Genomic DNA, 69220 nt, shown 5'->3' with positions numbered 1-69220 from the left:
ACCCCGAGGCCGCTCGCGTCATCCGGGCCGAGTTGAATGAAGCCTCCTCCTCCAAGCAGGTCATGATAGTCGGACCCGAACCGAAGCGCCCCAGAACCGATGACGGCTCCAAATGGACGATAACGTTTACCAAGAAGGATCTCGACCGTGTCCAGCTTCCCCACAACGACGCCCTCATGGTCACGCTACGCATCGGAAATTTCAACGTCCGTCGCGTCCTCGTAGACCAGGGTAGCTCGGTCGAAGTCATGTACTACTCTCTTTTCAAGGACCTGAAGATTCCCGAGACCGACCTCCGTCCCTCCGAAGTTCCCCTTATCGGCTTTAACGAAGCTCCTGTCTGGCCCATCGGTATGATCACTCTTCCTGTTCGTGCCGGCTCGGTAATGCTTGAAATAGACTTTGTGGTGGTCGACGTCCCTGGCCCTTACAACGCCATTGTCGGTCGAACCTGGCTGCATAGGTTTAAAGCGATTGCCTCCACTTATCACCAAGTGGTACGTTTCATTGGCACTAACGGGCACCAGGAAGACTTGTACGGAGACCAGACCGCTGCCAAGCAATGCTACGTCAACGCCGTCCGAAGCACCAAACAGACCTCCCGGGTGAATCTCATTGAAGCCCCCGAAGCCCCTATTTTGGAGGACGTTGGTAGATCCCCCGACGAAAAAACCGTTAAAGACGTGGTCACCATCCTAATCACGAAGGACGGCTCCCGCTTCTTCCTTGTCAGTTCCACACTTAGTGATACTGATCGGAATGAGACGGTAGCTTTTCTCAACCGAAACATTGAAGTGTTTGCCTGGACCCCCTATGAAATGCCGGGGCTCGACCCCTCTTTCATCTACCACGAGCTCAACATCGACAAAGCCAAGCGACCGGTCGTACAGAAGGCACGACGGTCCTCTCCTATTCACTCCGAGGCCGTCATTGAAGAAGTCAACCGACTCCTAAACGCTGGGGCAATCAGAGAGGTCCAGTACCCCAAGTGGTTGGCTAACACCGTTGTAGTCAAGAAGAAGAATGGCAAATGGCGTGTCTGCGTCGACTACTCCAACCTCAACGACGCTTGCCCGAAGGACTTCTTTCCTCTTCCCCGTATCGACCAGCTCGTCGACGCCACCTCCGGACACGAGCGACTCAGCTTTTTGGATGCATACCGGGGCTACCACCAGATTGCCATGAGCGAAGGCGATATCGAGAACACCGCCTTCATTACCCCCCGCGGGATCTTCGGTTACCTTGTCATGCCCTTTGGTTTAAAAAATGCCGGAGCAACTTTCCAGCGAATGATAACCAAGATGTTCGAGCGATTACTTGGCGACACTATGCTGGCGTACATTGACGACATGGTGGTTAAAAGTCTTCGCGCCGGTGATCATCTAACTCACCTCGCCGAAGTCTTTGAGATTCTCAAGAACCATAAACTCCGCCTCAATGCCGAGAAATGCGTCTTCGGCGTCCGCTCCGGCAAATTTCTTGGCCACCTCGTTTCTCGACGCGGTATTGAAGCCGATCCTTCCCAGATTCGCGCTATCGATCAACTCTCGGCTCCCCACAACAAGCGCGATGTTCAGCGTCTAACCGGTATGGCTGCTGCTCTGAATCGGTTTATAAGTCGCTCCTCGGACAAATGTCAGCCATTTTTCGCACTACTAAAGGGCAGCCGACGAAGCTTCAACTGGACAGAAGACTGTGACCGAGCCCTCCAGCGATTGAAGGAGTACCTTTCCACGACTCCACTCCTCATAACCAAGAGGACCTGTTCCTCTACCTAGCTGTCTCTCCGCACGCTGTGAGCTCGGTGCTCGTCCGACAGGAGGAACGAGAGCACCAGCCAATCTATTATTCCAGCAAAACCATGACTCCTGCCGAGACGCGATACCTCCCCCTGGAGAAGCTCGTGCTCGCCCTCATCTCAGCCTCCCGAAAGCTTGCCCCATATTTCCAGTCGCATCGCGTCATCGTCCTGACCGAGTTCCCCCTCAAATCTCTTTTCCGAAAGGCCGATCTCTCCAACCGAATCTCACAATGGGCCGTTGAGCTTGCCAATTTTGAAATCCACTTTCAGCCTCGAACAGCAATAAAGGCTCAGGTGCTAGCCGACTTCAGCGCCGAGCTTACACCGCCCAACGTATCCGCTTCGGCATCAACCCCGAGCACCGAGGCAGTACTCCAGGCCAGCCCTAGTACAGCATGGCAGCTTTTTCACGGAGATATTTGGAAAATGTATGTCGATGGTGCCTCCAACAGCCGAGGCGCAGGCGCAGGCGTCGTTCTTCTCTCACCCTCCGGTGTCTTGCACGAAAGCTCATTCTCCATCAACTTCCCAGCCTCTAACAACGAGGCCGAATATGAAGCACTTATCTCGGGACTTAAGACTGCCGAAGCCATTGGCATCGAAGAGCTCGTCGTTTACAGCGACTCCCAATTGGTGGTTAACCAACTCTCTGAAGAATATGAAGCTCGGGATGATCGCATGCGTACCTACCTCAGCGCCGCAGTCCAGCTCATTCAACGTTTTAAAGCAATCAGAGTCGAGCATATTTCAAGGGAACAGAACGCCCATGCCGACGCCCTCGCAGGGCTCGCTTCGGCATTCTCATGTACCGGACACCGCTCCATTTCCTTCAATTCAATTGACAAGCCTAGTTTTGAGCTCGAAGACCTACAAAAGGAAGTACTCAACATAGAGCTCGGCCCGAGCTGGATGGATGAAATCGTCCTTTACCTGAGGGAGGACTCCCTGCCCACTGACAAAAAGGATGCTCACCGACTCCGAAACAAAGCTGCTCTCTTCTGGCTCAATCCCAACGGCAAGCTTTACCGAAGATCATTTACCGGGCCGTACTTATTGGTTGCGCACCCACATCAAGTTCCGGGCATCATCGAAGAGCTTCATGCCGGTGACAGCGGTTGTCACTCCGGTGGACGATCGCTCGCCCACCGAGCCCTCACTCAGGGGTATTGGTGGCCGACAATGAAGAAGGACTCTGAAGAGTTCGTCAAGCGTTGCAAGAAGTGTCAGATGTTCGCTCCCATTATCCATCAGCCGGCCCGGGACCTTAGCCCTCTTACCAGCCCCTGGCCCTTCTCCCAATGGGGCATGGATATCGTTGGAAAGCTCCCTGTCGCTCCGGGTGGATTCAAGTTCCTCTTAACCGCAACCGATTATTTCTCAAAATGGGTCGAGGCCGAGCCCCTGGTCACCATTGAAGAAACATACGTCATCCGCTTCGTATGGCGAAACTTAATCTCTCGTTTCGGTGTGCCGTTTGCCATAATTACAGACAATGGAAGGCAGTTTACAGGGCAGAAGTACCGGGCCCTGCTTGACGAATACGGTATCAAATGGGACACGTCCACTCCGGCCTACCCCCAGGGCAACGGACAGGCCGAGGCGGCAAACAAAGCAATATCATCCGGACTCAAGCGACGACTCGAGTCACGGCGAGGAAAGTGGGCCGAAGAGCTACCCAGGGTACTCTGGGGCTACCGTACGACGCCTCGGCGATCCACCGATCGCACTCTTTTCTCCTTGGCATTCGGAATGGAGGCGGTCATCCCACTCCAAGTCGGACTCTCAACAATGAGAACAGAAAATTTTGATGAGTCGGTCAACAATAACACCATTGCTTCGGACCTCGATTTAGCTGAAGAAGAACGGGACAACGCAAGGATCAAGCTCGCTTCATACCAACATGAGGTTGCAAAGGGTTACAACCGAAGCGTGCGCCTTAGGTCGTTCAAGCCTGACGATCTCGTCTGGAAAAAAGTGGTGGAGAAGTCCAAAAAGCGAAAGCTAATGCCCAATTGGGAGGCCCCTACCGAGTTCTCAAGCACCTCGGATCGGGTAATTACAAATTGGAAAAGCTGGATGGTTCCCCCATTGCTAAGTCGTGGAATGCAAACAACTTGAAGAAGTTCTACGGATAATGCTCGGTTACCGAAGCCCGTTTGGTCTTTATTTTGTTGCACTTTCTTTTCAAAAATTTTGAAGGCAATCTGCTTATGTTTTGACAATACTCCACCGAGTTTTAATGAGAATTATCTCTTCGGCACTATTCGTACACTGATTGTTTAAATTACTTATACTTGGTCCGTTCTTGCCCGGACCATTTTATACCGACTTCAGGGATATTGCTCTCCCATAGGTGATACCCTCGGACAAAATTCCCACCAAGTCGCCCAGGCCTCTTCGGTCGTCTTGATTTCTGGTCACTCGTTCTAAGGATACTCGGCCTCTCTCTCCGAGCCCCTTATACCGACCTACCAGAAATTTCCACTGTTCGGACTCGCTGCGTCACGAACCTATGGCAGAAGCCATACCTCTTCGTGACCCCGGCCTACGTTCCTAGCAGTAATACCATCCCGCCTCTGCTCGATAAGTTCATTTCTATTAATACGCAGGGGGCGCGCAAAATCAAAAAATTCATTAAACATATGGTTCTGATTCGGTCAATACCGGCCCTCCTACTAGCTGGGGCTTCGGAACGAGTCACTTTTTCTTGATTAAACATCTTGTTTATGCTTGGCAAAACGATTCGGTTAACGCTTCAGTTAAACTTGTTTCTACAAACTTTTCAAGTCCCACCGGAGCAGGGGCATCATAACCTAAGGAGCAAACCAATCAAACAAGCATTTCAAAGATAAAAACATTCAAGAAAAGAAGAGCATTCATTCACGAACAATAAACAAAAAGGGTACTGCTTCAGTATCAAACGATTACAATCCCTGGAACGGCAAGCTCCAAATGTCCGGAGCCGTCCAGTAAACCGACCATTCAAGCAAAAAATTAAAGTACTTTTTAGAGCTGCGAAGTATAAAGTTCCTATGCTTCATCAAGAAACAGGGGCGCTAAGGTCAGCTTGCTCCTCGGTCGCTTGGGGCTCTTGGTTCGGCACCTGCTCGCTTTCCTCCTCTGGTAGCACGAGCTCTTCAGGAGGGGCCTCAGGCACGGTTCGAAGCTCCGAACCCTCTAGCAGAGTAAGCTTGCTTATCAAGGCCTCGTGCCCGTACCGAAGTCCGTCCAAGAACCGATCTCTGAAGAGCTCGGCTTCTATCTCCCGGACCTGCTTCTTATATTCTACTCCGGCAGCATCCCAGCCTTCATCGTAGCCTTTGTTCCTTGCAAACTCGACCTCCCGGGCTCCAGCAACCCTCAAGGTGTCAGCGTCCTCCTCAGCTTTTGTGGCCCTCCCTTCAGCAATTACCCGCTCCCGGTCGCACCTCTGAAAGTCGGCCAGGTAGAGGTCACAAGTCTCCCTCGCCACTTTCAGGTCGTCCTCTCTCTGAGCAAGGGTTTTCCTCAGCAGCTCCATCTCCTGCTCTCGCGCCTTGCATTGTTCATTCACCGCGAGCACTGGCCTACCAACACAATTAAAATTGATCAAAATTCCAACAATCGATCAAGGGGGTAAGAAAAGAAACTTTCAGAAGTAACTTACTTTCAGAAGTGCCTGCGCTATCTCTCCTGTCAGATCTACGGTGCACCCTTCAACAGCTCGGGCGTCCTTCGGAAGAATACACGACCGAAGCAGCCCAAACGCCGTCCCAATGTTAGAAGACGCACTATCGGCGTGATGAATTAGGCGCCCCAAGTAGTGACGAACCTCGGGGGCCCAGGGGACCTCCCTCGCCGGAACACGAGTCCCCGTTTCGGTTCCCCCCCGGCTCTCCACATCTCCCTCGTCTCCTCTGGTTCCTATCTCTTCTATCAAGATCGGCTCCCCGCTCCTTCCTTGTCCGAAGCCTTTTTCCTCGGTCCGAGCCCTCTTCTCTGGAGGCTCCCGAGGAGAAATAGGGATCACCCTCGAGGTTCCGGCCCCTGGTGAGCCAATCCTGACGCCAGCACCCCGTCCTCGTGGCCTCTGGCGCCGAAGGTTGAGCACTTCTCTTCCGCGACCGCTCATCTCGCCACTAAGTCCCGTCCTTTCTGGGGTCTCCCGGTCGATTTCTTCTCGGATCACGCCTCGGGGACTAGAATCACCAACTTCGTCTTCTGTCGCCCCAGCTCCTCCTCTCCTACCTTCTCCTCTTCCTTGGCTTCTCCCTCGACCACGTCCTCGTCCCGCTCGAGAAACACCTTGCTGCCTCGGCTTCTTTTTCAAATAGCCGGTATAGGTCGGTTTGTATCCGAGCAGATCAGGTGCATACCGACTCGTAATAGGAATGGCGTAAGCAGCTGTTATTTGCGCTCGGTTAGCCCTTCCCCGAAGCTCTGCAACGATGCCCTCGGCTGAAAGATAGGCAATGGAAGAATCAGTATACAATGAGAAAAGAAAAATGTGCAAACATAATAAAGCTAAAAAGATACTTCTACCGACCAGGAGCCCCGGCTTCGAACTGAACTGTGGTGGCTGTGTCCGCGCTTTCCCCGGGCCCAAACATAAAATTCCCGGTGACCGATACATAAATACTCGCCCACTCTTCCGAGTCGAGAAGATGGTCGATAAGGAATGTGTCGTATCCCGTCCTACAGGAGAGGTAGTGACGGTCGCTCTCCCGGTTAACACACCGAAGAGCTCCTCGAGTCCGAACGTGAGGTTGTATTGCCTCCTCAGCTCTATAATGCTCGTGATGATCCGGTAGGAGTTCACCGTAAGCTGAGAAGACGTGAGGGAGAGGGCTCGGAGAACCCTTCGGATAAACTGATGAAGGGGGAATCTAACGCCCCCCTCTGTGATAGCCATCAAGGGGAAGATGAGAGCCCCATCCCGGTGAGGAAGGTCCTTGGGGTCGCTGTTCGGTAAAATCCGAACGTCAACGTCATAAGGAACGCTGTATACCCTCTTGAATTCAGCATAAGAAGCCGAGGAGCCGTCAAAATACTATTTCGGTATGGGCATGGCCTCATCGCCCTCCTGCGTCCCCGTACCTCCTCGGGGGCATCCGCGAATGGACCCGGACCTTGGTTCGAGGTACTTGGGGCTTCCATCTCTTGGGAGTCAAACGTCGTCACCTCACGAGGAGCTCTCGAGGGTTCAAATGGTTCAACGCAGTCGATTGGAGTCCGAAAGAATGCCCTCTCCCGAAGTGTCTGGTGAATGTCCTCTGGAATTTCGATAGGAGAAGAGCCTGAACTACTGGAACTGTCCGAAGAGAGCTCGATGACTATTCGCTTCTGCCTAACCAAGGAAAGGAATAGAAAAAAAACCCGTTAGCTATATGCTCAGGGAAAAATCAAGGTCTAACGCTCGGTGCGGAATGGTCATCGCTCCTCGGAGTCCTCGGGCAATCGTTTCCTATGAAGGCGCTTCCCCCTTGGAAGAATTTCTAAAGATCAGAAGTCCATTCCCTTGGGATCAAGATGAATCTAGGTCTCGGGATGAGTTTTGGCCTCGGGATGAATCTAGGTCTCGGGATGAGTTTAGACCTCGGTAATAGCTTGAACAGCACTAGAGAAGCCCAGCGCCGCCTTGAACCAGACAGCGGCGAGCGGTTGCTCAGCTAGAACAAGCGCAAGAAAATGGCGAAAAACTCAAAAACAATGATCAAAACATGAAGAATAAAGCAAGGAGGTTGACATACCTCAAGTTCGTGCAAGATCTCCCAACCAAAACGATCGAAATCTCGATTGAAAGCGGGAAGTATACGGCGGCGGCGGTTCGACTTCAGAAGCGGAAGAAAAAATGACGATCTCACCTCTGTCTCTCCTATTTATAATGGTGGAGATGGAAAGCTGCGCGGGAAACGAAGCGTCGTGCATCGAGCCGTTAGATCATCGACACGTGTTATCATCGGACGACTAGTATCAAGGACTCTGCACCGAGGACAGGCGCCGGATATTCAGACCTTAGGCATGTTGACGCGTGTCACCAAAGCGACGTTTCGTACCAATCAACTGACATGGCACGTGCTGAGGCAGCCTTTTGATTCTGAGACCTCGGCAACAGCTGACACGTGGCTCTTCTCTGGCGCGGGTTGAACGGAATCTACCGAAGCAATTTCACTCTCCGGTTATTCTCTAAAAAAGATCAAGGCCTGATATCTCATACGATGGGATCAAGACCCTGAAGCAGAGGTGCAAAGCTCCAGAGACTTGAGGGGCTATTGTGGAGGCTTCGGTCATGGTCTCGGTAATCTAACCGGACCACCATTAACCGAGGCCTCATATTAACACGGGCCTGTGTACACCCTTCTCTTTACCCGGTTGATATCGAGTCTCCTGTTCACCCTTCGGATAAATACCGAAGTGTGCATTCCGTTAAAGCCTCTTGGAAGAATGTTGCATAGCAGGAGGGGACCAAGAGCGACGCGTGGCGGAAAGGATCAGAGGGGCCAAGTCTGGCCATGTGCTTCGTAACCGTCTTATCCGGTGCGTCATTTATGACGTCACCCGAGGCGGTTACCTAAGCGTGGCCTCCACGCACTAGCTTGAAGCCCAAGTTAACCTAGGTCTATAAATACAAAGGGATACTCATCTTTGAGAGGTATGCCATCTTACCCTAACCCTAGACCTGAAAGCATCTCTCCTTACATCTAACTTGATCGTCGGAGGGTCACTAGGCTATTCCAGCCTTAGTGACTTGTTGCAGGGTCAGCGGCGGAGGAACGGAGTAGCGGAAGTGAAGTATTAGTTCAGGTGAAGGTCCCTCCTCCTAAATCGAACCCCTACACGTTCTTTTGAATGAAACTTATTTCGGTATTTTTTACTTTTCATCACTTTTTATTTAGTTTTTCATCATAATTTATGAGATTAATCATTTGTTTCGACGAGACGAATCGAAAAAGTATAAGAATATGCTTGGATGTTGAAAAAATTCAAATAAGACGGCACGTCGAGACGGATGAATATTAATCCAAAAAATATCACACAAATCTAACAAAAATTCAAAAAAAATGAATAAAACACACAAAAGGAAGAAATAAGTTAAGTTAAAAAGAACGCAGCCTAGTCTGCATGCTTGATTGTATGTAAGTTTTATCTTGTCGTCGTTTATTTTCGTTCCCGAAAAGTATGAGACAAAAAATAAAGTAAAACATTTGCCCCCCACAAAAAGGTAAAACTGAATTTCAACATTTTAAGCCTAAAATGGCTTCAATACTTGTTTTTCGAAGACCTTGTGTGTCTAGTTTTCGAGGTCCGAGGTGATCGATAGATTTTGAGCGTAATTGAAGCTTGACGGGTCAAATAAAAAAATAATAAATTTGAGGCCAAGTTATATTTGAAAAAGAGGGGGAAAAAATGAAGGAAATAGGTTGGGTTGGGCATGATTTGACCCATATTCAACCCGATCCCTTCAAATCCGCATACTATTGACTCATATTCAACCAATGACTGATTTCAATCAGTTCAAATCCGCTTATTTGCCACATCTACTGTGTATAATGACCAAAAATTGCTTCTTGTATCTTGAGGTAAAATACCATGTCTATCCTATTCGTTCTCTTTCTATTTATAATTTCGATTGATGTGGGTGTCCGTGCAATACGACAGATTCATTGCAGAACATATCTTGTACGAGAGGGAAGAGAAAGAGAAGTGAATAGAAAATTGTTCTACAATGAATCCGCGTATTTGACGCGCATCCACATGACTCGGAGGTATAAACAAATAGAATTAAAAGAGAACGCTATAGGGAGGGAGAAGATCAATTTGAATCTAAGTGGGATCCTCTTGGGTTGATGGGGTGTCCATGTGGACATTAGAGATCTCTAAGATACTTGAAGCTTCCAACCGAGCATGATTGATTGCTTCCATAGTAGCTTGGGATCAATCTTAATTTTGCGAAACACAAAGTTGTTTCTCGTTTTCTAAATGTACCAGGCAATAAGAGCCACGAACCCCATAAACTCAGTAGCTTCAGAAGCTGTCATCTTGTCCACCATCTCTGTTACCCATTTTAGAACTGAGGTATTGCCCCCTAAATCACCACAGACCTTAATGCTGAAACCAAACCAAACAGCTTTTGCCCAATTACATTTGAAGAGCATATGTTCCACAGTTTCTATTTCTGATCCACAGATAGGGCAGGAGTTGGATTGAGCACATTTCCTTCTAAAAAGGTTCTCACAAGTAACAAGACTGTTCTTACATGCTATCCACCGGAAGCTCTTGAACTTTTTTCAGAATTTTCATTTTCCACAGCACTTTTCACACAATCTCCTTCGGTTTAAAGGAAGATTCAGGTTTCTCATTCCTTAGGCTAAGATTGTTCTACAGAGCCACCTGATAACCTGACTTAACCGAGTAAATTCCTTTTTGATTGAAGTGCCAAACCAGTTGGTCCTTTCTATCCACCAAAGGTAGGGGAATTTTTAGAATAGCCTCCATCACCTCAGGGGGTACCACTCTATCTAGCTTTTGACGATTTCAGGTACCACTCTCCTTTTCTATAACATCTGCCACCTGCATAATGTTACTCCCCAGAGGTTGTTGGATTGGAATTCTGAAATTTGGGAGTGTCGGAATCCATGGATCATTCCAAAAATCAGGATCTTCTCCATTGTGAATCTGCCATCTCAGCCCTTTCATTAGAAGATTTCTTCCATGAAGGAGACTAGACCAAGCCTAAGAAGCAGAAGCCTGAAGAAAAGTTGAATTAGGGAAATAGATGCCTTTCAAGAATTTTCCCCAATGGGAATGGGGATTCATCAAAAGTCTCCAACCTTGGCTTGCTAACATTGCTTCATAGACTCCCCTAAATTCTTTACACCGCTGGTGTAAAACATTTGTTTCCTCTAAATCAATTATATCACATCACGTTGTAAAATAGTGGTCCTAATCAATAGAATATGGCGACGTGGGCGCAATATAATTAATTTGTAGGAAACAAATGTTTACATTGGTAGTATAAAGAATTTATTCTCATTTCTTAATAACTAAAAAAAAAAGACTCCCCATTTCTTTGTCTTATTGGTGCAGGAACTGCGGGTATATGAAAGCCGTGAAAAATAAGACTCTAGTTGAGGAAGTGGGCTAGGCCCCCCCGTAAGGGCTTTCAAGGACTGGGCTCTTAGAGGCATCTCAGTTGGGAAGACGAAAACTTTGGTTTGCTTTCTATTTTGGTCATTCAAGAATCAAGCCCATGTGAATGTTACGTATTGGACATGATTGCAACTGTCTTCATAATGTAAGAATATAACAGCTAGGTTTAGAAGTTGTGGGGTTAAAAGTGAAAATACACCCAAAACAGGGAGGGAGCGCGAAAGAGAATCCCCTAACTCACCCCCATTTCCCGCCAAATCCTTCCCGCCCAAATACCAGTACAGATAGAGAGAGAGAGAGAGAAAGAGAGAGAGAGAGAGAAGGGAAAGATCAATTGCACTGTGTGATTCAGAGAGAGAGAGAGAGAGAGAGAGAGCGAGGATGTCAGGCTGGGACGAGGGCGCGATCTTCTACAGCGACCAGGCGCAGTTCCCCCGCGGCGGCAACGGCGGCGGCGGAGACTCCGAGCAGGGGGCGAGCCGCCACACCGTCCTCCGCAAGTTCAAGGAGTTCATCCGGAGCTATGCGCGCAAGGATCAGCCCAACGTCTTCCTATACAGAGAGAGCCTCGTCCAAAACCCTAAGTTCCTCCTCGTAGACCTCGCCGATCTCTGCAAGTACGACAACCTCGACGAACTGCTCCGCGCTTCCCCCACAGATTACCTTCCCCTGGTATCGCTCCTCTCGCTTTACATATACTTATTACATATAGTACAAATGGTGCCAGAGCCGTTAAAGCCGAAAAGGTGGCCGCTTTACGCCCTAGGGTCCCTCCTATTTTGGTACCGTTTATAATAGTTTAGCATAAAGGGCCTAATCTTTAATTTTCACATTAGGCCCTTGAAAATACAGAGCCAGCTGAAGTTCATGTCTATGTAGGCATAATTCTGTATGTTAGATATACCTACCTTTGTAAGGCTTTGCTAAATTGTTGAAATCTTGGACGCTGTTGTGGATTGGTACTAGTTCGAAACTGCGGCAGCTGAAGTTTTGGCCAGTTTGAGGTCGAGAGTTGCTGGAGAGACTGGAGAAATGGAGGAGCCCGAGACAGGGGAGGTGCAGATTTTGCTAACTTCTGATGAGGACCCGGCATCGATGCGATCTCTTGGGGTTAGTGGGTTTACATTCCTTTAGTTTGTTACAGAGGTGTGGGTTTTGGGGATTAAAATTTGTTTTTGTTTGGTCGGCGTTTAAGGCACCATATATATCAAAGCTGGTCAAGATATCTGGCATTACAATTGCTGCATCGAGGACGAAGGCCAAGGCAACTTATGTGACTTTGTTGTGTAAGAATTGTAAAAACGTGAAGACTGTTCCATGCCGTCCAGGGCTTGGTGGGGCAATTGTGCCACGTTCTTGTGATCATATCCCTCAGGTTGTTTTTCTATAGAGGAGTGTTTTCAATTCCTGAGCTTGAATTCATTATATGGATGCGTTACAATGATTGGTAATTTTGTAGCCTGGAGAAGACCCTTGCCCGCTTGATCCATGGATTGTGGTTCCTGATAGAAGCAAATATGTTGATCAACAAACTCTGAAATTGCAGGAAAATCCGGAGGTTAGAGTCTTGCTTCACTGCAAGCGAAGTTCGAAATTTTATTGTTCTGTTTGTTAGCTGGGGATTTCCTTATTTGCATTTATTTGCTCATAACGTCTTTGATTTGGCAAATGAAAGGACGTGCCTACCGGTGAGCTACCAAGGAACATTCTCCTTTCTGTCGATCGTCAGCTTGTGCAAACAATTGTACCTGGTACAAGATTGACCATAATGGGGATTTACAGCATCTTTCAAGCTTCAAATTCGTCCACATCGTAAGACTCTCTTTCATACTATGAAATGATTGATGACTTTCGTGCTTTACATCTTCATTGCTTTGATTACTGGGATTTTAGATTGTCACATTTTGATTCTTATGCAGCCACAAAGGAGCAGTTGCAATCAGGCAGCCTTATATAAGGGTTGTTGGGATAGAAGAAGCAAATGATGCTGATTCTCGGTGCCCTGCAAACTTCACAGCAGACGAGGTAATTGTTGGATTATCACATAATTGCATGTTAATATTGTGCAATACTATGTGGTTCCACTGGCAGTTGGCTTATGTTTTCCATACTAGTATCTATCTTAGAGATGAAAACATTTCGATCCTTGTGAGCAACATTTTGTGGCAATCATACCATATGGTGATAAATGTGCAACTTCTGGGTTGAAGAATGAAGTGGAACTAAATTTTCAGTCCGTTGTCTGCAAAAATGGAAAGTGAGGGATATAGTGTCATGAAAGCTCCTTTCATACCTAGTCAATAATTCTGTTAAAGTTCCAGTTTCTCAAATGTTCTAGCAATACCCAGCTCAGGCATATTTTCGACAATAGAGATCCCTCAACCCTTTGCAACTTGAACATAGGGCAGCAATGTAGAGAAAATGTGAAGTTTAAGAGTTATGTCCTCATAAGTTGTAATATTCTAGCTTACTCCTTTATAATATTCTTGTTTGCAGATAGAAGAATTCAAAAAATTTGCCTCAGATAGCAATGCGTATCAGAATATATGCTCCAAGATTGCTCCATCAATTTTTGGCCACGATGATGTGAAAAAGGCTGTGGCTTGTCTTTTGTTTGGAGGATCAAGAAAGGTATATCACGGACTTTAGCCTTCAAAATGACGCAGTATATCTAATAGCTCCATGAATTTTCCTGCCTGTACAGTTTTTGCCGGACGGCGTGAAGCTAAGAGGTGATATAAATGTTTTGCTTTTGGGAGATCCGTCAACTGCTAAATCACAGGTCTGATAAATATCTCTTAGGCTTCTTGTCTGTCAGGTCTTTTCTATCACTATTTTCATGTAAAGAATTGTTGTTTTGGTTGGAAGAACCATATTATTTGCTGTTTTTTTGTCTGGCACCATATTATTTCCTTTGTTGAAAGAAAAAACTAGTGTGCTCAACACGGTTCATGCTCTTGTTTTCAATCGAGCACAAATAAGTTAATAAGTTCTTGTCATTTTGCTGTGAAGTTCCTCAAGTTTGTTGAAAAGACAGCTCCAATAGCTGTATATACTTCAGGAAAAGGCTCATCAGCTGCTGGTCTTACTGCTTCTGTAATTCGAGACAACAGCTCTGTAAGTTCATGAACATTTTTGGTACTTAAGCAGATATTGTACTCATTATTGGTGACCTATAATGTGGAGATAGTTTGTTGTTTCGTTGGAAACATTTTCCGTTTCCTTAGATGCAAATAAATCTGACTTGCAAATGCATTTTCCTCTTACTCAGCGTGAATTTTACTTGGAAGGAGGAGCTATGGTTTTGGCTGATGGAGGTGTTGTCTGCATTGATGAATTCGACAAAATGAGACCAGAGGACCGGTAATGTAACTAATATTAGGTGTTAATGAGCAGCTTTTTTCGTCTCTTTATTTCTGAATTTTGATGGGTTTACGTGCGTGTGATCTAGAGTTGCTATTCATGAAGCCATGGAGCAGCAAACCATTTCCATTGCCAAAGCAGGAATAACAACTGTTCTAAATTCTAGAACCTCTGTGCTGGCAGCAGCTAATCCTCCATCTGGACGTTATGATGATCTCAAGGTCAGCAACGTTCTTCTTGTTTTTGTTTTTATTTCATCTTTACTTCACATTTTTTATACACTTAACTGAGCAACTAACGAGATGATTTACCTTCCAGACTGCTCAAGACAATATTGATTTGCAGACTACTATTCTTTCGAGATTTGATTTAATCTTCATTGTGAAAGATATCAGGCTGTATAGTCAAGACAAGGTACTGAAAAACTAGTTAACTGTGGACCTATGGTCAGATCTTGTTTGTCTCTAAACAAAAACAGAAGTGTTGGTTGTGTTTGTGGTCTTTACCCTGTATTAAGTAGTGTCTTCCGTTACTTAGTAAACAATTTCCGTTTTGTTACCTTTGGCCTAAGATAGAAGTCATGCTTTGGTTTGGAGTTTTGGTGAAAGAAAATTTTCTGCAAAAGCGGTAGTCAAAAGTCAAATCTTTTTCTTTTACTTATTTTTGAACAGATAGTCTTATGATATAGCTTTACAGAGAAAGCACATTTGAAATGCTATGCAAGGATACCTAATGTGTAGCAACTAATTGGAATGGTTTCCCTTTTACAGAGTATAGCTAGCCATATAATCAAAGTTCATGCCTCTGCTGGTGCAACCACGAGTGACACTAGAGTTTCTAAAGAAGATAACTGGCTGAAAAGGTATGAACCTCTTCCAAATGTGGCTCTGTCAATCTATGGTTTGAGCTATATCATTAACACTGCATGTTTGCAGGTACATACAATACTGTCGAACTGAATGCAAGCCCCGTCTCTCAGATTCTGCCGCCACAAAGTTGAAGTTGAGTTATGTTAAAATTAGACAGGTATCCCTTCGATTGGCTCACTCATAGTAACTCAGAAAATTCGACAGTCAAGAAGCTCCTAGGTTCAACCCCATGACACAGAGAACTTTTCAATTCTTCTGAAATAGTTTGACATGAAAAACGGGGAAATATGAAGGCTAGCAATAAATCGTCAAACCGCTGAACGGTCTCATATTTAGTCAGGTGCTTAGGTCCCGGTTAAAAAATTGGGGCTTCATGCACTAAAATGGTATCTCTCATTATGACTGTAGCAATGTTCTTAGCACAATAAACAATAAAAAATAGGACAAAAGAAAAGAGGAGGAACAAAGGATGGGATTTATTATCGTTAATGATTTTCTCCAACAATGCTCAGGATATGAGGCGTCAGGCAAATGAAACTGGGGAGGCAGCTGCAATACCAATAACAGTGAGGCAGCTGGAAGCTATAGTAAGGCTGAGTGAAGCACTTGCAAAGATAGAACTGTAAGTCAACAGAGGATATTACAAATAATTGTTTTCTTATTTATGTTTCATTTGCCATTGAATGCTACTTGGAACAGAACTTACAGTTATTAGTTATTACTACAATGGCCATTGGAACTCTAGTTGTATGGATTCTAGGTGGATAAAACTTGAAATTCTCCTAAAAAAGTACTTGTAAATGAGACAAATTGGATCCAACCTAATATTAGCTAGCTACAGCGGCTACTAGCATATTATTGAAACAATTTAGCTTACAATCCTTTTTTTTGTGTGTGGTTATTTCCTCTTGTTTATTAAAGGCAATTGATATTCGCGCTCCAAGATTTACTGCAGGCGCTCTACCTTTTTGTTTTTACACTGTGATGTTGCTAGCAACATCACAGTATAAAAACAAAAATGTGGAGCGCCTGCAGTAAATCTTGGCAACATCACAGTGTAAAAACAAAAAGGTAGAGCGCCTGCAGTAAATCTTGGAGCGCGAAAATCAGTTCCCTTATTAAAATCCAGCGAAATTTGGTACTTAATAATTTCTTTGGGCTCTATGACATAGGTGCCATGTTGCAAATGACAAACACGTCGATGAAGCTATCAGGCTTTTCAACAATGCCACAATGGATGCAGCAAGGTCAGGAATCAATCAGCATATAAATCTTACTCCTGAGATGGCAAAGGAGATAAAGGTTCGTGTTGAACAAGACTTGTCTTATGCATCCATCTTCAATGCTTTCTAGCTTGTAGTGGCTTTACAAAAACAAATTTTCACCTGCATAGTGGCTTAACAATTCGAACCTCCCTTTTCATGAACAGCAAGCAGAAACCCAAATAAAGAGAAGAATGGGCATTGGAAGCCATATATCAGAGAGACGGCTGATTGACGAGCTTGGCAGGATGGGAATGAATGAATCCATTGTATGGGTCAAATGCCTTATGAATGAATACATTCAAACAGTCAGTTTAAATCTTTTACAGAGAGACCCGAAAAGTTAAATGTGGACCAAATTTGAAAAAAGGCCCATTGAGGACAAATAAACCGAAATTACTAGCTTATTGAAGTCCTTGGTGGATTTCCTCCCAACTTTTGTCCATATTTTGAACTTACGGCCATGAAAGTAAAACCAATGACCAAAATGGGAACAAAATTGATGAGGAAAGATTCCGGAAAGTTGTCTTTCTCTGATTTTCTAAAGGAAATGCAAGTTCTTACCCGCTCCGAATAATTATTGCTGCTAGAGGAATATCACTAGGAAGACAATATCATACTTGAAGCTAATGCCCCTTAGCTTCCAAGAACATATTGGTGAACACAGTTTGTATTGACGTTGTTTTCACATTTGGCAGGTTAGAAGAGCTCTGATAATCATGCATCAGAGAGATGAAGTTGAATACAAGCGAGAAAGGCGTGTTGTTGTTCGTAAAGCTTAATCCCTAAAAATGATTATTTTGTTAGGATGTTTACATTGGGTAGGATCAAGCTGATCTTCATTTGTCATTCTGCGGAAGCCAATCAACGCCGTACAGGGGACAATTTCATAGCAATCCCTGTTGCAAGTTTCCAATTTATTGGGCACTGAAGGTGGTTTGATGGCTAGAGATTTCGAAAGTAAGAGTTTGTATAACTAGGAAATTTTTCCTGTGTACCTGTCAAGGAGCCAGACCCTGATTGATATTCTTATTGACTTAGTTCAAACTTCAAAGCCATAATTAGTGTTTGATTTGAATATTTAGCATAAGGGGTGTTTACCACTTTGATTATCAACCTAATATCATGTGTAGATGAGTGTATGCCGTTCTACTTTTTTGCCATGGGAGTGTGGAGCACGATGAACATAGCCGCAAGCTAGGCCTTCCTTTGAGAGACGCGATTCGATTAGGAAGCACGAACTGAAGCAAAAGAGTTTTAATCCCTGATTTTCAACGTGAAACTCACGCAGAAACGTTTGAAATGTCGTTATATGTAGTATAGACCTGGCATGGACTTGGTTGTTTTTTTCTGTTTCTCCTAACTGCCTTGAGCAGTACTCGTACGATGACTGTGTAGGGAAGCATTTCCCTCATACTCGCTTTAAGTTCTAATTTATGCAGCAACTCTTTAACCAAAAATGAAAAAAATGAAAAAAAAAGACCTGGCATGGACTCAAACTAAAGTTTTGCCTTACCCTAATTGTTTTTTTTTTTTCCCCTCCTGAATTTGGGGATTTTTGGGCTCAGTGTAAAAATGCACAAAAATTAAAATTTTCTACCAAATCAATGACCTTTGCCTGAGTCCCTAAAATTGAGTGATTATTCGGCACTCAACCTCGTTGTGCCAGATTGGTGGGATTGTATTCAAGATCGTATCAGTCAAAGTTAGTCATATGCCTCCTTTCTTGTTAGGTATGGCTCTTCTTTATTGTTGGTGGATTTGGCGAGCTAGAAATGATTTTATTTTTAATGGTAAATGTTGGGCTACGGAAGCAGTTAGCGGTAAAGTGCAAGGAGATTTCTTTGAGTTTCAGGATGCTAACTCTAAGGTTCCATCACCTATGTCGAGATCCACTCGTAATAGGAGCTTTGTGGTAGCGCCCTGGGTTGAATGTAACCAAGATTAATGTGGATGTTGTTGTCTCTAGGAGTTCGAATTCTATTGGTACAGGATTAATAGATCGAGGTCATGATGGCATGGTCCTTGGTATCTTATTGAGTATCCACACTGGTATTACTGAATTGCTGAGGCTATGGCTATTCGAGATGGTTTGAAGCTGGAGATTGATCTAAATCTCTCTAAAGTGGTTATTGAATCGGATGCGGAGGCGATAGTGAGGAAATGTTCTACCTCTCTAGATCCACCTATTGATATAGTGGCTATTATTTTTGATTGTTTAACTCTGAAAGAATCATTTTCTTCCTATGAGTTTAGTTTTGTTAAACGTGATTGTAATCTAGCTGCACATTATTGTGCTCAAAAGACTCTTTTGAATGGTTGGTCCGGTTTGTTGACTTCCATTTTGCCCTCATAGGGTTCTCAACTGTCTATGTTCAGCCTTTTATGCCTTTTTTTTTTACCGGAAAGAAAACGCAAGTTATATTGATACAAATTGCACGGCTCATAAGCCGAAAAACAACAAATACAACAAAACAAGCAAAAAAAAAAAAAAAATAGAAACAACAAGAACAAAAAAACAAAAAGAAAAGGCCGCTCAGCTCCGATGTTGGACCCAACCCTCCGCTCGTGGAGGTAGGTGGAGGATCGCCACTGGATCTGGTCCCTTCATTGGATCTGCACAGGGTCTGCATCTTGACGCCTTCATCGTCACCGCTGGAGAGCCCAAGAACACCGTCTTTTGGATCGATTCAAGAGCCAGCACCCAGATCTAGAACTCCATATCTGGGTCTCCGAGTCCAAATATAATGGGGAGAATGGGAGAACTTTTCTCCCAAAAGAGAGAGCCTCAACCAAGAGGGAGGAGAGGAGGAGGAGGAAGAAAGAAGATGGGAGGGTAAGAGATGGGGGAGCTCAGTGGCAGCTCCAGGAATTCTTTCAAGGGCGTTCAGAAATTGCACTATACTATCTCGAGAAACCACAACTATATATATAAACAAAAAGTCATACACAACATCTAAAATGCAACCCAAAAATAGCAAAGTATATAAACTATATATATAAACCGTTGCATGATATCCTCGTTATCAACGGTATCAAATATATCACTCTCTATATAAGTAATTAAGCAATCATTCATCCATTGATCTCTCATTCGATTGTGCAGATTGCTGTTAGGGATGAGTGTTCAATAACATTTGGGTTGGGTATTCAAACAATTGGATTGGGTGTTCATTGACAATTACATTGGGTGTTCAAAGTAAGGCTAGTCCAAAATTTTTACATGTATTCTAAGCAAAAAAAATAAAAATTTGGGTGGTCAGTTGACCATGGTTTCATGTGAATGAATCCGCCACTAGGGGAGCCGCCTGGGGGAGGGGAACAAGAAGAGGGATGGCGGCAGGAGAAAAAGAAAAACAGAGAAAGAGAGCTTTCTTTCTATTCCTAGTGAGAGAAACTCTCCGGAACCGTCTTTCAAATTAATAACACTTCTCTCTTCTTCTTTTTTTAAAAAAAAAAAACCTCATTGTGCCCCGGTCTCTTTCTTCAGCCTGCCATTATCGTAGGGTCCATGTATTTTATAGAGCCAAAATTTAGAGTTGTGATTGGGAGCAAAAGCAGATGGAGAGGATTATTTGTTGGAGAAGCATCACGGGTAGGTCTCGAGGCCACCAAATGAATTTTCGGTCCGAGTAATAATTTCGGAGGGTAAATTCTGTCCGGGTGAGGCCGAAAATGGGGTTTTCTGTCACCTCTTGGGTTCTCTTTACGTATTTTTTCAGTAATCCAAACCGTACATTTTGCAGGGCCTGTAAAATAATGTATTCATGCAAAAAAATACATTGTCCGAATATCGATAGGTATGTCAAAATTTGAGTTTTTAAACAAAAAATAAATAAAATGAACAGCTGTGGACAATTTAACTTAAAAAATAGTTGACAGATCTAGGCCGTCCATTTTTTGGCTAGAACTCAACTTTTGACATACCTATTAATATCCGAACAAGCTAATTTTTTGAATAGATCTATTATTTTACAGGCTCTATAAAATACACAATTTAGATTATCCAAAAAAAATGCGTGAAGAGGACCCACGAGAGTGCTGACGGAAAACCCCCTCCTCTGTCCAGATTTAAAGTCATAATTTTGTAGTTTTTAAACACTGTCACTTGATGCCACGCCCTTATACAACTTACGTTCTATTTTTTTGGGTTCCATAATACTTGAATCGAGTCCGACAAATATTTTGGTGAACAAGGGTGTTGGGCGGTGTCTCAAGATCACCACATAATATTTCGGTCCCGAGACTCTAGGGATGACAATTACCTTCGATCCTCCCCGCCTCCAACCTTCAGGCCCTGATCCAATAAGTAAATGGGGCGGGATGGTATTTGCTTCTCCAGTCTCAGTTTAACCTAATCTGATTATAGGTATTTATATTTTTGTATGTATATATCTAAATATATTTTATTATTTAATATAATAAAAGCAATATATCAATTAATAAAATATTAATTTATGTCTTTATTTTTTTTTTCTATTTTTTTTAATTCTTATCAATTATAAATATCCTGTTTTCTTGTCAAAATACTCTAAAAAACAAAATTAATCAAATTATTACAGTAAACGGAGACATGATTATTTTTCCAGAAAGTCTACACACATACAATTTGTGCACAGATTGTGCACAGATTTTGTTGTGGGGCCCACCACGGGTCCCACACAAATCATCCGAACCGTTCATTAAATGTAAAATATTTTTTCAAGGGTCCCCGTAAAAAATAATCTTAATCCAATACCTATAGATACTCGATCCAATCGTATAACTTTTCATTATCCGAAAATCTGAATGAAAAGTTAGATGGTTGGATGAAGCACATATAGGTATTGGATTGAGCTTATTTTTTACGGAGACCCTTGAAAAAATGTTTTACATTTAATGAACGGCTTGGATGATTTGTGTGGGACCCGTGGTGGGCCCCACAACAAAATCTGTGCACAATCTGTGCACAGAAATCTGTGTGGATAGCACAGCTCTTTTTTTTCGACTTCGACGCCTCCCCGATTTCCCTCGCTTAGACTCCAATCCAATATAGAATGGGGCGGTTTTGAAGCACGCTAAATCCGACTCGAATTCGCCCCATTACCAGACTCTCAAGTCCCAACTGTGCGGGAGAGAGGATAGCACCGGGCAGCCAGAGGATGCCGTCGGCGGCCATGACCACCTCAAACCTTAACCCACGAATTCTTCCTTGGAGATTGAAGTCTCCGGCGGTCATGTCCTCCTCTTCTTCTTCTTCCACTTCCGTTCGTTGTGCCTCTTCTCTCTCACAATCACCCCTCAGGTCCTTCTCTAATGTCCTCTCTCTCTCTCTCTCTCTCTCTCTCTCTCTCTCTGTGTACATTTATACATATGTTTGAGTGCACGCTTCTCTCCCTAGTTTCAAGTTACCGTGTGAAGCCTTAAAGTAATCAATGATTCACTGGCTTTGTATCTAAGCAGATACGCAGTTCTTGGGGCTGGCTTTGCTGGCTTGTCCGTAGCTTGGCATTTGTTGCAGGTACTCTGTGTGTGTGTGTGTGTGTGTTAACGTTTTATGTTTGTAGAGGTTAATTGAGTTAGAATGGAGAATGATTTTGTTCACCCTTATTGGTGGAAATAGTGTAGGGTCCACTGGATCAATACACTTTTTGGTAACAATGGGGTTGGTTTGTGGTGGAAATAGTGGTAGGCCTTGGATATTTCTTTGTTGCATCCAGCTTCCTATGCTATCCTTGATATGATAAACATAATCAAAAGTTCAAAACATCTTTTGTACGAGAAATTCATATCCAAATTGGAAATTTGCAGGCTCCTTACAATCCCGTGATTAACATGATGCATAAAAAAATTGATACTTGCTGTAAAGTTGCGCGACTGCCGACTAGCTTATGATTGACTGACCTACTGGTCTATGACATTGAATAATCTAGGTCAGGAACAATACACTTGTAAAGCAATTGATATTGAAGATGCATGGCAAGGGAAGGCTTGGTTGAAGGTTTAAAATCATTAGGGGATAAAGATATGCATATGGATTTTCAAGTTGATAGTTTCAGTAGTTTGCCACGGATAAGTGTGCCATTCTTTACTACCAAAACTAGCCTTTTCGAATGGAATGGCAGGATGAGGTGGAATAAGTTGTTATGAATCTGTTTTCTAACTGTTTATGATCTCACTGTCAGTATATAGTTTCCACCATTTACTGTTCAAAAGAAAAATAAATAGTTTTCCCCATTTCTAGATGACAAAAGATACAGTTGGTTGTTCTATATTACTTGGCTCAAATAGAGGCAATATCCTCGATTCGAATACTTAAGGCACAGTCCAAAATTATGGTCTGATTTTTCGGTCACTAAAATGAACTTTGCATTTGATGTATCCTCTTTTGCTGAGGCGAAGATGTTAAAGAGTTAAGCTGATTTTTGGTGCTCATAAGAATGGGGGTTGATGCAAATTATTTGTGGGTTCATTTCTTTGCAGCACAGTCCCAAGGAGTTGCCCATGTGCATTGACATTTATGATGAAGTTGGCATTGGTGGGGGTGCATCTGGAGTGGCTGGAGGGCTCCTTCATCCATATTCCCCTAAAGGTTCCCATCTAGCCATCTCCTACCATACAAAATATTCTTAGCCTACTAGGTTTTACTTTTTAATCATCTTCCCTACTTTTTATTAGAGATATCTATGTTCCAGATTGGATTCTTTTTGGGCTTATTAGTCTGATTCTAGCAGTTAAGCTTCTTTGGCGGGGTGCAGAGTGCTGGAGTGAGAGTTTAAAGCTTTTAGGCATTGCTGAAGCAACAATGGCATCCAAAGAATTGGACTCAGAAACTCCAGATTTTGAAGAAACTTCTAATAGGTTCATAGTTAGGAGAAGGTTTGCTTTCTCTTTCTTTCTTTCTGTCTCTTTTGTCCTGAATATTGGTGCCTACTGTTAGCTTTGGATTCATTTGTTAGTGCTTCATTTCTTTTTCCTCTCTGAAAGTCTTATGCCACCACTGAAGAGAGCAAAATAAGTTGCCCAACGGCATCAGGAGGGTGCACAGTGCACTTAGGTGCTAGGAGTAAGGAGGTCAAGAGTTCAACTGCTCCAAGGTGCTAATCTAACTATTCTAATAGTACTAACTTTCGCCGAGCAAAATAAGTTGTACCATTGTACAATTGATGGATGCTGTCTTCCAATTATTTTGAAGGCTTCAAACTTTTGAGTTTCTATTAGACTATTATTACTTCTTATATCTTGGATATGGACAGTTCTGTTGTGATCACTGGTTTTCTTTTGTTCTTGAGTAAACCATCAGGTAATTGTGCTTTCTTGTGTTCCTTTCATTGGGGATCCAGTTAATCAGTTTAGAACCCTTGGGGGTTGGTTTTGATTTTTGTTTTCTACGAGAATCACTTGATATGCAAAGATTTAAGACAAAGTTTATTCACTTACAGAGGCATTCTGAGACCAGCAATCAGTTTGAAGCATTTGAACATATTAACTGATGTATGTTCCTTTAAACTTCCAATAGTCCTGAAATGTTTACGAAGTATGACTTTTGCATTAATGATTCCCTTTTTTGTTTCATTGAGTAGAATGCTCAGAAATCTCTCCCCTGTTGCAAAATTGAGTCCCTTGATAGAGATGCTGCCCAAAATCTTGTCCCCAGTTTGTGTGTACCTTCGAACTTGGCCTTTTACATGCCTGAAGCTATAAATGTTCATCCTCAACGTTATCTCAAGGTCTGAGCAAACAGTTTTATAATTTCTCTTTGACAAAGTTGTATTCTATTTCTTTACATTTTCTCATCAACTGGTATTTTATGCTAGGCACTTCTTTTAGCGTGCGAAGACCTGGCAAAAGACCTGTCAACTTCTGGTTTAAACAGAAAAGAGCTGCACCTGCACAAGAAGTCTGTTAACAACCTTCTTGAACTAGCAGGTACACAAACTTACTGTTGTTTCAGTTTCTTGTAGCTGCAATCAGTATTTTAGAAGATATGAGATGAATATTTCTGTAGAAGTATACTGTGCTAGATATTGTGTTGTCATGCTTCCCTGGAAAATGTTGTGTGAGCATGCTGCTACCAGTACCAGAAATCAACTACTTAAAATGGGCTGACGGCTGACTTTTAAACAATTGACTGCTTACCTGATCTACCTTTCCCCAGTGGGGTAATTCCTAATACCAGTCACAATAATCAATTCTGCATCAGCAAGAGAAGACTATGAAGCTTAGTTACCACTCAACACGAAATGGAATGTAAAAACTTAAGGTGTTTTTTGGACTCGAAATGTAGATTGAAATCATGCTACCCATATGATTTTGGCATTCTAGATGGACCTGCAGTTGCCAACATTAGCATGGCCCCCATTAAGCATGCTAGCGCTCTCTTTGTTTCTTTCCCTTCAAGGCAAGATGCCTGAGAAATCTTTTTAAAATTGCTACATCGTCAGCTTGAGATTTGATTGGCTTATCTACTTAGACTAGTTGGAAGGGTCTATTTTGGTTAACATATAGAACACTTATAGAGAGATTCTATGTATGCTTATAATTTTGTTTTTTTCTTTTCAGGTGACTATAGTGCAGTAATTGTTTGTCTTGGTGCTAGAGCAGGGTTTCTTCCCGAACTCTATGAGAAGCTTCCTTTAAGGACCTGTAGAGGTGTCATTGCTCACCTGCAGCTGCCTGATGATGTAAGGTAAGAGTTATATTATGCCTTGTATACTTCAGAGTAGAGAAAATTGCGTACAGAGGCACTAAAATGCTAGAATTGACTTATGTTCTGTGATTCCCATGGCGTTTCAAGAAGACTTCCACAGTATGTGGATGATCATTCCGAAACAGTATTTCAAGAAGTCATCTAGATTTCTGTTTTCAACTTTGGGTAGTTACAAGGATTTGTTTTTTGATAATTTCACATGAGAATAGGTTTGTTTGAGGAATCTTTTGGAAATCCGTGTGGAATTGTTTCACTGGTTTCTAGGTTTGTGGATAATCAATTTGTGGAGGGATTTATTGAGTAGCAGCAAGATGATGGGGAAACCAAAGAAATAAATTTAGCTTTTTCGTCTATAATGTGTTATTTTCTTTTTCTTCATCTCTTTTTTTGATTGGCTTCTTTTCCTTCATCTTTTCTTTTCCTTCTACAGAACTTTCCACAAATCCATGTTCCAAACATAACCTTACTGTCGCATGTTCTTATAGAACTTCATTCTCTCACTTCAAGTATCTTGATTGTCTGTTTCAGTGAAGTTTATCCAGACCATGCCCCCTCAATCTTGTCAGACGCCTGGCTTTCTATCCAGGGGCCTCGCAATCTACAATTGGGATCGACATGGGAATGGAATTCCAGAAATTATTCATCCGATGTCCCTCCAGAGGAAGCTTCAAAAGCCCTACAAGAGCTCCTACCAAAGGCATCTGCTATATATCCGGCCATAAAGAATTGGGCTTTCACCGGAGCAAGTGCAGGTCTAAGGGCAATGCCGCCCCTCACTCCCCATGGGTCGCTGCCACTTCTGGGCTGTCTAAATGATCTTGTAGGTGGGAATCACACTTGTAAATATTGGTTATTTGGAGGGCTTGGTTCAAGGGGATTATTGTATCACGGTTGGCTTGGAAAATTATTGGCACAGGCTGTGCTTTCCTGTAACGAAGATTTATTACCTTCTGAACTAACATCTTGGAGGAATAAGAAAGAGAAAGAATAAATACAAGAATTTCTTGGTCTCAAGCTTTTTTAATTACATTCCACTTTTCATTTACTGAATTCCAGTTCCGCTGCAATGGTTGTTTGGTATCGCGGTGTTTTGGGCCGGATATGATCATGAGGACTTCAATAGGTTTTCTTCAAACCAACAAATAACCTTCACTGCCAGAAATGGAAAGGAAAAAGGGCACCGACCCGTGCAACTTTCTATTGCCAAGAGGAAATCTCCGAAGGGGGGATTCTCATTTGTGTTTTTTTTTTTTTTTCCCGAGAAAAATGCAAACGCAACTTCTATTGATAAAATAATAAACAAATTACGTTGCCCATAGGCCTAAAAACAACAAAGTAAAATACAACAAAAGAAAAGTAAAATACAACAAAACAACAAAACAAAATAAGAAAAGCAGCGTGAAATTAACTCCGGTATCGGACCCATCAATTTGCTCAAGGTGGGTGGTAAGAATGACGGTTTGCATCATGCTCTATACATGCCCATTCCCATTGTAGGTCGAAGGTCAAGGTCAACGCCAGAACATCGCCGGATCCGCTACAAACCCTGTCACCATTGCCGTTGCGAGCTCCAAAAACCGTCGCCAAGACCGACCCATCGGGGATTCTCTTTTGTAAACCCCTTGTAAGTTTGATTCCCCAAACTGAGTTTCTTGCTAGCTAAGTTCACACTTTTCATGTTTTTTCTGATTATCAATCTTGGGAAAATATCCAAAAATTCAGATTTCTACAGAATTTTATATGAAACATACCCTAGAATTGAAGTTTCAATGCCAAAATGTAAACTGGCTCAAATACACAGTTCTCACACCAACTGGCGTAACAAGACAAATGTTGGAGCAAAAACTCAAGTTGTCCATCCATTCCCTTCGAAATATGCAGACATGCATTTATTTGAGGTAAGATCTAATAACTTCATCCGTTCAAGCCCTTGAACAAATGTCGATGTCCAGTTCTCACGCAGAACAGAAGCCACTAAACATGACACCGCAGTTCTACAAAAGCAGTAATTACAAAGCCACAAAAGAAGCCTCGTCATTTAACCTAACTTCTACATTTGCCTAGACATCATCGAAAACCGACATAATCGCTGCTCTACAAGTTGATTTCCGATAGCACAACACCACTGGTGCAAAAAAAAGCTCCAGTTTCCAAACCTTAGTCTGTTGTCCACATGTAAACCTGGCCGCCACTTGTGGCACCCGCAAGCATCCCAATCTTGTAAGGGTGTGCATCAAAGCGACATGGAATTGCAGAGACATGGGGGCTCTCCAAAATTCCAATACTTCTTCTCCTAGCTGTGGAGATAACATTGACTGCTCTGCTCATAGTGCCGATGAAGAGGTATGAATCATCCCAGCCCCATATTGCTCTGCTTCGTTATGCAAGAGAAAGAGCTGTTAAAAATCAACCACATCTAGCAATGCAACAAAATTATGTTTCTTTATCTTGTTGACTGAAAAAACCGATGATATGCACCATTGTGCACTGGGAATGTGATGATCCAGATTTCACTTGGTATTGGATATGAAACTCCTATGTCAAAATGAAGGATCCCGCTTAAGTAAGACAGCCTGACAGGGGACCACAACCAATGAGGACCCTGTGGAATTAACTAATGATTTAGCATGAATGAGAGATCCTACACATTCTTGACCATTCGAAGGAGACCCGATGTGGGATGATTTATTAAAACAAGAACCCTAAAGAGAAACTTTGAACACATAATAAAGAACCTCAAAAAACCATGTTGTTCTGCACATGTAAGTCAATCACAAGTGTGATTAATATGTAAGTCAATCACAAGTGTGATTAATATGTAAGTCAATCACAAGTGTGATTAATATGCAACTCACTCACAATTGTAATCAATATGTGATATCACCCTGTCTATGCAAATCCATTTGCTTAGTGTATCACGTGTGGTGTGGATATAATGTGCTTCAAGTCGATTCTCACGCAACATGGTATTTTGATGATGTAAGTCACTCACAATCGATCAATTTGCGAGTGTAGACATAATGTGTTATTCACCTACGTTATAAAGTGGCTGTAAGTAAACTGTCCCAGCGTTATTCACCTATGTTATCTTTCCACTTTATAGACAAATCCATTTGCTTTGTGTATCACATGTGGTGTGGACATAACGTATTTCAAGTCACTTCTCATGCAACATGGTACTGTGACAACCTCATTAAAGAGATAGGACTGAGTATAAATCTGCATTTGGATCAAAAGATGAAATACAGAAGAAAAAAATGCATGGGTAGGTTATGGTTCATTTTCCACAATCTTCTTTCAGGACAAACATGCGAGGCTAGGTAGAAATTACGTATAAATGACAAGCATCATAAGAGAACAGGGATGATTCATATCTAACTAATTGACCCTTAAATAGCATGTAATATATGTAAGATTCTGCATTTGGGTAAGTGTTGCCAAATGAATCAGTTAAAAAAGCAGCCGAACTCCAGAAAATGGTGACAATGCAGCACCAAAAATGTTGGTAATCAGTTTCACCAAAGTAGACCAAGCTGATTGTTCCAGAGCTAATCAGCAGTGTTTCACGATGTACAATGAATCATACCTGAATGAAGAAATCCATCTTCCCGTCTGGTTATTATGATGCATCATACTCAAATCTTCAAAATTAGCTCCAGTCAGTAAGCCGACTTTGTCATCAAAACTGTATACTCAAAGAACAGGGAGTGTCACCAAGCCAATTACCAAGGAAGACCATTTACCACAACCTAAACCAAGTGTGAGATGCAAGTTGTTTTGGACCAAAACAAGATTTGATTGTCTAACGGAATAATCTTGCTTGAAGTGAAGAGACTGATTAACAGTAAACATTTTCTCAGGTTCCTAACGCTGAATTGGCACCTGCACTTAAATGGACTTAGATATAGAGACTATCAAACCAGAATTCTGATCAAATAAACTTAAGCACAAATATATGCTACCTCTTAGGCTACGTTTGTTTCGATTTCAGATGTTTTCCTCGTTTTCCGTTGTTTGATTAGACATATGGAGTATGCATTTGTATGTATGTGTTATTGATATATTACATTTTCTGTGTTTTCTATGACAGTGTTTCATGGAACTTTTTTTTGCTACGGAAATTATTTTTCAACTGTTAACCAAATAAAGGAAAATTAAAATAAAAAATTATTGTTTACAAAATTATTTTACATGGAAAACACTTTCCATTGTAAAATATTTTCCTTCAAAACAATGGAGCCTCAACGTGAGAATCATATCTTTTGGTTTCAAGTAGAAGTTCCAAAACAAAATACAAGATGACTCAGATTTTGCATTTACACCCATCTGAAATAGAAAATAAATTAAGCTGAAGCCACATCACAAGCTACAGAAAAATTTAATAATTTCAAGCACACAATCACTGTATCTAGTCTAGCATCTTAGAGCAACATTACCAGCTTTCATAAAAAAATATTTGATCTCCCAGGGCAGGTAAACTTATTGCTGAAGAACTATAGTAACATCGTATGGAAGCATAGTATGATGTTTGCTGAGCAAAAGTATAGTATAATGTTCTGTCTCGTGTTAACTGCCTAATAGATTTTCTGTAAGAGATACCGATGGCACTGCAAGTCAAAAAGACTTCCATACCTCGTTGTTGCTAGACAGCTTCCAGAAGGTGAAAAGTAAGCAGAATGCACAGCCCTTTTGTGGCTTACCTTCTTCAACCACTTTGGCTCAACTGCATCAACATATCTCAAATCCCAAATGCAAGCACTGCCATCTGTGGAACTTGTTGCAATGATGTTAGTGTTATCTGTGCTGAAATCTATTGTGTTGATCCTATCTTTATGTAAAGTCCATGGGGTTAAAGGTTTTCCAGCCCTCTCATCCCACATATTGACAATTCCTTGACCCTCGGCAAAATATATGGACTTAACCTCATTCGGTCGTTGAGCAATGGAAAATATAGCATCATCACTGGAATACAACACATTGAACAGCTCCTTCTCAACATCCATCAACCGAAGAAATCCATCATAGCAGCTGCTATATACCTGCATACGCACCGACAAAAATAGGAAAATCACCCTCCACAGCAAATTAGTGGTGAGCAATAGCTCCATGTCATAAGCCATAGTGCAAAAGGAAGTTGAGAAATGCAAAAGCCAAGTTGAGTCATGTCACTCACTACAAATAAGATAGAATATAGTAGACTCATGTACGAGTATCGTGTGAAGATCGAAGTGGCAGAATTAGACCTTCCTAAGTTAAATCTCAAGGTATGGGGAGATATGCGTCCAAAACTCAGGTATGTGTACAGGGACATGTCTGGAATACTTGTTCGTATTGTCCATTCTTATATTTGTACATTAGTAATATGCTATATTTTATCCCGAAATGTAATGGAAATCAAATGTGAGTGTGAAAAGAGTACATTGTTTTTATTGCCCGACACATACACAGTAGGGATGGCAATTTTCCCCATATCCGATAGGTAACCGCACCGCATCACCACACCTATTTGGAGGCGGGTGATACCCAATTTTTTACCCAATAGGTAGAAGTTTAATAATCCTAGCTCAGGTAAGGGGCGGGTTACCAGGCATGGTTTTGTTATATCCCAAATACCTGTATCAGTTCCATGCCCAATGATATAGGTACATATAACTAGAATTTCTACACATACTTAGAGTTGAAAAAAGTTCGTCGATAGCATTTATTAAAACTTTATAATCTTTCATTTCTGGATGGTATTTATTTGTGACCCTCTCTAATCTACTTTGTATTTAGATGGTATTTCATATTATCGCGATATGTGAATTATTTTTGTCTCGATCCTGCCATTCTTTTTTGTTCAAGTAGTTTGAATATGGGTTTACTTGAATATACCTCATTCCCATTGGGAGGATGGTGATTGGCAATATAAACCGTAACCAATGGGTACCCGAACCGTAGTGGTTGATTGTCCAATGTCCTTCTTGGGTATGGTTAAAATTCCCGAACTGATGACTGGAGGTGGACTAGGGTCCCCCGACCCATACCTCGCCCATTCACTCCCTACTGAAATGCCACATCCTTACCCAAGTATAAAGTATGAGTATCCGACACAAGTACTTCACATGTTCAGACGAGTCCATGTACTATTGGTGACGGCAAAATAAGTACAGAATGCATCAATTAAAGAGTATAACCATCCTTTGCTTACTCCATCACATGACTAAAAAAACATATACTTAAGGTAAATTACAGAAGCAATACCTTTGACAATGAACATGGTTGAACTACAATCCCTGAGACCGGCGCCGAATGAGGTTGGTACAAATAAATCCCATCTCCATCCTCCTCCTTAGCATCAACATTCCAAAATCCAATGTTCCCAAACTTGTTCCCCACAGCTACCAACTTCATATCCATCGACGGAAAGAACCTCACCGTCAGTACTCTCCCCGGCACAACCCTGGCTATATTCTTCGGTTCCAATTTCACTGCTCCCAAATCAACGCAACCCGAAACCCTAATCGGATAACCCAAACTCTCATTTTCATCACCATTGCCCAATTGGGAATTCTTCGAAACACCGATAATTGTTTCAGCTAGTTTTTGGTCAGTGGCGTCTCCGCAATAAGCATCTTTCATGGTAATAGGGCCCAATTTAGGTTTTAATTTGGGGGTTTTAGTTAGGGTTTCGTCTGAATCGTCTTTTTTTAGGTCTCCTGCAGTGGAGGCATCGGGTGGTGGCATTCCTCTTCTCCGTAGAGACCTTCGGGTTACGATTGGGGTTTCGGGTTTTGGTTTCTTCTCTGGAATTACCTTGGTTTGTGCTCTAGAGAGAGAGAGAGAGAGCTTAGTAGATGAAATGACTAATGTAATTAGAAAACTCTAATACATAACTAGATGGTTTTTTCGAACTAGATTAAAATGGAGAGAGAGAGAGAGAGAGAGAGACCTTTGGCGTTTGGCTGATGCTGTGAGATCGTTGATTTTAAAATGGATGTTGAGAGAAGCGAGCATTTGGTCGTTGCGCTTGATGTTCTCGAGCCGTCGGCACTCGTACTCTGTTAATTTCTTGGGCGCCATGGGAGCGAGTGAGAGAGTTGCAGAGAGAGAGAGAGAGAGAGAGAGAGAGAGAGTTGCAGAGAGAAACAGAGAGGCGTTGGGGTTAATTGTGTAAATTTTTTTCAATTTCCAATTAATTTTGAGTGTACATCGATAAATACGAAAAGGGCGTGTATGTAGGCGGGAAAGGTAAGTGGCGGGAACAGAGTACGGTGATAAACGTGGCGTCATCTCAGGCTGTTGGATGTGAACCCAAGTCACATAATCCGCATGAGGGTGCGAAAACGCGAGCTTGAAAGTGTCTTTAAATTATATCATGCAATATGAAAATCCGCAAGAATTCAAAATGCTAGAGCATTGCGAGAATTAAAAGCGAGACCGCAAAGTATTTTGAAGGATTATGTAGCTAATGTAAAAGGGCTAGTCATTGCCAATCCTAGGGGAATAGGAAATCCTACGGTGCAGCCCTCACTGCAGGATTGTAGGGCGGTCGATTTGGTCGTTCATTTTGACGCTGACGACTCTAATTTAATCCGAGCTTTTATTGATCCGAGCCGTCCTTTGTGTGACATAAAATTCAAGATGTTTATTGCCGAAATGAACAATCGGATTGCCGCCCAACAGCCGCAGGATCAATCGTGGGCTAAAACCCCCAACTCTATATTGGTGCAGCCTTTTTTGTTACTATACAGTCACATGTCCTTTTTCCTTCTTGTATTATGACCTCAATTTTTACAAGATGTTCCATATCCAATTTTTTAAAAACGAAATTGATATCCGTGGTCCACTTTTTATTAATAGCGTTCCACTTTTAACGTGAAAGTTACTAGTAACTTCATGAACAAAATGAAGCGTCGTCCGTAAAAAGTGAAACGCGAATATCAATTTCTTTTTAAAAAACCAATAAAATTTAATTGTTTTGAGCCTAATTTTTCGCGCAACCTATTCACCAGTAACTACAAAATGCACAATTAAACCATCCTTTTCCTACTCCATTCCAGGACTAAAAGAACATGAACTTCAAGTAAATTAAAGAAGCAATGCATCAACATTCCAAAACCTAATATTTCCCAAACATGTTCTCCCAGAGCAACCAATTTCATATCCGTCAACAGAAGGAACCTCATCATCAGTATTCTCCCCAGCACAACCCTAGCTATATCCTCCGGTACCAACGTCGGCAATCCCAAATCAATGCAACCCCGAAACCCTAATTGAGAACCCGAAAAAATTCTCATTTCATCATTGAACGCAATTGGGAATTCTTCGAAACACCAATGATTGTTTCAGCGAAAATTTGGTCTGTGGTGTCACCGCAATACGTATCTCTCATGCTAATAGGGCCCAATGTAGGGTTTAGTTAGGGTTTCGTCAGAATCATGATTTTTAGGCCTCCTGCATGGATTCACTTTGGAAAATGTAGACATTAATTAAATCAAGGCAAGATCTAATCCATTCATTGATTCAAACTCTTGGAACAGCAATTGATGTCCAGTCCTCAAGCAGCATAAAAAGCTACTAAACGCGGCATCAAAGTTCTGCAAAGCAGTAATTTACAAGGACAAAACAGAAGCCTTGTCATTTGACAAACCGCCTACAAACTGCCTCGATGTTATCGAAAACCAACGTCATCGTTTCGCTCAACTAATCGATTTCCGATGGTACAACAATACTGGTGCAAAACGAAGCTCCGGTTCCAAAAACATTAGCATGTTGACCACATGTAGCCGCCAGATGTGGCTCCCACAAGCATCCCAATCTCGCAAGGGTGTGCATCCAAGCGACTTGGAATTGCAGATATATGGGGGCTCCGTAAAGTTCTAATACTTGTTCGCCTAGCTGTGGAGATAACGTGGACTTCCCTCTTCACACTTCCGACGAAGAGGTATGAATCGTCCCAGCCCCATATTGCTCTGCTTCGTCATGCAAGAAAAAGAGATGTTAAAACTCCCGCTTCAAAATGAAGATCCTAAAGACCATGTATGTAAGACAGCTTCACGGTGGACCGACAAATGAGGACCATAAGTAATTAACCAGTTATTCAGCATGAACAAGAGGTCCGAAACGTGGAAGGGGGAGACCCGATGTGGGAGGATTTTTGAATACAGAAATTATAAAGAGAAGCTTTGATATAATAAAAAGAAACCCCAAAAACGCATGGAAGCAATCACTTGTAACCAATATGCAACAGCACCATGAATCCAATTGCTTTGTGTATCGCAGATTCACATTGCCTCAAGTCACTTCTTATGCAACATGGTACATTGGCAACCCCATTAGAAAGATAGGACCGAGTATAAATCTGCATTTGAATCAAAATGAAGAGTAAATAAAAACAAAAAACAAAAACTGCATGGGTAGGTTACGATTCATTTTCTAACGTCTTCTTCTAGGACAAACATGGAAGGATAGGGACTAGGGAGAAATCATGTGAAAAGACAAGCATCACAAGAGAACGGGTATTATTCATATCTAACTAATTGATCCATTTATATGGCATATATCTATGTAAGATATAGAATTCAGGTTCATTTTGTCAAGTGAATCAGTTAAAAAAGCAAATGAATCTAGTTAAACTGCAGAAGATGGTGACAGTGCAGCACCCTGAAGACGAATAAGAAAGTTAAATTACAAAAAAAAAATTGACATTGCAGCCTCGGAGCCCCCCCCCAAAAGTAAGTAATCAGCTTTCACAAAGAAGACTGAGCTGATTGTTCCAGAGCTAATCATTGCCTCATTGGCATTTGACTATGTATAAAAAAACCTACCTAATTGAAAAAATACCTCCTAATGTTGAATTTTGATAATGTATCATACTTGTGTCTTCAAAATTAGCTCCAGTCACTAGGCCGACTTTGTCATCAGAACTGTATAGTCAAAAATCAGTAAGAGTGTCACCAAGCTGTGTGAGATGCAAGTTGTTTTGGACCAAAACAAGATTTGATAATATAACAGAATAATCTTAATTGCTTAAAAAGAAGAGACTGATCAACAGTAAATGGTTTCACCATGTTCCTAATACTGAATTAGTACCTCCACTTAAATGGACGTAGACATAGAAGCACCAATAGATTCTACCTCTCAAACTGAGAGCTTCCAAGCAGAAGTTCCAAAACAAAAGAAAAGATAACTCAGATTTTGCAGGTACACATATCTGAAATTAACATTATTTAAACTGAAGCCACAGCACAAGCCACACAAAAATTTAGTAATTTCAAGCACACAATCAATGTATCTAGTCTAGCATCTTATAGCAACATTACAGGCTTTCAGAAAAAAAATACATAAATGATCTCCAAAAATACTTATTGATTGAGAACTGTATTCACATCGTATAGAAGCATAGTATAATGTTCGCTCATCAAAAATATAGTATAATGATCGGTCTTGTATTAACTTCCTATACGATTTTCACTAAGAGACACCAGCCGACCAGCGACACCACACGTCAAAAAGACTTTCACATACCCTGTTGTTGCTAGATAGCTTCCAGAAGGTGAAAAGTAAGCCGATTGCACGGCCCTATTGTGGCTTACTGTCTTCAACAATTTTGGCTTAACTGCATCAACAAATCTCAAATCCCAAATGCAAGCAGTCCCATCTGAGGAACTTGTTGCCATGATGTTAGTGTTATATGTGCTGAAATCTATCGTGTTGATTCTCTCTTCATGCAAAGCCCATGGGGTTAAAGTTTTTCCAGCCCTCTCATCCCACATATTGACAATTCCTTGAGCCCCAGCAAAATATAAGGACTTAACATCATTTGGTCGTTGAGAAATGGAAACTATGACATCATTGCTGGAATATAACAAGAGGAACATCTCCTTCTCGACATCCATCAACCGAAGAAATCCATCATAGCAGCTGCTGTATACCTGCATACGCGCCAACCCAAATTGGAAATAGGAAAATGAACCCTCCATGGCCAATATAGTGGTGAGCAATGGCTCCATTGTCATAAGCCATAGCGCAAAAGGAAGTTGAGGAATGCAAAAGCCATGTTTAGTCATGTCCGATAAAAAAAGATAGAATATAGTAGACTCAGGTATGAGTATCTTGTAAAGGTCAAAGTGGCAGATCTTAGACCTTCCTAAAATTAAAGCCCAAGATTTGGATAGATATGTGTCCTAAACTCAGGTATGTGTACAGGGTGTCAGGGAATACTTAGGGCATACTCTCCCTGACATTTTTGTCTAGTAACTTTCTTTCAGAATTCCTGTTTTTACTAATTTTTTGGTTTGCTTTACATCAAATTTTTTGAGATTAATTATTCGTCTCGACAAGAGAAATCAGAAAAGTATAAAAATGTGGACCGAAGTTGAAAAAGGATATATAAAACAACACTTTAGACAAGAAAGACAGCTATATTACTTTGCTTACTCCGTTTCATGAATAAAAAGACATGAAATTCAAGCAAATAACAGAATCAATACCTTTGTCAACGAGCACGGATGAATTACAATCCCCGTGACTGGCCCCAAATGCGGTTGGTACAAATAAATCCCATCTCCATCCTCGTTTCTAGCATCAACATTCCAAAACCCAACATGCCCAAACTCACTCCCCACCGCAACCAACTTCATATCCGTTGACGGAAAGAACCTCACCATCGGTATCCTCCCCTGCACAACCCTAGCTACATTCTCCGGTTCTAACCTCAGCGACCCCAAATCAATGCAACCAGAAACCCTAATCGGATGACCCGAATTCTCATTTTCATCGCCAGAGTACAATTGGGAATTCTTCGAAACACCCATTATTGTTTCAATTAGGTTTTGGTCAGTGGCGTCACCGCAATAAGCATCTTTCATGGTAATAGGGCCCAATGTAGGTATTAATTTGGGGGTTTTAGCTTTTTTTAGGCCGCCTGCAATGGAGGCATCGGGTGGCATTCCTCTGCGCCGTAGAGACCTTCGGATTACGATTGAGATTTCGGGCTTCGGTTTTTTCTCTGGAATTACCTTGGTTTGTGCCCTAGAGAGAGAGATATATATATAGAGAGAGAGCTTAATAGATGAAATTAACTTGACATTAATGTATCTATCAAACTTCTTTACATAATTTGCATCTATCATGGAGAGAGAGAGAGAGAGAGAGAGAGAGAGAGAGAGAGAGAGAGAGAGAGAGAGAGACCTTTGGCGTTTGGTTGATTCCGTGAGATCGTTGATTTTGGAATGGATGTTGAGAGAAGCGAGCATTTGGTCGTTGCGCTTTATGTTCTCGAGCCGACGCCGCTCGTACTCTGTTAACTTCTCGGGCGCCATTGGAGCGAGTGAGAGAGTTGCAAAGAGGGAGAGAGAGAGAGAGAGAGAGAGAGAGAGAGATGTAGGCTGGAAAGATAAATGGCGGGAAACAGAGTAAGGTGATAAACGTGGCGTCATCTATGGCCGTTGAATGTGAAGGCTGAGCCCTCAAAAATTTTGCAAAGTTAACGTCCCATTTATGTTGCTACTCATTATAAAATCCAAATGAAAAAAATATTATAACCTCCGTCTCAATTTATTTGTCCACTTTCATTATTTGAAATCTCTTAAAAAGTTGTCTGTGTTTCTCAATTTGCAATTCCCTTTATTATTTGTATTTCTCGATTTGTAATTTATTTTATATTTTATACTCCCTCCGTCCCTTTTTAAATGTCCTGCTTCGTAACTTCAACTTATTAAAAAGACATCATCATTGTACCTTTCACATCAACTTTTTCCTCCACTTTCCTTACTTACCCATCATAATTACACTTTTACTCACTAACTTTTCAAAATGGAATCTACTTTTTAGGGACAAAATAGACAATGTACCAACTTTTACCCATTAACTTTACAAAATGGACACTTATTAAGGGACAGCCCAAAATGAAATACTGGACTCTAAAAAAGGGACGGAGGGAGTATGTTATATTTTATATGCAATATTGATATCGTTTGACAGATTTCAATTAATTTTATTAGACAAAAATTTCAAAATTGTGTAAAACATTATACATTGTGAACCCGTAAGTACAAAATGCACAATTAAACGAGCCTTTTCCTACTCCATTACAAGACTAAAAGAACATGAACTTCAAGTCCATCAACAGAAAGAACCTCATCGTTAGTATTCTCCCCGGCACAACCCTAGCTATATCCTCCGGTTTCAACCTCGGTGATCCCAAATCGATGCAACCCCGAAACCCTAATAGATAACCCGAATTCTCATTTTCATCACTGAACACAATTGGGAGTTCTTCGAAACACCGAGGATTGTTTACGCGAGATTTTGGTCCGTGGTGTCTCCGCAACACGTATCTCTCATGCTAATAGGGCCCAATGCAGGGTTTCATCAGAATCATGTTTTTTAGGCCTCCAGCAGTGGAGGCATCGGTTGGAGCAAAAACTCAATGTGTCCATCCATTCAGTTTGGAAAATGTAGGCATTAATTAAATCAAGGCAAGATCTAATCCATTCATCGATTCGAACTCTTGAACAGATATTGATGTCCAGTTCTCAATAAAAGCCACTAAACGCGGCAGCAAAGTTCTGCAAAGCAGTGATTACAGGGCCAAAGCAGAAGCCTTGTCATTTGACAAACCTCCTACAAACAAACTGCCTTGACGTTATCGAAAACCAACGTCATCGTTTCTCAACTAATTGATTTCCGATGGTACAACAATACTGGTGCAAAACGAAGCTCCAGCGCCCAAACCTTAGCATATTGACCACATGTAAACGTAGCAGCCGTTTGTGGCTCCCGCAAGCATCCCAATCTCTTAAGGGTGTGCATCAAAGCGAGATGGAATTGCAGATATATGGGGGCTCCGTAAAGTTCTAATACTTGTTCTCTTGGCTGTGGAGATAACGTCGACTTCTCTCTTCACACTTCCGACGAAGAGGTATGAATCATCCCAGCCCCATATTGCTCTGCTTCATTATGCAAGAAAAAGAGATGTTAACAATTGATGCGTTGATCCAGATTTTACTTGGTTTTGTATATAAAATTCCAGTCTCAAAGTGAAGATCCTAAAGCTCATGTATGTAAGACAGCTTCATGGTGGACCAACAAATAAAGAGCAGCTTCATGGTGGACCACCAATGTGATTAACTAGTTATTCAGCATGAACAAGAGGTCCTAAACCGTTTGGACCAATGGAAGGAGACCCGATGGGGGAGGATTTTCGAAAACAAAAATTATAAAGAGCAGCTTTGATAAAGTAAAAAGAAACCCCCAAAAAACATGAAAACCAACGCATGGAAGCAATCACTTGTAATCAATATGCAACATCACCATGCCTATCTGAATCCAATTGCTTTGTGTATTACTTGTAGACATAGTACGCCTCAAGTCACTTCACAGGCAACATGGTACATTGACAACCCCGTTAGAAAGATAGGACCAAGTATAAATCTGCATTTGAATCAAAAGGAAGAATAAGAAGGAAAAAAACTGCATGGGTAGGTTACGATTCATTTTCGACTGTTTTCTTCCAGGACAAACATGGAAGGATAGGGACTAGGGAGAAATCATGTGCAAAGAGAAGCATCACAAGAGAACGGGTATTATTCATTTCTAACTTATTGATCCATTTATATGGCACGTAATCTATGTAAGATACAGAATTCAGGTTCATTTTGCCAAGTGAATCAGTTAAAAATAGCCAATAAATCCAGTTAAATTGCAGATAATGGTGTGGTGACAGTGCAGCACCCTGAAGAAGAAGAACAAAGTAAGTATAATTACCAACAACAACAAAAAATACAATGCAGCCCCCAAAAAGTAAGATCAGCTCTAACAAAGAAGACTAAGCTGATCTTCCAGAGCTAATCATTGGCATTTGACTATGGACAAAAAACCATACCTGAGTGCAGCAATCCCTCTTCCTGTCGAATTTTGATAATGTATCATACTTGTGTCTTCAAAATTAGCTCCAGACAATAGGCCGACTTTGTCATCAGAACTATATCCTCAAAAATCAGTATGAGCGTCACTAAGCTGTGTGAGATGCAAGTTGTATCGGACCAAAACAAGATTTGATAATATAACAGAATAATCTTAATTGCTTAAAATGAAGAGATTGATCAACAGTAAATAGTTTCACCACGTTCCCAACACTGAAATAGTACCTCCACTTAAGTAGATATAGAGAATATCGAACCACAATCCAGATCAAATAAACTTAGCACCAATAGATTCTTCCTCTCAAACTGAGAATCATATCTTTTTGTTTGTTTCAAGTAAAAGTTTCAAAACAAAAGAAAACAAAACTCAGATTTTGCAGGTACACATATCTGAAATAGAACATAATTTAAACTGAAGCCAGAGCACAAGCCACACAAAAATATATAATAATTTCAAGCACACAATCAATGAATCTAGTCTAGCATCTTATAACAACATTACCAGCTTTCAGGAAAAAAAATATTTGATCTCCCAGGGCAGGAATACTTATTGCTCAAGAACTGTATTCACATCGTATAGAAGCATAGTATAATGTTCGCTCATTAAAAATATTGTATAATGTTCAGTCTTGTATTAACTTCCTATATGATTTTCACTAAGAGACACCAGCTGACCAGCGACACCACACGTCAAAAAGTCATTTACATACCCTGTTGTTGCTAGACAGCTTCCAGAAGGTGAAAAGTAAGCTGATTGCACGGAACTTTTGTGGCTTACTGTCTTCAAGAAGTTTGGCTTAACTGCATCAACAAATCTCAAATCCCAAATGCAAGCAGTCCCATCTGTGGAACTTGTTGCCATGATGTTGGTGTTAGCTGTGCTGAAATCTATTGTGTTGATTCTCTTTTCATGCAAAACCCATGGGGTTAAAGCTTTTCCAGCCCTCTCATCCCACATATTGACAATTCCTTGAGCCCCACAAAAATACAAGGACTTAACATCATTTGGTCGTTGAGAAATGGAAAGTATGGCATCATTGCTGGAATATAACAAGACGAACATCTCCTTCTCAACATCCATCAACCGAAGAAATCCATCATAGCAGCTGCTGTATACCTGCATATGCACCGACCAAAATTGGAAATAGGAAAATCAACCCTCCACGGCCAATATAGTGGTGAGCAATGGCTCCATTGTCATAAGCCATAATGCAAAAGGAAGTTGAGGAATGCAAAAGCCATGTTTAGTCATGTCACTCCAATAAAAGAGAGAGAATATAGTAGACTCAGGTATGAGTATCTTGTAAAGGTCAAAGTGGCCGAACTTAGACCTTCGTAAAATTAAACCCCAAGATATGGAGAGATATGTGTCCTAAACTCAGATGTGTACAGGCCACAGGGTTCCAGGGACACGTCTAGAATACTTAGGGCTTACTCTCCCTGATTTTTTTGCCTATTAACTTTTTTTCGATAATCCTACTTTTCCTACTTCTTTGTTTTGCATTACATTGTAATTTTTGAGATTAATCATTCGTCTCGACGAGAGTCCTATTTTTCCTAATTTTTTGTTTTGCCTTACATCATAATTTTTTGTAATTAATCATTTGTCTCAACGAGAGGAATCAAAAAAGTATAAAAATGTGGACCGGAGTTGAAAAAAGTTCATCTAAAACGACACTTTAGACAAAAAAAACAGCTCTTTGGTATTACTTTGCTTACTCCATTACATGTTACTTTGCTTACTCCATTACATGAATAAAAAGACATGAAATTCATGCAAATAACAGAATCAAATACCTTCGTCAAGGAACATGGATGAACTACAATCCCCGTGACTGGCCCCAAATGCGGTTGGTATAAATAAATCCCATCTCCATCCTCGTTTCTAGCATCAACATTCCAAAACCCAATATGCCCAAACTCGTTCCCCACCGCAACCAACTTCATATCCGTCGATGGAAAGAACCTCACCGTCAGTATCCTCCCCGGCACAACCCTAGCTACATTCTCCGGTTCCAACCTCAGCGACTCCAAATCAACGCAACCCGAAACCCTAATCGGATGACCCAAATCCTCATTTTCATCGCCAGAGCACAATTGGGAATTCTTCGAAACGCCCATTATTGATTCAATTAGGTTTTGGTCAGTGGCGTCACCGCAATAAGCATCTTTCATGGAAATAGGGCCCAATGTAGGTTTTAATTTGGGGGTTTTACCTTTTTTTAGGCCTCCTGCAATGGAGGCATCGGGTGACATTCCTCTGCGCCGTAGAGACGTTCGGATTACGATTGAGATTTCAGGCTTCGGTTTTTTCTCTGGAATTACCTTGGTTAGTGCCCTAGAGAGATATATAGAGAGAGAGCTTAATAGATGAAATTAAATTGACATATTAATGTATCTATCAAATTTCCGTACATACTTTGCATCTATCAAACTTAAATGAAGAGAGAGAGAGAGAGAGAGAGAGAGAGAGAGAGAGAGAGAGAGAGAGAGAGAGAGAGAGAGAGAGACCTTTGGCGTTTGGTTGATTCCGTGAGATCGTTGATTTTGGAATGGATATTGAGAGAAGCGAGCATTTGCTCGTTGCGCTTTATGTTCTCGAGCCGACGGCGCTCGTACTCTGTTAACTTCTCGGGCGCCATGGGAGCGAGTGAGAGAGTTGCAGAGAGAGAGGGAGAGAGAGGTAGATGTAGGCGGGAAAGATAACTGGCGGGAAACAGAGTAAGGTGATAAACGTGGCGTCATCTGTGGCCGTTGGATGTGAAGGCTGGGACCTCAAAAAAATAATGTGAAGTTAGTGTCCCGTTTATTTTGCTACTCATTATATAATCTAAATGAAAAAAATATTATGACCTCCATCTCAATTAGTTTCTCCACTTTCACTATTTGGAATCTCTCAAAAAATTGTTTATATCTCTCAATTTGTAATTTATTTTTTATGCAATATCGATATCATTTGATAGATTTCAAATAACAACAAATTGGTCTAAAGTCCAAAAGAAGAGGTCCCAAAGCAGATTTAATCCAGCTTAAGTTTCAGTGATGTGTAAAGTCCATTAATGAAAATATTTTGGAGTTTAAGATCCGTGAAAAGATCAAATTGCCTTTAATGAGACAAGAGCCTTGTTTAGCTAACACAAAAAGAATGTCTTTTTTCATTTAAATTGACTTTAATGAGACAAAGGCATTGTTTGGCTAACGCAAAAATATCTTCTTCTTTTTTTTTGTTTTTGACCGTTGACCGACGTTGACTGGTGTATCTGTTCACTTTTGGTATATTTGTTGATTTTCATTTTTATTTTTTTGACCGTTGACCGGCGTTGACTGACGTTGACCGGTGTATCTGTTCATTTTTTGTGTATCTATTGATTTTTTTTATTTTTTTGACGGTTGACCGGTGTATCTGTTCATTTTTTGTGTATCAATTGTTGATATATTTGTATTTTAAGTGGAGGTTGTGGTGATAGGGGTGGTGGCGGAAGTGGAGGTTGTGGATCTATTTTGGTATATCTGATGTTGATATATATGTATTTGTTTTGTGTTGGTGTATCTGTTTTGGTGTATTGGTATATCTGTATATGTTTTGTGTTGTGTTGGTGTATGTGTTTTCGTATATTTATATCTATTTTTTTGTATCTATTGCTGGTATATTTATATCTATTTTGGTACATCTGCTATTGATATAACTGTATCTATTTTGTGTTGGTGTATCTGTTGTGGTATATCTATTATATCTGTTTGGTGTATCTGTATCAGGTATATCTGTATCTGTTTTGTTTTAAGGAAAAAAAAAGACTTTGTTGTGGCAGTGGCGGTGGTTGTGGGGTGGTGGTGGTAGACATGGTCGTGGAGGTGGTAGACATAGACACCTGATCCTAACGAAATATCATATAAACACTTGACATATTAAAAATACTCATCAATTAAACTCCTACGTCCCATCAACCTCCGTCCAAAATAAGCGAAAAATATGTTTCTCTCTCCAATTTTGCAAGAGAGAAGCTGGAGCAAACCCCAGCAGATATTGTTGGTATATTTGGTATATTTGTATTTGTTTTGGTACATCTGTTGTTGATATATATATATATATATATGTATCTGTTTGTGTATGTGTTATGGTATATCTATTGTATCTGTTTTGGTGTATCTGTATCTGGTTATCTATATCTGTTTTGTGTTGTGGTGGCGGCGGCGGCGGTAGCGGTGGTAGACATGATTGTGGAACTGGAGTGGTGGTGGTGGTGGAATGGTTATGGAGGTGCTGAGGGGATGAGGGTGTGGTGGAAGTGGTGGTGGTGGAGGAGGAGTGGTGGTGGTGGAAGTAGAGGTTGTGGTGGCATGGTGGTGGTGGTGGCGGCGTCGTGGTGGTGAAGGTGGTGGTGGCGTGGTGGTGATAGAGTGGTGGCATGGTGGTGGTGGAAGTGGAGGTTATGGTGGTGGCGGCGGCGTCGTAGTGGTGGTGGTGGTGGAGATGGGGCCGTGGTAGTGGTGGAGGTGTGGGGGTGGCGGGTGCGTGGTGGTGGTGATGGAATGTCGGTAGAGGTGGTGGAGGAAGTGGAAGTGGAGGTTATAGTGGCATGGTGGTGGTGGTGGCGGCGGCATCGTGGTGGTGGAAGTGATGGTTGAGTGGTGAAGGGGGTGGTGATGTAGTGTTGGCATGGTGGTGGTGGTGGTGGCGTCGTAGTGGTGGTGGTGGAAGTAGTGGTTGAGTGGTGGATGTGGTGGCATGGTGGTGGTGGAGTGGTGGTAGAGATGGTGGTGGAAGTAGAGGTTGTGGTGGCATGGTGGTAGTGGTGGTGGTGGTGGTGAAAGTGGTGGTTGAGTGGTGGTGGTGGTGGTCGGGGTGGAGGTGGATGTGGTGGCGTGGTGGTGATGGAGTCATGGTAGAAGTGGTGGTGAAAGTGGAGATTGTGGTGGCATGGTGGTGGTGGTGGTGGAGGTGGTGGCGGCATGGTGGTGGTGGAAATAGAGGGTTTGGTGGCATGGTGGTGGTGGTGGTGTGGTGGTGGTAATGGAGTGGTGGTGGAAGCAGAGGTTGTGGCGGCATGGTGGCGGTGGTGGCAATGTCGTGGTGGCGGTGGTAGAAGTGGTGGTTGGGTGAAAATAAAAAATGAACGGGATTGTCTCAGTGATAAGGGCGAATGACTGACTTTGCGAGTACTCTCCTTGATTAGGTGTTCGATTCTTTATCGGGTGAGTATCCTGATAGTAGGGGGACGTGACTTGTAAAGACCTGATTTTTTTTAAAATAATAATAATTACTCAAACAAAAATAATTATTTTGCTCGAAAAATTATTTATGCCGTCATACAAAATTTTATTCCATTATCATTCGTGTGTGCGCGCGTACCGGCGAGTAATTTTTCTTGTGGGTACTTTGGTCGTAACAGAGTATTTTTTTTTTAACCTAACACTAATACCCAGCCTCACCTTCTTCTTGTGCATTGTATTTTGCCTGCCATTCACCCAATTCATTTACTCTAACCAAACCATCTCAAACCAACTAAACCATTATTTTCCTTCCCATCCGTCCATCAACTTCTCCCATCACCAGGTTTGGCCATTTCTGGCACTCACTTTTCTTTGGCTAATGAAATAGCAACACCCTAATGCAATACATTCCTTTAACTCTTAAACTAAACCTTAAACCCCACACTACATTACCCAAGAGATATATACACCTCCCTATATTACTCTTCTTTCTTTCTTTTCTTCTTTTATCAACACCAACACACACACACTTCGGCAGAGAGAGGGAATTGTAGAGAGAGAGAAGAACAGCCAACCGGGTCTCCATTTCTAGCCACCACCGTGCACCTCCGTTACCAACCGAGACCACCATCTCCTCTTCTTCCCTCTGCACGAGCCGGGTACCACCAACACTACCACCTTTCGACCGAGCTCCGCCGCCGTCCCGACCCGCCACCGAATCACTCCGTAAACCTTTTTGTCGGACAAGAGGTAGTGTGGGCACGCACCCCGAAAATCGCTCGATCTTTGGGTTCCCTTTTTAAAGACTGAGCGCGGCCCATTTTGGAAAAAGCGCGGCGAAATGCCTCGATTCAGAGTCGCCACTCGGGTTTTAGCGGTGAAAGCACCCAAGGAACCGAATTCGAAAACGTTTTTGCCACGTTTGTTTGATTTTGAAAAGGCGTAGACCGGTCCGTCGTCACCTTCGATATCTGAGGTTCGGGAGCCAGGTTACGAGAGGGGAAGGGTTTTATGGCACCCCTCTCGCCCAATCCGGAGATCGGTCTCTACTCAGGCAATTTATAAAGCATTTGCATTTGTCTCTCATTTTATCATTTTTTAGCCAGTTAGGGCGGGGGAACAGTTAATGGGGGCGAAAGCGGTAACAAATTGCAGTTTATGTGACAAAATGCCTATGAATGATTTGATTGCGATGCTAAGTATAGATTGAGAACAAGCACTGAGCATCCCGAGCAAACTGCAGTACGCTGTCACAAGGTGACGTGAGCAGATTCTGCCAGCATGCACTGGTCGAGCCACTGCATGGTGATACAACCTGCGCACGCCACATATAAACTGGCGTACTCCACTTGTTGGATCTCTCAGTCTTTGTTTGCAACCCTCTGGGCTCTGGAAAAGGACCAGCGCACACCCAGGGCAAACCACGCAGTTTATTATAGCAGAATATAAACAGTCACAGGCAAAACGAATGGCTTTTAGGCCATGAAAGAAAGCAGAACACCCCAAAACAGTGTGGGACAAAATATAGGCCTAGCTTTCGCTTCAGATGCAAGGGCCAGTCACTGGACCCAGAAGCCTACTGCCGTACGCCAGTATATTACTGCCGTACGCCACTTTGCCTTTGATTCCAGTGTTTGGCTTTGCATCATCTGGGTTCTAGAACATGACCAGAAGGATCCCAGAGGCCTTTACATGACAGAGATGAAAAAGATAGGATATTACCACTAAACAGTTCTAAATATGGAAAGCAGTAAACCGGTTATTAGCATGCTAAGGTGATCGACAGAAAGATAAAACAAAAGGAATGACGATCCATGATCCCCACGCCAGTTGTGCTCATACTGCCATGACTGGCGTACGGCATGTAGGAACTGGCGTGCGCCAAGTATCGTCGCATACGATTGTTGTATTTTTACCAGTTCAAGGCCAGGACTAGTATTGTTTACCAGCCTGGGCCTTGCTGGTTCCCCTCAGGGGCCGAAAACAGAAAGGAATGCAAAGGTGGTATACCTTTTGGGTGTTGAAGTTTGAAGGTGGTTTAGAGCCTAGAGGTTGAAGATTGATGTTGTATGGTGACTGGATGTCAGTGGAGGTATGTGGAAGTGGGCTTCTTTCCTTTCTCTTTCAATGGAAGAAGAAGAGAGAAAGCAAGAAAGGAGGAAGAAGAGAGAACTTTTCTTCTTAATGAGGCCAACCCCTTGCAAATGAATGCAAGGGGGGTATTTATAGAGGGGGAGTGACTGAGATCAGTCTGGTCTAAGGCCTTGTTTGGCTGTTTAAGGTAAGGTTGGAGCCTCCCATGCATTAAATGCATGGGACTTGCCTTGATGGGGGGTGTAGGAGAGAGGGGGAGCGGGCCTGGCCGATATAATCATCAGGGACACTGTGGCCGACGTCAGGGTGGCACAAAAGTCCCGCCCAAGTTGCTGAATAAAGTTGATTTGACTGGGTTTGACTGGCGTGCGCCACTATTAACTGGCGTGCGCCAGTAAAAGATGGGCCACTGGTCGATGACTGACACGTGGCAGGTGACTGGCGTACGCCTCCAGGACACTGGCGTATGCCAATTGGGTTTTGCTGGGGCTGTTTGGCTCTGGTTTGAAGGGTTTGAAAGGTGTTTTGAGAGAGGTTCGGGACGCTCAAAGCTCAACCACACCTTTGTCCTTAAACTGTTTTCGACTAAGATCATCATTGGGGAAATAAAAGATCGACAAATGACATTATCCGGACGGTCCAGAATGGGGTGTCTACAGGTAGTTAAAACTTACCTCCCTAAGTATATATTTGTTGCTAGTATAATATTGAGATGCTTGGCGAGTAACCTGTGATTAATCGGAAATGTCGGAATGGAGAACGATGTGTTAAATTTTTAGCTCGTGTTCTAGAAATTTTGATTTGGAGGACCAGTTATGATTATGAAAGTCTTGGTAAATCTTATTTAGAAAATTTTCAATTTAGTATATATGTGGTTATGCATGCTCTAAACCTACATGTCGTAATGTTAGCTTATTGGGATAACAAGAAACAATGCCACATAATCTCATGCTTAATGACGTTCAAAATCCATGCTCAGACTTAGAATATTTTAATTTGACAGAAACGATTGAAGAAAGTTTATGTATAATTTCATTCAGTGTTAGTCGTTATCGGAATTGATATGCATCTGTTAAATGCTTAACATTTCTATTAGTATATTAGTTAACAAAAGTCCTTGTGGATAAGCTATTGGATGAACAAAATAGAAAAGAAAAAGAAAGGTTTAATTATGTTTTCGTCGTTGTCAGTATTATTGTTAATGATATTCATTATTGATATTCATTATTGATATTGTTACTTGTCTTGATAAATGTTATTGTCCTGCGAGAACTTAGAATGGACTTAGGTTAACGGGGTAGTACATGATTAGAGAATCACGTAGACGCTGATAAGTAAAGGATAAATCGGAAAGTGATTGAGTTATGATTTTAAGATGGGTGCTAACAGGGGCCCAGCCTTGTGTTAATGGGTGCTAACAGGGGCCTAAGTTGTTTGAGAAACGTAACCCTAGGTAAGGCACAGTGGTGATTGGCTGCAAGAATAGATTTAGTTCATTCCTTGTGTGGTTGCGTTGACTGTTGATCCGAGTAAATAATTTGGTAGCTATCAGCGGGATACAACAAGGAGCTGTCTGAATCACACTGGGTTGCCTTACGCTAGAGGTTAAGAGTAGGACGGATCTCAAGGTGAGATCCTAGATTTCACATAAGTTAAAGAGTAGTAATTGAAATCAAGCGTCATTTATTATTTGCATTGCTATCCTTAGCTTGTTATGTGTAAGTTATAGGTTTCGGGTAGGTTTTGGCTAGTGAGCGTCATCGCTCATGGTACTACGTTGCCTTGGTAACTCGAATGCCAGGTACCGAAGACAGAGCATAAGTGTCGTACAATCCGACTGGAGGCTGAGGAGGGAGCCGAAGAACCTTGGTTTCCGTATGCGTAGTCGCTCTGATTTAATTTAAGTCAGCTTTATTTTGGAAGCTTCAAGGCTTATTTGGGGAATTGTAATATTTGGTCAAATTTGGCTACTTAAACTAAACTCGGTATGGTTGTAATATGATGACATCTGCTTTTGAAACAGTGATGTATTAAATCTATAAATTTTAAATTGGAAAAATTGTCCTTTAAATGTTTTTATTAATGTTTTGAAATTCGGGGCGTTACATGACTGGTGTGGCCGCACTAATTTCCCCCGAGGTTTGGGTTGCGTAGTCAGATCCAATTGTGGCTCGGCTGTAAGACTGTTCCTGAATTATAAATAAATAAAAAAAAATTTCACAAAGAGCTACCAGCAAGTCAGCAACACCGCACGTCAAAAAGACTTTGGCATACCCTGTTGTTGCTAGACAGCTTCCTGGAGTAGTCTAGAGTCGACTATATACAGGTGTGTCTGGACCAAGGCCTGGTAACAAACTGAGCAAGGGTTAGGAAATTTTTTTCTTTTCGCGCAATTTCTAAAGTGTGAGGTCACTCTTATTTTTATAAGACAAAAAATACCCTTACAATAAATAAAAATTATATACTCCTCCCGCCACATCATCGTCGGAATTTGGATTGGAATAGTTGTTGGTGCCGAAAAGTTGACTAGAAAAGTCACATACACCCAAAAAGTTGGCGGCGGCAGAAAGTTAGCTGGAAAAGTCACCGGCGCCGGAGTTGGTCACTGATGACTGGCTTCGAGGATCGGAGGATGGTGACCGGAGATGTTGACCGTACCGGTGGGAAAGAAAATGTGGACCAGTGATGGTGACATTTTGATAATAAAAAAATAAAATGATATCGACCAAAGGTGAATTTAATCTGTTGAGTTGTTTTAAACAGCTAAACTAAACAAAAAAAGTTTTCATCTCTCGAATGAGTCCTAAAAGGGAGGTTCAGAACACTCTCCAGTATAAACTCAGACACTTAACCCCTCAACGGGATCTCCGATTTAACAGTTTGCACCTTCCATTAGCATTCCGTCAGTGTTTTGGATAGAAAAAAGTAAAGTGCCCAGCACATGACTTATTTAATGCCAGAAAAAAAAAAAGTAAACTCTTTTGACCTTTAAGTTTAGTTTTCGTAATAAATTGGTCCAATTGATAATTTTTGTCGGCCAAATTGGACAGAAAAAATCAAATTGATGTTAGTTTAGGCGTTGCAGTTCGTACCAAGTTGGTCCAATTGATGACGTCTGCCCTCGATCTGATTTTTTTTATTTAATTTGGTTAACAGACGTTATCAATTGGACCAACTTGGTACGAAAACCAAACTTGAAGGTCAAAAGAGTTGCAATTGATACTTGAAAGACGAAAATGAGACTCGGGTAAAACTAGGAGGAACATTTATATAAATTTTAAAAAAATATATATCTATTAAGCAGGTCATTCTGGGTCAAAATCCCCGCTTCGCCACTGATGACCAAGGCGTTCGCTTACACATTTCCAGCCAATGATATCTCACCCACATGGATGTTTAAGTTTGTAAACCTTGTCATTTTGATTACTGCATGTTGTAGTGTGGGCCGTAATGATAATGTTTCTTTGCGTAGTACCATTTGAGGTTCAATTGATAACGCTTGTGGGGATAGATGTGATATAAGGTTTTGCGTTTGAATTAGAATTATTGATTTTGTTTATGTTCTATGAGAAAATTGATTTCTTAAAAGTATAGGTAAAATGTCTTTATTAAAAAGTCATTTTGAAAAACAAGGAAATGCTTTGCTATAATCCTAAATAACTAATGTTTTGATATGAATTTTTGGCTAATTGCCTTCGTGCAGAAAGGTTCTTTAGCAGGCAATAGTTCACAGTAATGACACTGCCGACGAGTCGCCTATTAGATTAGATTCATTGCACCTAGGAGTGGAGTAAGGAATTTGTTTGCTGGGGTAAAAAATTAGATTCACAAGTGATTAAGATACTTTTCATTTACAAATCCAAAGAATAACTAAATTAATCGGTAAATTATAAAATAGATATACACTTATAAAATGTATTTCTGCTTTATAATTAATTGGTTCCAAAGACTAGATACATTTTGAAAATGATGCATAATTGGTTTAGTCCCAGCGATTACCTGGTATACATGGGACAAAAAATAGTAAATAAATGGGGACCAGAATAGACGGGCAGAGTGATCTTGTACACTTACATTAGGTTAGGAGGACAAAAATGAAAAAAGGCAGAAAAGACTACTCCAAGAAGTATGTGTGGAGTCTTTGGATCAAAGCCAAGCATGCCCAAGTCAATTGGAATATGAAGGGCTTATCATCGACATCGACCAAGACAATTATGTGTGGAGTCTTTTGGATCAAAGCCAAGCCTGCCCAAGTCAATTGAAATATGAAGGGCTTATCATCGACATCGACCAAGACAATTGGCAGAACCATCCAATGACCAAGACTTAGCATTGTTCTCTTCATTTTTCAAAAAGAATTTTTCAAAAAATTCCTCCTAAATTCCCTATACTTTTAACATTTCTCTCTCTATCTCTCTCCATTTATTACCTCTGCTATTTTTCAAAAACCAAACCAAACACAACATTAGTCTTTTTTTGGAGTCTGTGCTACTTTTCAATGAATTATACCTTATAATCTATAATATTATAAGTGATTTTGAAAACTTTGTTTAATAATACAAATCGAGAGCTGTCAACTAGCATCCATACTATATATAAAAAGTATTAGCAACTGACAAATATAACCAATTTAAAATCTGGTTAAGATGAAATGAGGTACTAAAAAATGGGAACGGCGAGAATACTATCATTTCTCCAAGATGGAATGATGTACTAAAAAATGGGAACGGTGGGATTACTATCATTTTTCTATCTATCACTCCACTTATTACCTTAAAAACCAAAGATTATCCTATGCTCATTGGCATTAAGTTGGCTTACATTCCTCGGTAACTGGCCTCATATTAGGAAGATGCATTAAGTTGGCTTACATTCCCAAAATGAACCGGCTACACCTCTGATTCCAAAATAACATCACCGGCCACATGTGAACTTGTCAGCATGCTATTATTGTTTCACATGATGACAATTGTACCATGGAGGGAGTAATTTCTTCAGCATAATCAATGGACGTTATTTTTCTTTAGGCTTATCTCTAGCACTGAGTCCGTGTTGCAGTTGGGCAAACTATTTTTGGAAAAAAATAAAAACGTGACTGTGGAAGTAATCTAAAGAAGAAAATAAAATAATTAGTATATTTTAATTACATTAGGCTAAAATTATTTTAATGTACAAATGTAATACATTGAAAAATAAAAAATTTATGATATAATAAGTATACACTTCAATAAAAAAAATATATGTTTATTAAGTCAGCCTTTTTGAGTTAAAATCCCAGTAACGCCACTGATGACCATGGCATTCACTTATCCTTTTCCAGCCAATGTTGTCTTGCCCACAAAGATGTATAAGTTCGTAAACCTTGTCATTTTGGTTTCTCTGCCTAGTACCATTTGAGGTTCAATTGATAACGCTTGTGGGGATAGAAGTGATAGAAGGTTTTGTGTTAGAATTAGAATTATTGATTTTGTTTATGTTCTATGAAAAAATTGATTTCTTAAAAGTATAGGTAAAATGTCTTTATTAAAAAGTCATTTTGAAAAACAAGAAAATACTTTGCTGTAATCCTAAATAACTAATGTTTTGATATGAGTTTTTGGCTAATTACCTTCGTGCAAAAAGAGTTTTTTAGTGGGCAATAGTTCACAATAATGACACTGCCGACGAGTCGCCTATTAAATTAGATTCATTGTACCTAAGGGTGGAGCAAGGAATTTTGTTTGTTGGGGACAAAAATTAGATTCACATCTTAGATACTTTTCATTTCCAAATCCAAAGAATAAGTAAATTAAGAGGTTAATTATAAAATAGATATACACTTATAAAATGTATTTCTGCTTTATAATTAATTGGTCCCAAAGGCTAGAAAATATTTTGAAAACGATGCATGACTGGTTTAGTCCCAGCGATTACCTGGTATACGTGGGACAAAAAATAGTAAATAAATGGGGACCAAAATAGATTGGCAGAGTGATTTCGTACACTTACATTAGGCTAGGAGGACAAAAATGAAAAACGCTGAAAAGACTACTCCAAGAAGTACGTGTGGAGTCTTTGGATCAAAGTCACGCATGCCCAAGTCAATTGGAATATGAAGCGCTTAGCATCGACATCGACACCGACATCGACCAAGACAAAGGGTAGAACCATCCAATGACCAAGACTTAGCATTTAAGTCCGTGGAACCCATGACTCCGACAGGATATCTATTTAATTTTTTTAAAAAATATATAACGGGGATGGGGTGCTTACCAATTTTTTTTTTCAAACTTTAGAAATATTTTCATTGATACGAAAATTATACATCGGGAACGCCCGAATGGGTAGCCATCTTCAAGGAGGGAGGAAAACAACCACAAAAGAGGCCTAAACTCACAAACAAACATTTAGGACCTCACACAAACAAGATTCTTTTCCGATCTCGAAAAGCCATCAAGATGACGTAGAAAACCCACCACAACAACACACACAATGAGTGAGAGAAAGTCCCACGCAGGGGAAGAAAACCAACCAAAAAAACAGCTAACAAAAACTAAAGCAAAACCTACGAGCAAACAACAGATCCACACCCGGCCCTAAGTTGAGCCACCCAAAAACGCCGATCAAGACCCTCATTGCCGCCACTGCTGCTGCCACAAGGGTGGTCGAGAGACAGCAAAGACCACAGAATGGAACCTTGATCACCACAACAGCCACACCACACTGTACAGCAATACCAATTACTATCTTTGTCTCAAGAAACAAGACTACATTCGGTTTCATTTTAGTGATCCAACCCTATCTCTTTGCGCATAGTCCTTAATTAAATTTTTCCTTAATTATTACTTCCTCAATTCTAATTTTTTAGTCATTTTTGGAAATTCGTGCGACTTTTCAATTAATTATACCTTATAATCTATAATATTCTAAGTGATTTTGTAAACTTTGTTTAATAGTACAAATCGAGAGCAATTAAACAAGATTCATATTGTATATAAAAAGTATTAGCAACTGACAAATATAACCAATTTAAAATCTCCTTAAGATGGAATGAGGTACTAAAAAATGGAGACTGCGGAAATACTATAATTTCTCTATCTATCGCTCCATTGGCATTAAGTTGGCTTACATTCCTAGGTAACCGGCGTCATATTTAAATCGAATTAGGAAGATGCATTCACCGTACGTATGATAGCACTCTTTTGTATTATATATGTGAAGCATCCAACGGTATCTATCTACCTATATATATACATACTTACGTAATGGGCCAGTGATGCACTTGTGCAAAGATAATGGCTACACCCAGATATATCGCATTGAAAAAGCTTGGGAGAGATATACAGGGAGAAGAGAGTGGGGGGGAAAGGGAGAGCGGGGGGGAGAGAGAATATGGAGAGAGAAACAGGCGAACTCCCGATGACGAGAGTGGGAGAGGAGTTTTGGATGGAGAGAACGAGACACCATGGATTGCGAGAATGAGAGAGTACACGACGAGAAGAGAGAATAAGGAGAAAGAGGGAGAGAGCACGCGAGCGAGAGAGAGGGAGGAGAGGAATGGAGAGAGCGAAGAAGAGATAAGAGTGAGGATGGAGAGAGATAGAGAGACATGGAAGGACAGAACAGAGGAATGGCTTTGTGATGCAGCAATGAGAGGGGATGTTGAATCACTAAAGGAAATAATGAAAATAGATGGTTACATTCTGGATAAAGTTTTGGTGGGAAGTTTCAAAGGAAAAAATCCTCTTCACATAGCTACATCAACAGGGCAGAAAGAGTTTGTTCTAGAACTTTTGGAGTATAAACAAGATCTTGCTAAAGCTGTAGACATGGAACTAGGCACTGCTCTTCACATAGCATCCTCTAAGGGGTATCTAGAGATTGTGGAACTTTTATTGGAAGTTAGCCCTGAGATGTGCACGGCTCGTGATCGAGAAGGTAATAACTCTCTTCATATCGCTGCCATGAAAGGTAATGTTGAAAGGTAATGTTGAAGTATTAAAGCTGTTGCTTCGAACCAACCCCCACTCAGCTCGAGTTATTGTGGATCAAGGTGACAATATTTTGCACTTGTGTGTAAACTATAATCAGCTTGCAAGTTTGAAACTAGTGCTAGACAAGGTGCGAGACAAGACTGGAGATGAAAAGTTTGTCAATTCTACTGATAAAAATGGCAACAACATATTGCATCTCGCAGTTTTTGGTAAACGATGTGAGGTACGTCCATATTCAAACTTTTTATTGTTAAATTTTTGGCAATATTTTTTTGGACAATCTAAAATAATTCCAATCATAAAGCCTGGCCAGCAACACTAATTGAGGACTCTAACCTAAAGTAAAAACAAAATAATAAATGATACTTCTAGCAAAAATGCTAGCTAGGCTTGCAACAAAATTTTACAACATATATAGTTATAACATTTTTACACGTTACCGTTGGGGTTCAGGAACTCAAGACGTGTAAGGATGTTCATGGGCCCTAATACTGACATATAAAGATATTATAACAATGTTGTAGGATTTTGTTATAAGCCTAACAATTTTGGTCTGATGTCTACCCTAAAGCTAGCTCTCTAATACGATTTGGGGTTTTTCGAAGCAAATAGGAAACACTTTCGCCAAGGGCGGTACTACACTTAGGCTCCACTAGGCTATAGCCCAGGTGCAATTCCAAAGAATTAAAAATAAATAATAAATTATGTGTAAAGTTTCGGTCTAAGTGAATTTATCCCAACACACCATCCTCCCATTCAGCCTAGCTCAATCCACCATCTGTTTGAACGGCGTGAAGATCTTATTTGTTTGATCATTTTATCATAAATGGTCATAATTAATTTTTGTCTTTAGGGCTCTTGTAATCAAATATCTGCTCTTTATTTGGAATTTTATAGAATAGATACTTGATTATGAGAGTTCTAGATGCAAATATTAATTATGACCTTCTAGAACAATATGATCAAAAAAATAAGATATTCGCACTGATTCAAACGGATTAAAAAAATGGGGTACTTGATTTTTTTAGATAGTTTATATATTTAAAAATATGGTTAAAATTAGTTATAACCATTTAGAATAATATAATCAGAAAAATAAGATCTTGAAATGATTCAAACGAATGAAAAATTGAAGCACTTAATTTTTTTGAGACTGTTTAATAATATAAGAGAAATCAAGAGAGAGAAGTGAAAAATAATATAAAAGAAATTGTTGATGAACAGTCGTTCAGTATATATACCAAAGTATTGTAGTGAAATGTATTTATCTAAGCTTTTATCTAATTGCTTTAGGTGGGTTTTCTCGGTTTTAGGTTGCTATGATAGCTAATATTTTATTTTTGCTACTCTGGTGTACATACTCTAATGGAACAACAAAATAAAAAGGGAGGAAAAACACTTTTGTACTTTTGTTTTGTTTATTTTTAAATATTTATATATTTTTATACGAGTTTGCCTTCTTTTTGGTTCACATATATAAATTTTGGTTAGCCCAGGACGAAATAAATTCCTGGTTCCACCCTTGACTTTCGCAGTAGTACAAGTATAGAATACTGACTAAAAGCGATAGTATTGTGCACATCCCGATCGTTGCTCTTGGCAATCTACAGTTGGATGGTTGAAATTAGGCACAACACCTAGCAATCCAGACCGTTGATTGCCAAGATCAATGGTCGGGGTGTGCACATCATGGTGCGCACAACACCCTCCCTGGGTTCTCCAAAGTGTTACAAAAAATTTCTAATTCCAGTAGGAAATTAAAAAGAACTATGGAATCTCATCCAAAAAAAAATAAAACAAAATACAACAGATAGAAAAACCCTTGGATTTGAGGTCGAAGGAAAAGAGTCCTCAAGTGGAGAACGAGTGGCTTATTTAAAAGAAGGAAGACCTTTACAAGAGATGAAGGGAAGAAGAACAACACTCTCGGAGAGAATTGAAAATCTTTAGAGCAAATTTAGGTACACTACATTATTTCACTACTTGGTACAGTACTATATTTCATGTGAGGTCCATTCCTGGTCTAATACAACTTCAAAAACAAATATCCATAAATTTTAAAATTTTATTGTATGGGATCCTGTAGAAAATTAGCTCCAACGAATATCGGTAAGTATTATTTCTCGATCCATTGGGGCAGAACTGTTCAATTGTGTAGTTTCGTCTCTACGAATCCAGAAAATAATACTTACCGATATTCGTTGGAGCTGATTTTTTAAAGGACCCCATAAAATATTATTTTAGAATTTATGGACATTTTTCTATATCTTTTTGGAATTCAAAATGGACCTCACATAAAATGTAGTGTAACTATGTAGTGGAACATGTAGTGTATGTAGTATTAAGAGAGAAGAACAATAGAGGTGGCGGCAAGGTTTGTAGTTGTAGAGAGCGGACCTTTGGGTTGTTTGGCATAAGACAAACGTTATTTATCTCATGTTTAATTGAACTAAATAATTAAGTTTTTTGATTTGTCTTACATTTTAAAATTTTTGTTAGTTTTGTATCAAATTTATTATATATAGATTTTCACTTAGTCTTGATGAGAGTAATTTAATTAAGAAGTAAAATATTATGATTCCACGGCTAAAAAATTGTTTACGAAAACTACAATTATAGGGTGCTCATAGATGACCACCAATTGGTATCCAACACTCTTCTCCACACATGAATATTATGTGATGGAGAAGGGAGTTGGGGACCACGTGGCGAAGTCTCACTGAATATTTATTCCTAAAATCTACCTTATTGAACTTTTCCTTTTCTATGTATAATGTATGTATATCTTCTTTGATTTTTAGCTAAATCTTAGAAAGTGTATATACATATTTCAGATTATCAAATATTTGCTGCTGGAGCGACCGAAAGAAAAAAAAGGTGTCGAAGAGCTTGGCCAAAAAATGGATGTGAATGCAAGAAATGGAAGTGGGTGGACGGCGTTGGATATTCATTCCCGAATAGCAAAGAGTGATGATAACATTAGTGAGTATCGTGATATCAAAAGCGTCCTACGTGAATCTGGGGCTAAAAAGTCCTACAAACTTTTTTTTCCATTTGATCCTTCTTGGCAGAAGAAGAAAAAGGATACATTAATGATTGTATCATCGCTGATGGCAACGATGTCATTTCAAGTTGGGATCAACCCTCCTGGAGGTGTTTGGCAAGAGACATCAGAAGGACACGAAGCTGGAAAAGCTGTAATTGCTTATACCAATTCCAAATCGTATCCGTACTTGGTGTATTTCAACACGATAGGATTCCTTCTGTCTTTGACTACAATCTTAGAGCTCATTGTTGTTTTGCCAACGCAAAAAAGGGCTTTTGGGATTATTCGAGCTGGAATCTCGTGGTTGACGATCATGATCATGGCATTCACTTATACATTTTCCGTCACTGTTCTCGCTCCCACGGAGATGTATAAGTCCGTATACCTTGTCATTTTGGCTACTGTTGCTGTCTGGGCCGTTGGGATAACATTTTTCCGCGTAGCAACACAAGAGGTTCAATTGATACTACTTAGCCTGCCACTATCTCTGCCAGTAATACTAGCTTTAGCTTTGCCTGCAATTTTATATGGATGTTACAGTGGAGCGGCCGAATATTTTTGTCCAACTGAGCCCATTGAAAGTACTGTCCAGTCGACTGGAGATACGGCCTCACCACCAAATCCAACTGCAGCTAGCCAGAACGAGACGAGTGTTTCGATCCCGGAGTAATTATTCAATGGCCTTTGGCAGTGCCAAGTCACCACGTGTTGGTGCCCTAAAAGCACTCAATAGTTGTTCTTCGATCATGCAATGCCTTGAGTTTTTTATTATTTTTGCTTGTCCTCGTTGTGTTTGTACTTTGTGGTTATGCTACAAATTTAAGTTACTTGTGTCGTGCATCTAATAAGATTTGTGGTATTAATACTCTTCTGTCTCATTTTTTTGTTTTTGTTTCATATACTATTTTGAAATGTCTAAAATTGTTTCCTGTCAAAGAAAAGTCAAAGAGAGAGGTGTGTAGATTTTCATAAGCTAACCCTCATAAATGATTAAAAGTAACTTTAAAATTAAAGTGTCTTGATATATATCATTTAAATGTGCGTGGAAGTTCGTGAATGTATATTCATCACAAAGAAATCTCTATTGAAACTCTGGTTTATTGACAGTAATGAGGGGTATTTTGGCTTAATAATCTTTGGACTATTTTTTTTTTTGCCTTATATATTCATAATTTTTTGCATTTTTTAATATTCTGTTAATTTCTAGGAATATGTATTTGTCTCGATGAGAGGAATCTAAAAGCTAGAAAGTTATGATCAAAACGGATAGGAATCTAGATAGCTAGGAGAGAAGTAAAATGTTCACTAAATATGAAGATAATACAAAATAGACAAATTTTTGAATTATTTTTGTCTTTATTCAAGTTTTAATTGTTTTGGGTTATAATTTAATAAAGGGAAAATTTCAAAAAAGTCCTGAACTTTCAGGGACCTTACAAAAAAACACTTGAACTTGAACTAATAACAAAGGACACCTAAACTTACCATTCCATTAACAAAAAAGCCCTCGCCGTCCAATTCCGTCAATTTGTAACTGATGGAGTAAACCTCCCTTTTTTTTTACTTTTTACTTTTAAAAATTACTTTTAACTTTCTTTTTTAGTAGTAAATAAATATGCAATAAAATTTCTTTTTTTTCATACTATTTATAAAAAATTACTTTAACCTTATTTTTTACTATTTACTAAAATAACTTTAACCCTCCCTTTTTTTTAGAAATTCCACCCCACCGAGCCACCCCACTAATGAACCCCACAACCAACCACCAAAGCCCCAACCCCAATTTCGTAAATAGTTAAAAAAACGATGGTGAAAGTAATTTTTTAAAAAATAGTAAGAAAAAAAACTTTATTTCATATTTATTTATTACTAAAAAAGAAAGAGTTAAAAGTAATTTTTGAAAGTAAAAAATAAAACGAAGGTTAAAAAAGGAGATTAATTTTCACACTCCCCTCTTAATAGCCACTCCTTTTTTTTTTTAGTATTGAAAGTGTATGAATTTTTTTTTGCTAAAAGACAAAAAGGGAGTGTGGTTATCAAAAAGGGGAGTGTGAAAATCATCTCCCTCAAAAAAAGTAATTTCAAAATTCTTAAATTGAGGCTAAGGCTTTGGTGACTGGTTACGGGGTTGATTGGTGGAGTGTGGACGAATTTCTGGAAAAAAAAAAAGACAGAGAGAGGGAGGGAAATGTAAAATTTGAAAGTAAAAAAAAAAGGGGGTTATTTTTGTAAATAGTAAAAAATGGGGTTAAAATAATTTTTGATAAATATTAAGAAAAAAGAATTTTGTTGTATATTTATTTATTACTTAAAAAATTTTAAAGTAATTTTTTGAAAAAAAAAGTAAAAAAAAAAAGGGGGAGGTTAACGCCTTCTGTTAGCTCCATCCGTTACAAATTGATGAAATTGGATGGTGGTTTTTTTGTTAACGGAATGGTATGTTTAGGTGTCTTTTTGTCATTAGTTAAAGTCCAGAAATTTTTTTGTAAATTTTTTGAAAGTTTAGGGGTTCTTTTGAAATTTTTCCTTTAATAAATTCCTCTCGTCGAGAGGAATTAATAATTTACAAAAATTTAACGCAAAACTTACAACGACGAAACAAATTTGAATGAAGACAAAAAGTAATCCATAAGAATTATTAACCATATCCACGCTTATTGAGTGATGGTCAGTGAAACCGTCGTATTGTGCAATTTCATAAGAAAAACACGGGATCGAATTTAAACAAATTAATTGGATAAAAATTTAAATGGAACAATGAATAAACATGGAAGTTAGTTAGTGGGGTTTGTGGGCACATGCCCCAAAAATTTCAGTTTTGCTAAAATCGGGTGCCCCCCTTTTCTGGAAAAGCGCATCGAAACGCTACAATTCAGAATCGCCACTTGGGTTTTGCGGTTTGCACCCAAGGAACCGAACTTGAAACGTTTGCTACGTTATTTGATTTTGAAAAGGCGTGTAGACTGGACCATTATCACCTTCGATATCTGAGGTTCGGAAGCCAGGTTACGAGAGAGGAAGAGTTTTATGGCACTCCTCTCGCCCAATCCGGAGATCGGTCTCTACTCAGGCATTTTGTAAAATATTTGCATTTTTTTTCTCATTATTCATTCTTTGAGCCAGTTAGGGCTGGAGAACAGTTAAAGGGAATTAAAACTGCAACAAGTTGCATTTATGTGACAAAATGTGATGGATGTTGATTCTAAGCAAATGTAATAGATTAAGAACAAGTACCTATGAGTGCTCAAACAAACTGGAGTACGCTGTTGCGAAATGGGGCTGGTAGGAATGAGCCTGTATGCACCGGACACGCCACTGCATACAGCAACTACATGTGTACTCCACTTCACTACTGGCGTGCACCGGTAGATCTAAGTTCATAGTTCCTACTCTCAACCCTCTGGGCTCTGAAAATGACCAGTGCACACCCAGGACAAACCACGCAGTTTATATAGTAAGATATATACAGATACAGACAGCCGAAATGGATCTATAGAAATAAGATGAACAGGACACCACATAAACAGTGTGGGGAACAAATAGAGGCCATGGCTTAGCTGCCACGCAAGGGCCAGCCACTGGAATGGATACGACTGTCGTACGCCAGTGGTAAGGCACCGTATGCTAGTAATACCTCTTCACCCAGTGCTTGACTTTGCACCATCTGGGCTCTGAAACATGACCAGAAGGATCCCAGAGGCCTTCTAAAACAAGAGTAACATGTAAATAACTATCCAGTTCTATAATACAGAAAGCCTAAATTGGTTTTAGCATGTAGTAAGGTGATAAAATGAAAAGGAAAACAGAAAATGGATGGTAAGTGGTCTCCACACAACGTTGCACGTACTGCCATAACTGGTGTACGGCTCTACAGTACTGGCGTGAGCCATTGATGATCCCACACGATCTTTGAAACCATGCGAGCTTTAGGGGCAGGATTGGTATTGATTACCAGCCTTGACCCTGCCAGCCCCCCTCAAGGGTCAGAACAGAAAACTTCACAAAAGGTGGTATACCTTTAGTTTAGAGGTTGATGGAGTGTTGGAGCTTTGAGCTTGAGGTATGAGGGGTGGATGATGAATGTAAAGGTGTTGTGGTGTGTGGCAGGAGGATCTCTGCCTGTTCTTATAGTGGAGAAAAGAAAGAAGAAACAAAGAGCTAAGGGAAATGGAAGGAGATAAAGACTTAGAACTTTTATGGTGGTTAACCTCTTGCATATAAATGCAAAGGGGGTATTTATAGGCAAAGAGAGCTTGTGAAGGGGTGTAACCAGTTGGGGTTAAGGGCTGGTTTGGTTAGCAAGGAAGTCTCCATGCATTAATGCATGGGACTTGGCTTGAAAGGGCTTGTAGAAGAGAAGGGGGAACAACCCGGCCTACTTGCAATCATCAGGGGACTGTAGGGTGTACTGGGAGGCCACAAAAATCTCGAGCACGTGGTTGAATAGGGATGATTTGACTGAGATAGACTGGCGTATGCAAGAATTTTACTTGCATCTGGTTGTAGCATCTGAGTCAACGGTCGATGATTGACACGTGGCAGGTCACCAGTGCACGCCAGCACAATACTGGCGTAAGCTAGTAGGGTTTTGTCGAGGCCATTTGGTTCTGGCTTTGAAGGTTTTGAAGGGTTTGAATAGAGGCTTGAGAGGGTTTTGAATGAGGTTTGGAACACTCAAAGCTCAAACATACCAACAGACTCGGAATGTTCTTAACCTTAATCATCATTGGGAAAAAAAAATCGTAAGTAAACTAATCTGGACAGTCCAGAATAGGGTGTCTACAGTCATCCCCCTTTTGACAGCACTTGGAGCACCATCGTCTCGGTACAAGTAATGTCAAAGGTTTTCTAGACACGCTTCCAGGCTATCCAGAACAGAACATACAGTCAAAGTAAGCACGAATACTTAAAGAACCTGATTGATTGAATTTGGACGGGTGGACTGCCGCTTGTTGAAATTGAACAGAATGGGCTGTCACTGCTGGGGATATATGGACGATAGATCGCCATTGATTCGACATCGATGGATAGAACCAGCCATCACAGAAGTCGAACTCTCCTGGGGAATAATCCATTCCATTGGGGAAAGATCCTGATATATGGACAAATCGTCATTTGATTTGAAACTGGACGGGTGGACCGTCGTTGATTTGAAATTGGGCGGGAGGACTGTTGTTGATTTGAAATTGGATGGGAGGACCGTCCTTGATTTGAGATTGGACAGGAGGACCGTTGACTTGAAACTGGATGAATATATCGTCGTTGATTTGAAATTGGACGGATAGATCGTCATTGATTTGAAATTGGCTCCTGCTTGGGAATAAGTTCACCACGGGTACCAACATGAATCAGAGTAACATGGGCTTCCGTTGGGAGTGAGTTTCGATGTAAAGAGTGGTTTTTGGCCTGAGGCCCAATTATTACTGGCGTACGGCCGAATAAGACTGGTGTACGTCAGAAGTTTAGCAGACCCGAGCCCAGACCTAGGCCAGACCCGGCCCAGTTGCTCTCCCATGTTGTATACTTCTGAGACAGTGCAGAAATCGCCCTCCATCGGTTTCGAAACTCTCCCAATCTCTCAAACCTCCCAATCTCTCACAAACCCTCTCATCTTCTTCCAAAACCCATTCACCCAAACTTAATCTTGGCGGAACCAGCCGGCAGAAGTAGCGGCAATGGAGGCGGCAGTGAAAAGGCTCAACCGAGGAGTGAAATCGAGGCCATGGGCGTTCAAATCAACGATCAATCAACTACAAAGGCTTCGTCGAGCATTAGTGCAGAAGCTACAGGCGTGGATGGTGGTGGCGATGGCCATGCAACGGAGGTAATTGGCAATGGCGAACGGCGTATGCCTGTGTCGGCCGGTCCAAAGGGTCCACGAGTGAGCCGACTGGACTTCAAGAGTGGTGTGGAGGCCTTGGTAGTGACCGGAATGGGCTGGGTCGGAGCCAGTGCTGGCAGTAGTAGCGGTAGTTGCGGTGGAAGTGGTGATGACCGACCGGGGACGCCGCTGAGGGATCCGGCACGGGGCAAACACCCGGTGGTTATGGAGGAGGCTTCCGGAGAAGTACCGGTAAAGGCAGGCGAGCTTAGGCCAGCAGCAGGGTCTTCGGCGCACGTTCCCATTACGCGCGGAGACTTCGCGGAATTTGTAATAGAGGAGGAGCTTGGCCGATTGCTCCGAGAGAATCCGGCGGTGGTTGCTACAGTAATATCTGCTCGGGAGGATAGACAGAGGCAGATTGCGAGAGCCGAGGAGGAGGAGCATTTGAGAGCCGAGGCCGAAGGGGCTAAAGCCGAGGAGGAGGTCTTTGTGAGAGAGACTGAGTCAGCTGAGAGGGCTCAGGAGGGGGAGATATGGGCGCATGAGCGCGCGGTGATGCTGGCTGAGCCTTTACGGTAGGCACGCCGTGCCAAGTTCATGGCAGAGACGTACGTTCCACCAAAGCCATATTTGTTCTTACTGTCTGGGGTTGAGAGCTACGTGCCTCGGCGAGATAGCTATGACGCAGAGCTCCTTCTAAGGGACCCTGAGAGACACTTATCCGTGACTTGGGCACAAGTATACTCCCAAACTTGCTTCGACTTCCAACTTGAAATTGCATTGTTGTAGCCTCATGCTACTTGAAGTTGTATTTGCATTGTTTGTAATGCATGTAACTCGAACTTAGACTTGACTTTGTAGAATGCCATGATTACTTGATTCGACTGATAGTACCTTTGAACTTGATAGGATTTGTCAATAATGAGCTTGAATCGACCGTAGATTCCCTCGACTAATAATGTAACATTGGAATTTGAAATTGACTAAGTAGAACGCCACGATATGGTAATCATCAGAATAGCGTTCCCAATAGTTTGAATTGACTGTTTGATGAGTAGAACACCTTTGAAATCGACTGAAAAGCATACCCTGACGTAACTGCCTGGCAATAATGCCTTGATTGAGGTTGACTAGTAGAATGCCTTGTAACTTGGAACTCGATTGAGAAATGCCCTAAATTTGATTCGACTGATGGTGATACTAGATATAATGATAATGTGAACAAATACTCGGTAGCTTTGATCGACCTTTATAATGCCAGTTTCGACTGTAGTATTGCTTTTGAGATTCCGAATTCGACCGTCTGTTGGATTTGAATTGCGTTTGTTGACAAAACCTCTTTCTATGTTGGTTGTCGTTGTATGCAGAGAGCAGCAGCTAGTACTCGGGACCATGGTGGTCCAGCAAGCTCGCTTGATTTATACAGGGGGTTGCCGGAGCGAGTCAGAGCTTTGGTGGATGCTGCAGGGTTCAGGTCATTCATCCTTACGTTGACTGCAGTGAAGAGCGACCATGCCTTACTTACTACACTGGCCGAGAGGTGGTGGAATTCGTCGAATACCTTCCACCTTCCGATCGGGGAGATGACGGTGACCCCGTCAGACTTTGCGGCTCTTACTGGCCTGAGGGTAAGAGGCGAGCCTATCTTGTTTGACTCGGGGATTCACTGAGGCATTAAAGTGGTTCTTAGGACTGGTATCGGTGGGGGAGGCAGAGACAATTCACTATGACCAGTTCAAAAGGTACTTGTAGGGGAGGGTACCGGATTCAGAGCAGGAGGAGGAGCAGATGGCGAGGGCCTATCTGTTGTATTTGTTTGGGGCTACGCTATACCCAAACAAGCGAGCTACAGTGCACCTGTCCTACTTGCCAGCCCTTTACGACCTACGCATGGCCTCTAGGTACGACTGGGGAGGAGCAGCTTTGGGGGCTTGCTACGATTTCATGGGCGAGTTCTCACGAGGGAAGAAGGTGACTGCCGGCTACTGGAGAGTGTGGGAGGTAAGAAACGAAGCTTGTAGTTCATTTCCTATTTCATTCTCGCACTTGTCCTTGAATTGTACATGTACCGTATTCTGATGCTTTCATTGTTTGTTAAACCTGCAGTTGTGAGCCTATGAGGTGCTGAAGATGTACCCTCCGGAGAACAAGTGCCTGGACCTGAGGATGCTTCCATGAGCAATGATCTGGGGGCCTTTGCACAGAGGCAAGAAGAAATCCAAAGGGAGTCTTTTAGCCTTCAGGTCATACCTCGACGAGCTGTCGAGTATTTAGGTAAGCAGTTCTTTCATCAGTTATCTTTGCCTTTGAATTACTTTAATGTTGTTGCTGATGTTCATTTGATTTTGGCCTTGATCATTATGCAGGTGGACTGGACTCCGTGGAGAAATGCAGAACCTGAGCCTGAGTACCTGGCGAGGAGCAGGGTGGTGACCGCGAGTTGAGTACTATTGGAGTCGGCTTTCGGGTTGCAGTGGTATTTGGGTGACCGGGTGACGCGACAGTCACTTGGCTTTCCTAAGTACCCGGTTCCTGGGCCAGTCCCACCTCACGCTTCTCACACAGATCGATACACGCTGGCTGAGCTGCGACACTTCACTATTCCGGCGGGCCTTGCTGCTTTTCTGAGGCCTGAGCGTGACTATGTCGTCTATCGGAGACAAGATTTGGCGAGGCCACTTGGGGTGCTAGAGCACATAGCTGTGGAGGGCGAGGCTCTGGAGGCTGGCGGAGAGATGGGGCCAGAGGAGCAGGACAGCTTGCTCAAGGGAGCGGAGTGACTATGCTGTGGCAACGGGACTTCCTCGGCTTTCGTGGATGTTGTATGTGCGGGATCCGCAGGGAGAGGTTGCCATGGTTCGGTTTGAGCCAGCTAGGATAGAGCCAGCAGAGATCACAGGACCGGTATTATGTGCTTTCAGTTTCGATTCATTCCCTTGTGCTGTATCTGAACTGTACTTGAGTTGTATCCTGACTTTCATTCAGAAAATGTATCACAAGCGCCAATTGAATGGGTAAGGGAGGCTGCTCGCTTGATGCTGGCCATAGAGAAAGAGTTCCACAAGATCCAAGCGGTACTCCTTTGCAGTTGCACTACCCACCGGCGGTTCCGGCTCCTGCTGTACCGCCTCATGTATGATCCTAAAAACTTGTTCCATTCTGCTTTCAATACTTAAGTAGATCCGCTTTCGGTACCATGATAGGCTTTGATGCACTTTTCTTGATACTTCCTGTTTTTAGCATTTGAATATATACAATATGTACAATGTATGCTAAATAATTGAATGCACTGCGTAGGGACAAGCTAGGGCGGCTCCTAGGGGAAAGACGGTAAAACCAGTCTCCCAAAAGGGAAAGAGCAAGGCTCTAACCACGGCCCAGCGATAAGCAAGCACTGCGCAACCTGAATCCATAGGGGTGGTGATTACCCCAACTAGTGAGGTGACACAGTTTCAGAAGGAGCTGAGGAAAAGGCCAGACGAAGGGCCTGCGCAGAAGAGGGGAAGACAAGAGGAGGAAGAAGAGGAGGAAGAGCGCTCGCCCTTCAGTAGCGGCTCTGACGACTCCGCCAACGATCCTGGGTACAAGAAAGACCTGAGAGAGAGAGAGGATGAAGATGACGACGAGGACCTCTTTGATGACTGAGGGCTATCACTGAGCCTCAGACACTTTACTGCCTTTTGACCGTAGATACCATGACTTGATACGCCTGATACTTTGATTTTGGGATGTGTTCAGTGCATGCTATTTCTGTTTTGCTTGGGCCATGGTGCCGTCTGCGTACATTTCTACTTTTTGTTTCATGGATACGGACATATGATAGTAAATAATATCTGCACTTTACGTTTACTGATCTCCTTTTGACGAAATTGGCAAAGGAAAGGAATAATTCCGGAATAACCCGACACAAGAAAGATATCGGAAAACACCGAAAATTCCGCAAAAACGGGTGAGTATCTTGATAGTAAGAGAGCGGGGGGGGGGGGGGGGGAGAGGCGGGTGTGACCGCGCTAGTTTCCCCTGAGGTTTGAGTTGTGCAGTCGGGTCCAATTGTGGCTTAGCTATAGAACTGTTCCTCGGTTATAAAAAAAGAAGAAGAAGATTCTCACAAAGAGCTACCAGCAACACCGCACATCAAAAAGACTTTGGCAAACCTATTGTAGGTAGACAACTTCTAGGAGGTGAAAAAGTAAGCCGATAGAACGGCACTTTTGTGGCTTATTACTGCCTTCAACAACTTTGGCGTAACTGCATCAACAAATCCCAAATACAACCGTATGAACAACTTAGGGTTATTTGTGCTGAAATGTAGAGACTCGTGAATTATTATAATTTCGGTAATTTTTAATGCGCGAAGGAATCGTTTTAAATTAATAAAGTTGTACGTTTGTTCGTGGAAGTGTACGGAGATACGTTTACTATTGTGTGTCGGACACTCGGAGAATAGTAAAACGTAAGTTTTGATGTTGTACTAATGTTTGGTAGTGATTGGGGTTTGATTTGGTGACCATTGCGAAATTTTAATTTTCTGCCCAGCCAGTACCGGTACTGCCTTTTGCCCAGTACCGGTACCTAGTGTCCAGAACATGTTCAAATCGACATTTTGAAGGCTCCAGTACCGGTACTGGGAGTCGCCCAGTACCGGTACTGGGAGTCGCCCAGTACCGGTACCCGCTGTGTTTTTCTGCAATTTTCAGCACATTTTTTTGACCACTCTAAATACCCTCTTTTACCATTTCTCACATCCAAAACCCTCGGAATTCACCTGGAAACATCCCCTCTTACCTACCCAACTCCAATCTCACCCAAAACTCTTGGTTTCAACCTCAAATCTTCATCCAAGGGTTTCCAACCTCAAAATCACTTGAATCGTGCATTTGGAGAACAAGGGGTAAGTTTTGTGTTCTTGCTCTCATCTTTGGACTCTCACCCACGTTTCTCTCTCTCTCCTCTGAATCACTTGTTGATCTTTGTTCATTTATCTTGTTTTTGGATTGTATTCACTCTAGATCTTGTATCTAAGCTTGGGTGGAGCTCGTTTTTGGTGGAT

General features: G+C 41.4%; 7 protein-coding genes across 19 annotated transcripts; 4 read left to right on the top strand and 3 right to left on the bottom strand.

The window, feature by feature from the left end:
* The first annotated feature begins 11235 nt into the window (after window positions 1-11235).
* LOC131299150 (DNA replication licensing factor MCM5) lies at window positions 11236-17509 on the top strand. Of its 7 annotated transcripts, none has more exons than XR_009190650.1 (18): window positions 11237-11602; window positions 11897-12040; window positions 12126-12305; window positions 12390-12488; window positions 12606-12742; window positions 12850-12955; window positions 13427-13561; window positions 13635-13712; window positions 13943-14047; window positions 14202-14293; window positions 14382-14514; window positions 14612-14707; window positions 15064-15155; window positions 15229-15319; window positions 15675-15784; window positions 16335-16409; window positions 16592-16693; window positions 17123-17177. XR_009190650.1 is itself a non-coding variant. In XM_058324748.1 (18 exons), exons 1-18 carry the CDS (start codon window positions 11312-11314, stop codon window positions 17204-17206), a joined length of 2205 nt encoding a protein of 734 aa, XP_058180731.1. In that variant the 5' UTR covers window positions 11238-11311; the 3' UTR covers window positions 17207-17509. The 7 variants fall into 7 exon arrangements, 6 of the variants coding, with proteins under 6 accessions (XP_058180762.1, XP_058180772.1, XP_058180746.1 ...); XM_058324748.1 differs by having other exon boundaries at window positions 11238-11602; window positions 16335-16464; window positions 17123-17509; XM_058324779.1 differs by lacking the exon at window positions 17123-17177 and having other exon boundaries at window positions 11236-11602; window positions 16599-16674.
* A 3924-nt stretch (window positions 17510-21433) lies between these two features.
* LOC131299121 (uncharacterized) lies at window positions 21434-26127 on the top strand. 6 transcript variants are annotated; one of them, XM_058324709.1, is made up of 9 exons: window positions 21434-21708; window positions 21867-21924; window positions 22887-22995; window positions 23138-23282; window positions 23846-23897; window positions 23987-24133; window positions 24221-24332; window positions 24966-25092; window positions 25642-26127. In XM_058324709.1, exons 1-9 carry the CDS (start codon window positions 21566-21568, stop codon window positions 26102-26104), a joined length of 1356 nt encoding a protein of 451 aa, XP_058180692.1. In that variant the 5' UTR covers window positions 21434-21565; the 3' UTR covers window positions 26105-26127. The 6 variants fall into 6 exon arrangements, with proteins under 6 accessions (XP_058180692.1, XP_058180699.1, XP_058180684.1 ...); XM_058324716.1 differs by having other exon boundaries at window positions 21450-21708; window positions 23162-23282; XM_058324701.1 differs by having other exon boundaries at window positions 21450-21708; window positions 23099-23282.
* Window positions 26128-26946: 819 nt separating this feature from the next.
* On the bottom strand, window positions 26947-32310 carry LOC131299112 (uncharacterized). The gene is made up of 5 exons (XM_058324689.1): window positions 32045-32310; window positions 31357-31921; window positions 29746-30152; window positions 28700-28798; window positions 26947-27484 (listed from the first exon to the last, which is right to left on the bottom strand). The coding sequence occupies exons 1-5, from the start codon at window positions 32173-32175 to the stop codon at window positions 27271-27273; spliced, it is 1416 nt and encodes a 471-aa protein (XP_058180672.1). The 5' UTR covers window positions 32176-32310; the 3' UTR covers window positions 26947-27270.
* A 1253-nt stretch (window positions 32311-33563) lies between these two features.
* On the bottom strand, window positions 33564-37650 carry LOC131299102 (uncharacterized). 2 transcript variants are annotated; one of them, XM_058324673.1, is made up of 5 exons: window positions 37288-37650; window positions 36588-37128; window positions 35623-36029; window positions 34923-35021; window positions 33564-34067 (listed from the first exon to the last, which is right to left on the bottom strand). In XM_058324673.1, exons 1-5 carry the CDS (start codon window positions 37533-37535, stop codon window positions 33860-33862), a joined length of 1503 nt encoding a protein of 500 aa, XP_058180656.1. In that variant the 5' UTR covers window positions 37536-37650; the 3' UTR covers window positions 33564-33859. The 2 variants fall into 2 exon arrangements, with proteins under 2 accessions (XP_058180656.1, XP_058180664.1); XM_058324681.1 differs by having other exon boundaries at window positions 34939-35021; window positions 37288-37649.
* Window positions 37651-38566: 916 nt separating this feature from the next.
* LOC131299094 (uncharacterized) lies at window positions 38567-42786 on the bottom strand. Its single transcript, XM_058324662.1, has 5 exons — window positions 42534-42786; window positions 41820-42360; window positions 40733-41139; window positions 39983-40081; window positions 38567-39047 (listed from the first exon to the last, which is right to left on the bottom strand). The coding sequence occupies exons 1-5, from the start codon at window positions 42662-42664 to the stop codon at window positions 38897-38899; spliced, it is 1329 nt and encodes a 442-aa protein (XP_058180645.1). The 5' UTR covers window positions 42665-42786; the 3' UTR covers window positions 38567-38896.
* Window positions 42787-54464: 11678 nt separating this feature from the next.
* On the top strand, window positions 54465-59211 carry LOC131299088 (uncharacterized). The gene is made up of 2 exons (XM_058324651.1): window positions 54465-55523; window positions 58135-59211. Exons 1-2 carry the CDS (start codon window positions 55281-55283, stop codon window positions 59014-59016), a joined length of 1125 nt encoding a protein of 374 aa, XP_058180634.1. The 5' UTR covers window positions 54465-55280; the 3' UTR covers window positions 59017-59211.
* A 7969-nt stretch (window positions 59212-67180) lies between these two features.
* On the top strand, window positions 67181-67815 carry LOC131326822 (uncharacterized). Its single transcript, XM_058359711.1, has 3 exons — window positions 67181-67303; window positions 67468-67500; window positions 67621-67815. The coding sequence occupies exons 1-3, from the start codon at window positions 67181-67183 to the stop codon at window positions 67813-67815; spliced, it is 351 nt and encodes a 116-aa protein (XP_058215694.1).
* The last annotated feature ends 1405 nt before the right edge of the window (window positions 67816-69220 follow it).

This window comes from Rhododendron vialii, chromosome 1a, assembly GCF_030253575.1.
Source record: "Rhododendron vialii isolate Sample 1 chromosome 1a, ASM3025357v1".
Lineage (NCBI taxonomy): Eukaryota > Viridiplantae > Streptophyta > Magnoliopsida > Ericales > Ericaceae > Rhododendron > Rhododendron vialii.
Note: the sequence above shows the minus strand (reverse complement) of the source record. Positions and strands in the feature narration are given on the sequence as shown.

Excerpts from the sequence above, each read along its gene's own strand:
- LOC131299150 (XM_058324748.1), top strand. The coding sequence starts at position 11,312 with ATGTCAGGCTGGGACGAGGGCGCGATCTTCTACAGCGACCAGGCGCAG. Across the intron at positions 11,603-11,896 it reads CCACAGATTACCTTCCCCTG|TTCGAAACTGCGGCAGCTGA; the intron begins GTATCGCTCCTC and ends GATTGGTACTAG. Across the intron at positions 14,515-14,611 it reads GACGTTATGATGATCTCAAG|ACTGCTCAAGACAATATTGA; the intron begins GTCAGCAACGTT and ends TTTACCTTCCAG.
- LOC131299121 (XM_058324701.1), top strand. The coding sequence starts at position 21,566 with ATGCCGTCGGCGGCCATGACCACCTCAAACCTTAACCCACGAATTCTT. Across the intron at positions 21,709-21,866 it reads CTCTCACAATCACCCCTCAG|ATACGCAGTTCTTGGGGCTG; the intron begins GTCCTTCTCTAA and ends GTATCTAAGCAG. Across the intron at positions 24,134-24,220 it reads ATCCTCAACGTTATCTCAAG|GCACTTCTTTTAGCGTGCGA; the intron begins GTCTGAGCAAAC and ends ATTTTATGCTAG.
- LOC131299112 (XM_058324689.1), bottom strand. The coding sequence starts at position 32,175 with ATGGCGCCCAAGAAATTAACAGAGTACGAGTGCCGACGGCTCGAGAAC. Across the intron at positions 30,153-31,356 it reads AACCATGTTCATTGTCAAAG|GTATATAGCAGCTGCTATGA; the intron begins GTATTGCTTCTG and ends GTGCGTATGCAG. Across the intron at positions 27,485-28,699 it reads AGATGGATTTCTTCATTCAG|AGCAATATGGGGCTGGGATG; the intron begins GTATGATTCATT and ends ATAACGAAGCAG.
- LOC131299102 (XM_058324673.1), bottom strand. The coding sequence starts at position 37,535 with ATGACGCCACGTTTATCACCTTACTCTGTTTCCCGCCATTTATCTTTC. Across the intron at positions 37,129-37,287 it reads GAATCAACCAAACGCCAAAG|GGCACAAACCAAGGTAATTC; the intron begins GTCTCTCTCTCT and ends CTCTCTCTCTAG. Across the intron at positions 36,030-36,587 it reads ATCCGTGCTCGTTGACAAAG|GTATACAGCAGCTGCTATGA; the intron begins GTATTGATTCTG and ends GCGCGTATGCAG.
- LOC131299094 (XM_058324662.1), bottom strand. The coding sequence starts at position 42,664 with ATGGCGCCCGAGAAGTTAACAGAGTACGAGCGCCGTCGGCTCGAGAAC. Across the intron at positions 42,361-42,533 it reads GAATCAACCAAACGCCAAAG|GGCACTAACCAAGGTAATTC; the intron begins GTCTCTCTCTCT and ends ATATCTCTCTAG. Across the intron at positions 40,082-40,732 it reads AGCTGTCTAGCAACAACAGG|TTCTGATGACAAAGTCGGCC; the intron begins GTATGTAAATGA and ends TTGAGGATATAG.
- LOC131299088 (XM_058324651.1), top strand. The coding sequence starts at position 55,281 with ATGTTGAAAGGTAATGTTGAAGTATTAAAGCTGTTGCTTCGAACCAAC. Across the intron at positions 55,524-58,134 it reads TTTTTGGTAAACGATGTGAG|ATTATCAAATATTTGCTGCT; the intron begins GTACGTCCATAT and ends TACATATTTCAG.
- LOC131326822 (XM_058359711.1), top strand. The coding sequence starts at position 67,181 with ATGGGTAAGGGAGGCTGCTCGCTTGATGCTGGCCATAGAGAAAGAGTT. Across the intron at positions 67,304-67,467 it reads CTCCTGCTGTACCGCCTCAT|GGACAAGCTAGGGCGGCTCC; the intron begins GTATGATCCTAA and ends TGCACTGCGTAG. Across the intron at positions 67,501-67,620 it reads CGGCTCCTAGGGGAAAGACG|TTTCAGAAGGAGCTGAGGAA; the intron begins GTAAAACCAGTC and ends GAGGTGACACAG.